Below are 72,089 nucleotides of genomic sequence, written 5' to 3'. Positions count from 1 at the left end.
GCTGCCTGGGCTCTGTGCAGCGCCGACGTTTAAAAACGGTGGGTGGTCCCGCAGCGCTCAGGACCCTGAGGGTCCTGCAAGCGCTGCGGATGCAGTGCAGAGCGATAGCTCTGATAGGGAACATCATCGGGACCTGATTGGATCAGGTCCCAGTGATGTTAACCCTTTGCTGTGTTCTATATGCCGCGATCTATAGTGATTGCGGCATATAGAAGACAGCAGGAGGAGAGGGGGTCGTCTTACTTACCTCTCCGACAACCCCTGATAGCTTCCAGGACCTGGCGTTGCTATGGCAGCTGGAAGTCACATGACCGCCTCCAGATCTGCCATATATGGTGTCCTGCCAGGGTCAGCCTGCAGCTGAAGCCTGGCAGGACACACTGACTGTGAAACAGTCAGCAAAGATCTCATACAGGGACTAAGTAAAAATGTAAAAAAAAAATGTTTTGAAACTGTTAAAAAAAAAATCACAAAATAAATAAAAATAAATAAATAAAATATTAAACCGATAAATCCGTATATTTATGCAAAAACAAAAAAAAGTACACATATTTTGTATCGCCGCATCCAAAACAACCCGAGCTATAAAACTGTCACACTAATTAACTCCTTCTGTGCACACCGTAATAAAAATAAATAAAAAAAGGAGCAAAAAAATATTCTTTTTCCTCATATCGCCAAACAAAAAGTGGAAAAAAATGCGATCAAAAAGAAAAATGGAAATAAAAATGGTACCGCTGAAAACGTCATCTCGTTCCACAAAAAAAATCCGCCATACAGCTCCATCAGCCGAAAAATAAAAAAGTTATAGAGCTCAGAATAAAGTGATGCAAAAAAAATATTTTTTCTATAAAATTGTTTTATTGTGTAAAAGCGCCAAAACATAAAAAAATATACAGTAAGTGTAGTATCGCTGTAAACGTACTGATCCGAAGAATAATGCTGCTTTATCACTTTTACCACACGCAGAACGGCATAAAAAATCCCTCAAAAAACAATTCCTGAATTGTTGGTTTTTGTTAATTTTACCTCCCAAAAAACGGAATAGAAAGCGATCAAAAAATGTCACGTACCCAAAAATAGTACCAATAAAAATGTCAACTCGTCCCGCAAAAAACAAGCCGTCACATGACTCTGTCGGCCGAAATATGGAAAAATTATAGCTCTCAAAATATGGTGATGCAAAAACTAGATTTTGCAAAAAAAGGGTATTTTAGTGTGTGACAGCTGTCAATCATAAATACCCGATATGAATCTGGTATCTCTGTAATCGCACCGACCCGAAGAATAAAGTAATCTAATCAGTTATATCACACGAGGAACGGCGTAAAAAATAAATAAAACCAATTCTTCACATGCTACTGATTTGTTTATTATGTCTCCCAATGTGCTCACCACACATCTAGATAAGTTCCCTAAGGGGTCTAGTTTACAAAATGGTGGCACTTGTGGGGGGTTTCCACTGTTTAGGCACATTAGGGGCTCCCCAAATGCGACATGGCGTCCGCTAATTATTCAAACAAATTTTACATTCAAAAAATCAAATGGCGCTCCTTCCCTTCCGAACCCTGCCGTGCGCCCAAACAGTGGTTTTCCCCCACATATGAGGTATCGGCGTGTTCAGGAGAAATTGCACAACAAACTTAATGGTGCAATTTCACTGTTACCCTTATGATAATGCAAAATTGGAGGCTGAAAAACATTTTATGTGGGAAAAATATGAAAATTTTATTTTTACGGCTCAATATTATAAACTTCTGTGAAGCACCTGGGGGTACAAGGTGCTCACCACACATCTAGATATGTTCCCTGAGGGGTCTAGTTTACAAAATGGTGTCACTTGTGGGGGGTTTCCACTGTTTAGGCACATCAGGGGCTCTCCAAATGCAACATGACGTCCACTAATTATTCAAACAAATTTTACATTCAAAAAGTCAAATGGCGCTCCTTCCCTTCCGAACCCTGCAGTGCGCCCAAACAGTGGTTTTCCCTCACATATGGGGTATCAGCGCGCTCAAGAGAAATTGCACAAAAAATGTTGGGGTTCATTTTTTCCTGTTACCCCTGTGAAAATAAAAAAAAATTGGGTCTAAAGTAACATTTTTGTGAAAAAAGTTAAATGTTAATTTTTTTCTTCCACATTCCAAAAATTCCTGTGAAGCACCTGAAGGGTTAATAAAGTTCTTCAATGTGGTTTTGAGCACCTTGAGGGGTGCAGTTTTTAGAATGGTGTCACTTTTGGGTATTTTCTGTCATAAAGACCCCTCAAAGTGACTTCAAATATGTGGTCCTTAAAAAAATGTTTTTGTAAATTTTGTTGGAAAAATGAGAAATCACTGGTCAACTTTTAACCCTTATAGCTCCCTAACAAAAAAAATTTTGGTTCCAAAATTGTACTGATGTAAAGTAGACATGTGGGAAATGTTATTTATTAACTCTTTTGTGTGACATATCTCTCTGATTTAAGGGCATGAAAATTCAAAGTTTTCAAAATTTTCGCCAAATTTCCGATTTTTTCACAAATAAACGCAAGTGATATTGAAGAAATTTTACCACAATCATGAAGTACAATATGTCACGAAAAAAACAGTCTCAGAATCAGTGAGATCCGTTGAAACGTTCCAGAGTAATTACCTCATAAAGTGACAGTGGTCAGAATTGAAAAAATTGGCCCGGTCACGAAGGCAAAAACAGGCTCTGGTGCGAAGTGGTTAAACAGATATATTGGTGTCTGAACAGTCAGCGAGACACTGAAAATGGTTTTTTTTATGGAAAAAAGACAAAAAAGTGGATAATACAGAGATTTTTTACCGTGGAACTGCAAAACCACAGTTATAATTTCCTGGTGTATACCAGACTTGTTAAAATAGATATATTTGTGTCTGAACAGTCAGCGACACACTCAAACTGTTTTTTATGGAAAAAAGGCAAGCAGGTTGATAACACCCAGATTTGAATCGTGGAAGGGGGGGGGGGAATACCAAAAGGTTAATAAGACGCGTATTTGTACAGTCTGACTGAGGAAAGAAAAAATACAGTATTTAGATGAGAGAAAAAGGATTTTTCCTGGCCCCTGAGACCGGCATTTGACCAGCAGGAGCTGGTCTATTTGACCAGCAGGAGCACACAGGACTGTAATGCAGCGTTTGTTGGTATAACCACTGCGTCTCCTATACAGCCTGCCTGCCTGCCTGATATCTGGGATGGATATTAGTCCTCAGAAGGACTGTTTGTTTGATTTTGCAGACTTTAGAGACCCTACACTACCTATTTCACAGTATAAATCTCTCCCTAGCTCAGCAGCACTCTCCCTACACTGTCTGATCCCGGGCGACTGTGTCCAAGATGGCGGCGCCCGGTTTTAAATACTCGAGGTGACGCTGTGCGGCCAGCCAATCACTGTAATGCCCACAAACAACATGGCTGCGGCATTACAGTGACTAGCTGGCAATCCCTGCATGTTCATTGGCTCTGTAAAGAGCGCCAAACGTGCAGGGCGGAGACCCGAGCTCCCGCCCGAGTAACCCGGAAATGCTCGGTGCTCGCCGAACATCCCGAGTAGTGAGATGCTCTGGCGAGTACCGAGCAGTGTCGAGCATGCTCGCTCAACACTAGTTAAGACAAGATGGCTTCAGCAATAGGTTCAGGTTCAGACTGGACAGATTCAACAACAGGTTCAGGTTCAGACTAGGACAGGTTCATGAACAGGTTCAGGTTCAGACTAGGACTGGTTCAAGAATGGGTTCAGGGACCTGACAACAAACTAGAGGATACAAACTCAAACTAAACACTAAAGAGGGTGTTGTACCTGCACATCCCTTCAGGGGAGCATGCCTTAAGTACTGAATACTTCCCAGCTATTGACTGGGGGCATATTCAGAGTGCGCACGCTGCCCCTTTAAGAAGCGGGGAGCGTTCACGCACATTAGGCGCGCTGCCGGGAAACCTGAACGTCGTGCGCAGGCCCTGGGAGCAGGAAGCCACGGCAGGACAGGGAGACGCCTCGCTGTGGCGGTATCTTGGCGTTACAATGGACATCAAGGATTTGGACTTTGAGTGACATCCTGCAGCCCATACCAGCTGTGTATAGTTTTTATCCTTGTGATTGCCTAGGAAGCCATGAACCACTGCAACAAATCTGTTCCAAGCCACTTTCTGCTTCCTATTTAGCTTTTTTGGAAATTCGCTGTACTCTATGCTCTTCTTGGGTTGTGGTCCGACAAAGACACCAGCTTTGACCTTTGCCTCAGACAGTTTGGGGAAAATATCTTGGAGGTACTTGAAAGCTGTCGACTGCTTATCGGGAGCCATGACAAATTGTTTTATGAGCCCTAACTTGATGTGTAGTAGTGGCATCAGCACATTGCAGGAGTCCACCAGTGGCTCCCACTTTACGTTGTTCTTCCCCACAGAGAACTCTGTCCGTTGAGGCCAGTCCTGCCTGTGAAAGTGTGCCTGAGTGTCCCGGCTGTCCCAAAGGCAAAGAAAGCCAGGATACTTTGTAAAACCACCTGGGAGGTCCATCACGAATTTCTCCATTTAGAAATCTCTGATAACCTTCCAGTCATACTCATCATACTTCAAGGCACCAAGCACCATCTCGACAGGCTGTATTCCTTTTTCAGGTGCACCGGGTGAGCTACAGAAAGAGACTGATATTTGTTCTCATTGTAAAACAGCATGGTTTTGAGGCTTCTGCATGAACTATCTATGAAAAGGTGCCACTCCTTGGGGTTACAGGTAATTCCTATAGCCTCAAATAGACTGGCCACATTATTGCAGATGCACAGTTCCTCTTAACGAATGAAAAAACTGGAAAAAGCTTGGTGACGCTTTCTCTGATACGTGACTTGGACGCTTTCATATAATAAGTTCCATTGCGTGAGTCTTGATGTCAGAAGCTCAGCGTTGGACTTGGTAAGACCAAGGTCTCTGATCAGATCATTTACGTCTCTTTGGTTAGGGAAGTATGGCTTCCGTTCCTCAGCTTCATCTGAAAAATTTAAATTGGGATCTTCAACGTATTCCTTGATGTCTGAGTTGCTGCTTTCTCCTAAAGGTGGTTGATCTCTGTGGGGCGATGGATGAACGCCTCACTGGGGCGATGGATGAAGGAATGTCAGGATACGTGACAGGAGGTGCGTTTTTTTCCAGTTCAATGTTTAGAAGAGTCCACCATACAGAAGTAGCAATTGGTTGAGTGGTCAGTCGGTTCATGGCAAAATTTTTGGGATAGCAAAATACATGGGTCTCTTTTCTCCCCTGTACCAACCTGTAAGCAAATAAAATAAAATTTGGATTCAGAATTTGATTTATTTCACACATTACTAGTGATATGCAAGATATTAACACAGTATATACAGTACAGACCAAAAGTTTGGATACACCCTCTCATTTAAAGATTTTTCTGTATTTTCATGACTTTGAAAATTGTACATTCACACTGAAGGCATCAAAACTATGAATTAACACATGTGGAATTATATACTTAACAAAAAAGTGTGAAACAACTGAAAATATGGCTTATATTCTAGGCTCTTCAACGGAGCCACCTTTTGCTTTGATGACTGCTTTGCACACTCTTGGCATTCTCTTGATGAGCTTCAAGAGGTAGTCACCAGAAATGGTCTTCCAACAATCTTGAAGGAGTTCCCAGAGATGCTTAGCACTTGTTGGCCCTTTTGCCTTCACTCTGCGGTCCAGCTCACCCCAAACCATCTCGATTGGGTTCAGGTCTGGTGACTGTGGAGGCCAGGTCATCTGGCGTAGCCCCCCATCACTCTCCTTCTTGGTCAAATAGCCCTTACACAGCCTGGAGGTGTGTTTGGGGTCATTGTCCTGTTGAAAAATAAATGATGGTCCAACTAAACGCAAACCGGATGGAATAGCATGCCGCTGCAAGATGCTGTGGTAGCCATGCTGGTTCTGTATGCCTTCAATTTTGAATAAATCCCCAACAGTGGCACCAGCAAAGCACCCCCACACCATCCCTTTGGAAGTGCATTGAGGTGAAGGGTGCATTGCTGGAAAAGGGAAAAAAAAAAAAAAAACCTCTTTAAATCTCTTAATCTGCGAGTGTGAGCGAGCTGAGTGTGAACAGAGCGTAAGTGCGAACGAAAGTAAGTGTGTGACTTGTTTTTCAGTGAAGAGGTATTTGGGAATCCTGCAGAAAATACCTGTGTGAATTGCGGTGAGTGCTGCATTGTGACCTGCTGAGTGCTTTTCTACCTGTTTAGATTTATTGGGCTTTTTAAAACCTATTTTCTCACTACAGTTTTAGTTTCTTAGTTTACTACCTGTGTATTTAAGGGTTAACTACATTGCACTAAAATCCTGAGGTGTAGCTTTACTCAGAAGGGGTTAATTAAGGGGAAGGGGTCATAATTAAGGGTTTATAAGGGGCAGCTGGTTTGGCATTTAGTCCTTTGGAAGTTCATTGAGGTGAAGGGTGCATTGCTGGAAGAGGGAAAAAAAAAACGAAAAAAAATCTCTTTAAATCTCTTAGTTTGCGAGTGTGAACGAGCTGCGTGTGTCCGGAGCGTAAGTGCGAACGAAAGTAAGTGTGTGACTTGTTTTTCAGTGACTTGGATTCAGGGAGTTTGGAAGGGAGGACTTTGGACTGAATTGCTGACTGTATTTCATTAATTCTTTGCTTTTCTTTTTACTTAACATTCTGTCTATTGCAATCCCCATTAGGAAATGAGCCCCATTATTGGCAATGCTATCCAGTGTACATCTTGCCACATGTATGCAATCCTTGAACAGCCGGTCGTGGGTGCATACTGCTGTGCGAGATGTGTGCACGTTGTGCGTTTGGAAGCCCCGATACTGGATCTAAATGAGCAGCTGGCAACACTGAGATCCATTGACAACATGGAAAGGAGTCTGCTGCTCACTGAGCAGCAGCTCACTGGGGTAGATGTGGGGGAGGGTGGTATTCGGGAGCTGCAGGACAGTGAGGTCGCTAGTTGGGTGACAGTTAGAAGGGGTGGTAGAGGGAAGAGTGCCAGGGAGGCTAGTCCTGATCTGGCACACCCCAATAAGTTTGCAAAGTTGGCAGATGAGGGGAGTGACGGTACAGGGGTAGCACTACTGCAGCAAGGCATGTCCCCTGAAAGCCGAAGGAGTGTCAGCTCCAGTAAAGAGGGAAATAGGAGAGTAGGGCAGGCTAGGCAGGTACTGGTAGTGGGGGACTCAATTATTAGGGGAACAGATAGGGCAATCTGTCACAAAGACAGGGATCGTCGAACAGTGTGCTGCCTACCTGGCGCTCGAGTCCGGCACATCGCTGATCGGGTTGACAGATTACTGGGAGGGGCTGGTGAGGACCCAGCGGTCATGGTGCATATTGGCACAAATGACAAAGTTAAAGGTAGGTGGAAGGTCCTTACAGATGATTTCAGGGAATTAGGCTGCAAGCTGAAAGCAAGGACCTCCAAGGTGGTATTCTCTGAAATACTACCGGTACTACGTGCCACACCAGAGAGGCAACGGGAGATTAGGGAGATAAATAAGTGGCTCAAGAACTGGTGTAGGAAGGAGGGATTTGGGTTCCTGGAGAACGGGGCTGACTTCTCAGTTGGCTACAGACTCTACGCTAGGGACCGGCTGCACCTTAATAGGGAGGGTGCAGCTGTGCTGGGGGAGAAAATGGCTAGAAGGTTGGAGGAGTGTTTAAACTAGGGATTGGGGGGGAGGGTATTAATTTTATAGGAGGGGAAGATAATGCAGATAGTGACCTGGGCACAAATAAAGAAATTGGGGGTGGGGTTAGAACAGTCAATAAAGTAAGAAGGAATAGAGGTACAGAGAGATACATAAAATGCATGTACACTAATGCCAGAAGCCTCACCAACAAAATGGAGGAATTAGAATTTTGTTGGAAAATAATTATGACATGGTAGGTGACGCGCCCCCTGGGCCATATTCTTTAGGGGGAATATCCGGAGCCGGATCAGATGGGAGTTGTAGTCTTCCGAGTGGCTGTGACCCGGTCCGTGCCCAGGGTGTCAAACTCAGTTGTATGTGGCAGTCCTACAGATGTTACTAAGTTCTTAATGTCGACTACGCCACCCGTTGTGTTGCGGTCACTGTGGCCGCCGCTGCAGCAGGGTCCGCTGAGGCTGGTGGTGTAGGTGCAGCTTTGGTGATATAACCCCCAACGGGTGGGGTATAGCCTCAGGGGGATCAGGTGCAGAGGATGGGAGTTGTGGTGATGCAGTGTAGACGGCAATCAGAGACAGAGTCGGGTTATGCAGTTTAGGATGTTTACTCACTGCTGATGTTCCGGTCACTCCAGCTTCGAGTGACCTCCCGAGCCGTGCTGCGTCCACCAGGTTCTGGATCCAGCCAACCCCCAAATAAGTCCGGAGCGTGACCCTGAGCTCTCCTTCTGTCCTTTCTCTGGCCGTCCCCACTATTGATCCACCCAGGTCCAGCTCCCTCGGGCCTTCTGTTGGGAGACCCTTGGCCTTGGGTTCCCTGACCCTCCACGTGGTATGCCTTCGTGGTGGATGTGGTGGGTGGCCGTGGCAAACGCTGCCCACGGCCTCCGGTCTCTGGCTGGGGTGTGTTTTTGCCCCCACCAGCTTGGGTTCCGGTACCCTGATGCCGACTCTTCACCCGGGGATTTAATTTGGGTTCTTAGAGTCCTCTTCTTCTGTTTCCCCCTCTGGGTCTCTCTTTCTCCTCTCTCACTCTGGGTCTCTCTTCTCCTCAGCTCGCTGACTTTCTCTCTGCAACTGACCCTGTTCTTAGTTGGTGCCCACCTTATATACACCCTCTATGTGTGAGCTCAGGTGACCAGCACCCAATGAGCTCCTAACTTTACCCAGGCTGCTCCCCCTATCTGCCCCTACACTACTTGGGATGTACCACCCCCCTCCCACTCCAGCCAGGAACAGACTCGGTCGTACCTGCACATTTCTAAGTGGGAGTACCGTCGGTCTGCTCCTCGGAAATGGGATGTGTGTAGTGCATGCAGCCTACCGAGCTCAGTTCCACACTCCTTCCTTACCCGGGAGTGGAATATCACACCTCTGGGTTGAGGTGCAATACCCCTGTAGCAGCCGAATCCTCAGGGTGCTACATTCCCCCCTGGTAAATCACAGCACGCCCTCGGGCTGTAAGACAAAAACATCACAAAACATACAAAATTTTTCATAAACATATAAAACATATAAAACATATAAAACATTATATAAATTAGCAGCATTAAACATTCTCGTCGTCTCTTGTTCCTCCTCCGGTCACTGGGCAACTGTTGACCGGGCAAAGTGCGACAGTTCCTTTCTTTAAGATGATTTAACAGTAAAACCAGTAGGGGGCGCTTTAGGACGCGCAACTATATACAAGGATATGGCCGCTCTCAGTCCTCGGCCAGTTAAGGAGGGAAAGGGAATGGCTGCTCACAGTCCTCAGCCTGTGGGATTAAGGGTAAACGGGTGAACAGTTCACATCAGCTGGTCCCAACGGGGACTATATTTGCAGTAACAGTTTCTTTATACCCCGATCGGGTAACTATTTACAGCACCTGCTCCGCTGTACTCAACAACGTCTTCCTCCTGCTCCTTCTTTGGGGATCTCAGCTTCAGACCCGTCCGGATCCTCTTGCTCTTCCTCCTCACATCGCAGCTCCTCCTCTGTCAGGCGATGCACATGGAGGGCGTAAGGTCCTTTGGCACACTTGTGCCGGGTGAAGGTGACCTCGTCCCCGATGTAAAGGTCACGACCTCTGTGCCCCTCCGGCAGATGGGACTCCACGTCTCTGCGCGTGACAAAGACGTCGCCGGGGGTGTTGTGGTCTCGGATGAAGCCCCACCCATGCTGCATGTTGAACTTAATTACAGTCCCGGTGGTGCGGGGACTGTGCGCTGCACGGGGGTCCCTCCTGGTTCGGCTCTTCTGCTCGGCGCTCCTTATTTGGGCCTGTTGTTCCCGGACCCGCCTCTCTCTCCGCTCCCTCGCAAACTCCTCGAGCTGCTGTCGGCAGCACTCAGCACGCTCCGCTGCAGCTGCCCTGGTTTCTTGAGTGAACCCCATTAGGTCTTCTCCGGTGGGGTCCCACTCAAATTGGGTCTCTTCAAGCGGGGGCGAGATCCTTATCACGGGCTTCGGAGCCGGAATCAGGGGTGCACACATGGCCCCAACTCTCCTCTGGTGCTCCAGTTCATAATATTTCTGGGGCCAGATGAAAGGCTGCCCGTCCGGCCACGTGTGCTGGGCAAACAAGTCCTCTCCCAGACGCGGCACCCTTGGTTTTACGGGTGCGGGCGCGGTGGTGGTGGCGCCCGGGTTGCCCAGGCCTTGCGGCCAGGCCTGGGGCACCTGGAAGGTGAAGGGCACCGTTAGGACGGCGGCGCCCTGGGCTACTTGGCCCTGCGGCCAGGCCGGAGGCTCCGCGGAGGTAGGGGGCGCTGTTGGTGATGCGACGCCCGGGAATTCTAGGCCCTGCGACCAGGCTGGTGTTACTTCCTGTTTTGCCACGCTCGGGGTCGGTGCGCATGGCGTCACAGGGGTCGCGGCGGCGGCTTCCGGTTGGGGCCTAGTCTGCGTCGGTGACATGGCGTTTTCGGGCACAGCAGGGGGACTTTCGGGCTCTGCGACGGGGAGCTGGGGCAGGTAAGCGGTGTCCCGGTTTGGGGTATAGACGTCCCCTTTACCTGCCTCCATGCGTTCGGCTCCCTTCTCGGCGCCGTCTCCGGCCTTGGGTCCTCCCGCGCCATCCTCAGAGGCGGTCTGTCTCCTCATCTTGGCTGGCGTGCTCCGGGTCTTGGTTTGCTGGGCCATCTCTCGGCTCCACTCCGCCAATGTCTCTCGCTGTACCCGGGCCATCCTCCGTGCGAGGCCCTCCAGAGCGGTCTGTGCACACTCCCGGTCTCGGGGGAGCTGTGCGAGGACCTCCACTAGGCCTAGTGGGGTCGTGGTTTCCAGCAGGCTCCTGACCAACGGGTCGGTGCTGCTCTGCTCTTCTTCCAGCAGGCTCCTGGCCAGCGGGCCGGTGCTGCTCTGCTCTCTCGCCATCTCCGGGTGAGCTCCTCTGCTACTCTTCTCCAGGCTTCTTGCCTCCGGGTGCGCTCGCTCCAGACTGCTCCAGGCGGCACCCATCTTCGTTCTTTTCTTTCGTCTCCTCCCACTTCGAGGGCGGTCCCGGGGCCACTTGGTGACTGTCAGCTCCAGGGGCGGTTCTTTCACGCTGACAGACACCTCTAGCATCACAGTCTCTGTTGGTGGGGGCGGTTTCCACTTTTGGCGCCATTTTCGGTCCTGGCCCACGATGGGAGGCGGCCTCTCACCACCCTCTGGCACGCCCATAATGGCGTCCGCTCTTCCAAGGCGGGAAACCTTTGGAAATGGCGGGAATCGCTTCACAGTGGCGGGAAACTCTGCAGATGGCGGGAAAACGCTGTTAATGGCGGACAACCGGCTGGAATCGACTGGTGATGGGGTCCGATGGCGGGGACCCTCCGGAACCGGCAGGAGACTTCTTTTTGAGGTAAACTCATTCTTTTCTTCAGGCACGCAGTACCCGGTTGTTGCGGGCACGTAATCCTGCCGACTACGCCAAAGTTGACGCGCCCCCTGGGCCATATTCTTTAGGGGGAATATCCGGAGCCGGATCAGATGGGAGTTGTAGTCTTCCGAGTGGCTGTGACCCGGTCCGTGCCCAGGGTGTCAAACTCAGTTGTATGTGGCAGTCCTACAGATGTTACTAAGTTCTTAATGTCGACTACGCCACCCGTTGTGTTGCGGTCACTGTGGCCGCCGCTGCAGCAGGGTCCGCTGAGGCTGGTGGTGTAGGTGCAGCTTTGGTGATATAACCCCCAACGGGTGGGGTATAGCCTCAGGGGGATCAGGTGCAGAGGATGGGAGTTGTGGTGATGCAGTGTAGACGGCAATCAGAGACAGAGTCGGGTTATGCAGTTTAGGATGTTTACTCACTGCTGATGTTCCGGTCACTCCAGCTTCGAGTGACCTCCCGAGCCGTGCTGCGTCCACCAGGTTCTGGATCCAGCCAACCCCCAAATAAGTCCGGAGCGTGACCCTGAGCTCTCCTTCTGTCCTTTCTCTGGCCGTCCCCACTATTGATCCACCCAGGTCCAGCTCCCTCGGGCCTTCTGTTGGGAGACCCTTGGCCTTGGGTTCCCTGACCCTCCACGTGGTATGCCTTCGTGGTGGATGTGGTGGGTGGCCGTGGCAAACGCTGCCCACGGCCTCCGGTCTCTGGCTGGGGTGTGTTTTTGCCCCCACCAGCTTGGGTTCCGGTACCCTGATGCCGACTCTTCACCCGGGGATTTAATTTGGGTTCTTAGAGTCCTCTTCTTCTGTTTCCCCCTCTGGGTCTCTCTTTCTCCTCTCTCACTCTGGGTCTCTCTTCTCCTCAGCTCGCTGACTTTCTCTCTGCAACTGACCCTGTTCTTAGTTGGTGCCCACCTTATATACACCCTCTATGTGTGAGCTCAGGTGACCAGCACCCAATGAGCTCCTAACTTTACCCAGGCTGCTCCCCCTATCTGCCCCTACACTACTTGGGATGTACCACCCCCCTCCCACTCCAGCCAGGAACAGACTCGGTCGTACCTGCACATTTCTAAGTGGGAGTACCGTCGGTCTGCTCCTCGGAAATGGGATGTGTGTAGTGCATGCAGCCTACCGAGCTCAGTTCCACACTCCTTCCTTACCCGGGAGTGGAATATCACACCTCTGGGTTGAGGTGCAATACCCCTGTAGCAGCCGAATCCTCAGGGTGCTACATAGGGATATCTGAGACGTGGCTGGACGAGACCCATGACTGCGCACTTAATTTACAGGGTTATAGTCTGTTCAGAAATGACCGTACAAACAAGCGAGGGGGGGGGCGTTTAAATGTAAAATCATCCTTAAAACCTGTCTTGCGGGAGGATATATGTGAATCTAATGAAAATGTAGAGTCCCTGTGGGTGGAGATAAGGGGAGGGGGAAAAAATAATAAATTACTGATAGGGGTTTGTTATAAGTCTCCAAAAATAATGGAAGTAGCGGAGAATATCCTCGTAAAGCAAATAGATGAAGCAGCGACTCAAGGAGAAGTCATTATTATGGGAGACTTCAACTACCCTGAAATACATTGGGGGACAGAAACATGTAGTTCAAGCAAAGGTAATAGGTTTTTGACAACTATGAGAGACAATTACCTTTCACAACTGGTTCAGGACCCAACAAGAAGGGGGGCACTGCTAGACCCAATATTAACCAATAGGCCAGACCGCATATCAAATATACGAGTTGGGGGTCACTTGGGTAATAGTGATCACAAAATAATAATTTTTCATGTATCCTTTAGTAAGATGTGTAGTAGAGCGGTTACAAGGACACTAAACTTCAGGAAGGCTAATTTCCAACGGTTGAGAGATGAACTTAGTGCAATAAACTGGGACGATATCCTGAGACATAAAGCTGCACAAAGCAAATGGGAGACATTTATTAACATCCTGAATAGGACCTGTGCACAATATATACCCTTTGGGAATAAACATGCTAGAAATAGGAGGAAACCACTATGGCTAAATAGAGCTGTAAGGGGCGCAATAAGTGACAAAAAGAAAGCATTTAGAGAACTAAAGCAAGTAGGTAGTGATGAGGCATTAAATAAATATAGAAAATTAAATAAATTATGTAAAAAACAAATCAAGGCAGCAAAGATTGAGGCAGAGAGAATCATTACCAGAGAAAGTAAAAATAACCCCAAAATATTCTTTAACTACATAAATAGTAAAAAACTAAAAAAATGATAGTGTTGGCCCCCTTAAAAATAGTCTGGATGAAATGGTGGATGAGGATGAGGAAAAAGCCAATATGCTAAATGATTTTTTTTCAACCGTATTTACACAAGAAAATCACATGACAGAAAACATGATCAGTGATAACAAAAATTCTCCAGTAAATGTCACTTTCTTAACCCAGCAGGAAGTACGGCGGCGTCTAAAAATCACTAAAGTTGACAAATCCCCGGGCCCGGATGGGATACACACGCGAGTACTGCAGGAATTAAGTAAAGTCATAGATAGACCATTATTTTTAATCTTTAAAGATTCCATAATAACAGGGTCTGTACCACAGGACTGGCGTATAGCAAATGTGGTGCCCATATTCAAAAAGGGGACAAAAACTGAACTTGGAAATTATAGGCCGGTAAGCTTAACCTCTACTGTGGGTAAAATCCTGGAGGGTTTCCTAAGAGATGCTATAATAGAGTATCTGAAGAAGAATAACCTCATGACCCAATATCAACATGGGTTTATGAGGGACCGTTCCTGTCAAACTAATATGATCAGTTTTTATGAGGAGGCAAGTTCTGGACTGGACCAAGGAAATGCAGTGGATGTTGTGTATATGGACTTTTCAAAAGCTTTTGATACGGTTCCACACAAAAGGTTGATACATAAAATGAGAACAATGGGGATAGGGGAATATATATGTATGTGGGTTAAGAATTGGCTCAGTGATAGGAAACAAAGGGTGGTTATTAATGGAAAACACTCAGACTGGGTCTCAGTTAACAGTGGGGTACCACAGGGGTCAGTATTGGGCCCCCTTCTTTTTAACATATTTATTAATGACCTTGTAGGGGGCATACAGAGTAGTATTTCAATATTTGCAGATGACACTAAACTCTGCAGGGTAATCAATACAGAGGAGGACAATTTTATATTACAGCAGGATCTATGTAAACTAGAAGCTTGGGCTGATAAATGGCAAATGAGCTTTAATGGGGATAAATGTAAGGTAATGCACTTGGGCAGAGGAAATAAAATGTATAATTATATGCTTAATTGTAAAACACTGGGCAAAACTGTAACTGAAAAAGACCTGGGTGTATTGGTGGACGACAAGCTCACGTTTGGTGGCCAGTGTCAGGCTGCTGCTGCAAAGGCACATAAAATAATGGGATGCATTAAAAGAGGCATAGATGCTCATGAGGAGAACATCATTTTACCTCTATACAAGTCACTAGTGCGACCACACTTAGAATACTGTGTACAGTTCTGGTCTCCGGTGTATAAGAAAGACATAGCTGAACTAGAGCGGGTGCAGAGAAGAGCGACCAAGGTTATTAGAGGACTGGGGGGTCTGCAAAACCAAGACAGGTTATTAGAGGACTGGGGGGTCTGCAATACCAAGACAGGTTATTACACTTGGGGTTATTTACTGTGGAAAAAAGAAGGCTTAGGGGTGATCTTATTACTATGTACAAGTATATGAGGGGACAGTTCAAAGACCTTTCTACTGATCTTTTTACTCTGAAGCCAGAGACGGGGACAAGGGGGCATCTTCTACGTCTGGAGGAAAGAAGGTTTAATCATAATCACAGACGGGGATTCTTTACTGTAAGAGCAGTGAGACTATGGCGCTCTCTGCCGCATGATGTTGTAATGAGTGATTCACTGTTAAAATTTAAGAAGGGCCTGGATGCCTTTCTTGAAAAGTATAATATTACAGGTTATAAATACTAGATTCCTTGATAGGGCGTTGATTCAGGGAACTAGTCTGATTGTCGTATGGAGTCGGGAAGGATTTTTTTTCCCCAATGTGGAGCTTAGTGTTTGCCACATGTTTTTTTTTTGCCATCCTCTGGATCAACATGTTAGGCTATGGGTTGAACTAGATGGACTTAGTCTTCCTTCAACCTTAAAAACTATGTTACTAAACTATGTTACTATCACACCTCCTCCTTCATGCTTCATGGTGGGAACCAGGCATGTACAGTCCATCCGTTCACCTTTTCTGGGTCGCACAAAGACACGGTGGTTGGAACCAAAGATCTCAAATTTGGACTCATAAGACCAAAGCACAGATTTCCACTGGTCTAATGTCCATTCCTTGTGTTCTTTAGCCCAAACAAGTCTCTTCTGCTTGTTGCCTGTCCTTAGCAGTGGTTTCCTAGCAGCTATTTTACCATGAAGGCCTGCTGCACAAAGTCTCCTCTTAACAGTTGTTGTAGAGATGTGTCTGCTGCTAGAACTCTGTGTGGCATTGACCTGGTCTCTAATCTGCGCTGCTGTTAACCTGCGATTTCTGAGGCTGGTGACTCTGATAAACTTATTCTCAGAAGCAGAGGTGACTCTTGGTCTTCCTTTCCTGGGGCGGTCCTCATGTGAGCCAGTTTCTTTGTAGCGCTTGATGGTTTTTGCAACTGCACTTGGGGACACTTTCAAAGTTTGCCCAATTTTTCGGACTGACTGACCTTCATTTCTTAAAGTAATGATGGCCACTCGTTTTTCTTTACTTAGCTGCTTTTTTCTTGCCATAATACAAATTCTAACAGTCTATTCAGTAGGACTATCAGCTGTGTATCCACCAGACTTCTGCATAACACAACTGATGGTCCCAACCTCATTTATAAGGCGAGAAATCCCACTTACTAAACCTGACAGGGCACACCTGTGAAGTGAAAACCATTTCCGGTGACTACCTCTTGAAGCTCATCAAGAGAATGCCAAGAGTGTGCAAAGCAGTCATCAAAGCAAAAGGTGGCTACTTTGAAGAACCTAGAATATAAGACATATTTTCAGTTGTTTCACACTTTTTTGTTAAGTATATAATTCCACATGTGTTAATTCATAGTTTTGATGCCTTCAGTGTGAATGTACAATTTTCATAGTCATGAAAATACAGAAAAATCTTTAAATGAGAAGGTGTGTCCAAACTTTTGGTCTGTACTGTATATTGTGTTGTATATTTTCCTAGAATACTGAAATTTGTGAAAAAGATCTTAATTACAGCTCTTTTAAAGTTTTAATAGATCTCAAAATTTTGCAGAAAGTCGTCTACTTACCTCTATGAGTGTTCTTGCAGTGCTCACACGTGAAATGTGGTGCCCACGGTTTGTCTTGATACCCAACAGGCACGCCAAGGTATGCTTTGTAGGCCTCATAAATCTTAGAAGATGCTTTCACAGAGTACTTTTTCGCTCTTGTCTTAGCCACAGATGTAGCAAAGCGCGTCTTCTGGATGTATGCAACCTTTTGATGCCATCTAAATTAACCGTAGCTGTGTACGCAAGTTCACTTACTCTGCTGAACAGCAAATGAAATGGTTAGCTTAAGATAACTGTATTTATACTGCTATGTACACTTCTGGACAGTTCAAGAAAGTTCTAGACAAATTTGGACAGTTCTAGAAACATCTTGATAGTTCTAACAGTTCCAGAAGCTTCTCGAAGTCTATACTTGGCACTGAATATTTTGTGAATATTCTTTTATATGCAAATTGCCTCTTCATGGAGGAAGAGGACTAGAACTCTAGCGCCACCTATTGGAAGTAGCAATCCTACAAGTCATTATCGACCCTTTAAGGAGCCTTGCAATATGACTTAGGATAAAAGATAAATCAGAATCTCAATTTGTAGACAAGGTGTTTTGGGGTGCTGACCCTCATCAGTGTAAAGTATGAGATCTGATTTGGCCAGATGAGAAGCTAAGATTGGGATCTAAGGGGCAAGGTTTCTCCTTGTGGAGAGTGACATGCCAGGTCTGGCATGCCAGTATGAGGATACTTAAACACCTGTCTTGATTTGGCTTTTATCCTAAGTCATATTTCAAGGCTCGTTAAAGAGTCGATAATGACTTGTAGGATTGCGGCTTCCAATAGGTGGTGCTAGAATTTAAGTCCTCTTCCTCTCTAAAGAGACAATTTACATATTTAATTTTCCAGAGGAGCACTGCAAGGCGTTTAAGTCTCCTCATACTGGCATGCCAGACCTGGCATGTCACTCTCCACAAGAAGAAACCTTACTCCATAGATCTCAGTGAATAGTCTTAAAAATAGACACATTTCAAAATATCATTGTGCTGATCACCAAAGTAAAGTTTATGAGGAATAATAACTTTTTTTTCTATTCATTTTAGGCACAAAAAATTAGGAAAACACACTTAACACCTGGGAACAAAAAATATATGTAAAATTGTTATCTAGTGAATTATCTTGTTATTATCATCTTTTAAGGGGCCGATATCATCCGTTTTTTTCTTTTTGGCATTGATGTATTTATAAAAATGTTGGGATTTATTTTAATGTAGCTGGCGATTTGTTTTGCTATAGATAACTTTGCAGCTTGATTTCTTTTCTACATTTCTTATTGACATCTTTATACTCCTGAAATGCTATTCCTGTATTCTCGGCCTTCAAGATTTTGCATTCCCTTTGTTTTTGTCTTGTATACTTTGTATTGTCTTATTTGTCCATAATGGTTTCTTTTTATTCCTGGACATTCCTGGACATTCTCTAGACCCCCCTAAATTGTACGCCTATGGAAATGGAAAAATACAAGATATGGTTCCTGGAAGAAAGAAAGCAAAAAAAAAAGAAAAACTCAAAAGTTAAAGTTTGCCCCGTTATGGAACCTTCCAGTGTTTTAATAAATAATCCATTGGGAATTCTGCATATTATCTGTCCCACAAAGGCAGAATCCTCAAATCACCCGGTACCCACACTCCCAAATACAATACACTCCACTTTAATACGGATGTGCGAGATTGCTCCTAAGGGAGAGCACAGTTCCTGGTCCCTAGCTGGAGGGTGGAACTAGGTAGAGGAGGTGGGTGGAGGAAGAAGATCAGGGGAGCACAGAGGGTAGGAGAATAAAAGAGAGGGTGGAAGGTTTTAGAGAGAGTTTAGAGTTGGAGAGAGTCAGAGAGAGAGCTGGGAGCAGGAGCTCAGAAGGAGCTCTGCTCAGGAGGAGTGGAGAAAGGAGCAGGGCCAGGTGAGAGAGGCCCAGGAGAAAGAGAGAAGAGAGGAGCAGATAGAAGGGCTCCAGGAAGACAGAGGGGATCCCAGGGGCACGGTGAGTGCGGATGCCACCCGTGCACCCGAATCTATGCTGACGTGGAGGGATCAGGCCGCAGAGACGGCCCCTAAACTAGTGGAGAACAACCAGGCTCAGCTAGACAAACCGTTTAAGTGCTCCTGAGATATCTGAGAGATTGCTGGATCCCTACCCCGGAGGACACAGGACGACGTGGGCGGTTATAATCCAGAAAGTGTAACCTGAGGAACTTAACAACTGTGAGTAAAACCTGAAGACTGCACCCCACTGTGTCCGTGAATAATTGCTGCGCCATCACCAGCCCTGAACTACACAGCACCAACAACATCTACCTCCATAAAATCTCTATATCCTGCCCTGGAGCTTAGCTCTACCTGTGGAGAGCTGAACCAACTCTGCTGCGTCACCATCAGCTCCAGAGGATCTGCACCGCAGCAGTGGCCCCATATAGCCGCATACCACAGGTAGCATCACGAACATTATCTCTATAAACTTTATTGCCCTTTTACTTTTCCTTTAATTGACGCCCGGGTCACGGACCGGGTCACTGCCACCGTGACATCCCCAGCACCGACCGGCCCGGCTACCGAGTGCCCCACGGCCCAGTGGACCCGTCATACCACCACACTTCATCTGTCCCCACCCACACCTTCAGTGGCTGCCTCTACACTTCATCTGCCCCCATTGCCCATATCTTCAGTGGCTGCCTCCACACTTTATCTGTCCCTCCCCACACCATCAGTGGCTGCCTCCACACTTCTTCTTTCCCCATTGCTCACATCTTCAGTGGCTGCCTCCACACTTCATCTGTCCCTTCCCACACCATCAGTGGCTACCTCCACACTTCTTCTTTCCCCATTGCTCACGTCTCCAGTGGCTGCTTCCACACTTCATCTGTCACCATCTGCACCTTCCGTGGCTGCCTCTAAACTTCCTCTTTCCCCACGGCCCACATCTTTAGTGTCTGCCTCCACACTTCATCTGGTGTCACTTACCCTACTTCTATCACCGCTCCCTGTTGACGTATCATTTCACGGAAAGAGACAGTGATGATAGAAGCAGAGACTATGGCGGCAGCTGATGTAATCAAATGTGATTATAAAGTAAAATGCAGGAACCCACCTGAGGACTGGTGGGGAACGGCGGAGGCATGGACTGCTGAAGGGATCCTTCCCAGCCCTCTGTCTATTATTCTTTGTGGTTGGGAGACTTTAGAACATAATAAACGGCTTCTTTTTTTTTTACAGCAATCTGAACTCAATCAATTTGCATTGGGAAAAAAAATTGATGCAAACTGAATTTCCCAGCTGATTTTGAGAGAATCTGTCAAAGTTCGAATTTTGGCGCTGATCTCTAGTTGGAAAAATTGATAAGTAAATTTGGTTAAGGTGCAGAAATGGTAAAATAATCCTACCATACAACGCTTAGAAAATGCGTCCATAATGTATCTAAAGAGTAGTACCAAATAATGCTAATTACAGGAAAAATTAGAATTCGCCTGTTCGCATGGTTTTTCCCCAAAAACTCGAATTGAATGTCCCCTATCATTTTTGGAGATGTCTATAGACTATAGAGCGTAATGAATGTAAGATATAAAAAAAAAAAAACGGTCAAAAGGTCACGGCACATGCCGTGACGTCATTTCACTATGACCTTTTTTTTTGCACTTGCGCAGAATCCTCCCGGGACTCTGAGTGTGAGAGGGTATTTCAGCATGAGCAGCGGCGACCTGAGGAAGCTGTGAGGACCGGACGGGTGATGCGAAAGAGAAGGAGAACTGAGTGGTAAATTGAGTCTAAAGTCTAAGGATTTTTTTTTTACATTTTGATGACATTTAGGGTTCAGAAAAATGGAGGTCAGTGTCCTCCATTTTGTTGAGTCCACGCGAAAACGAATGCAGATTTTTTGTAAAAATCAAGTAGAATTTAATTGCACTCTAATGTATTATTCACTTGTCTCTACCACTAATTTATCACTATCATACATTTTCAGTCCTTCGGGGCTGTATAGGAAATAATTCTGGGTAATTGGCCAGTTTATTACCAATTACTTTTGACCTCAGTTAACTCTCTGTATTATGGGAATAGAACACTATATCGTAACGGACATTGTTTTTCCCACTTAGTGCAGTAATTTCACACCTTAGACTTAGACTCGTAACTTGTCTAAGTCACGTATATTCTTAATTGACAAAAAAAGTACATCTAAATAGATTTTTCTTCTTTCCTCTGATAGTATCTAATTCTATTTTTCACATACAAAGGCACATGGACCACAAATGCAGCCATATTTTTTAAAAAAAAAAATTGCCACAGAATGCCTGTCATGAGCGAGAAGAAATGTATGGGCATTTATGAGAGACTGATGAAGGATTACACTACTTGGTACAAAGACAGATGGACCACTAGCATAGCCATAATTTACTCAAAGACATCTACAATTCACTTAGGCCAACCATAATACCTCCATGAGAGCCACATTTCTCCCATGATAGCTACAGTGCCAACAAACCAACCACATTGTCCTGAATGTCCTGACACCAACGACATTGTGCTTTGTCTCCATACCAGCCATGATCCTTCTAATACTGCTACAATGCACCACAATGAAACCACAATGCCATGAAACCAACCACAATATCTCCGTAACAGCCACGATGCTACCATGCCAACTCCAATGCCCAAAATGTACCCTACTTCAGAAACTTAGCCCTATAACAACAATGCCCCGATGACAGTCTCATTGACCGATACTAGCCTCAATATCTCTATGACATCCACAATACTCCATTGAAAACTAAAATGCCCATTATGCCAGTAACTTTGCATTTATAAAGCGACAATTCTTCCAATAACAGCCACAATACACCCCACAGGAAAGCCACAATGCCAAATAAAAAGTCCCCATGCCACCCATAATGCCGTCCAACCACAAGAACCACACACCCCTTTCTAAACCAGGCCCATTCTTGCTTCCCGTGGGGGCCTTCAAGAGGAAAAGGACTCTTGTGTGGAACATGATAAGGTAAGCCCTACTTGCCATTGACCAATCAGTATCATGAGAGTGATCTTGGCAATACACCATCCAATTATCTTCTTTATCTGGATGCCAGCACCGTATTTAGCACCACGAGAACACACAGCGAGTGCTCTCAACACTCCATAGTTAAACCCTTTTTGGTCATCCCTTAGTTAGTAGCTTTAAGACACAATCCACTTTACCTTATAACAGGTAGTAATTTTTCCTAATCACCTACTGGTAATTTAAAAGCCTTTCACTTATCGTCCTTTTTTGCTAGACATTGATCATGACTTTTTTTTTGTTCAATAACTGAGAGAGGAAGAACTGTGAAAAATAGCTAAAGAAAATGGTCGAATGAGCAGAAAGAGTAAAAAGACATGAAAAACATTTTAATAAATAGGAAAATTATTTTGTAGCCCTTAAAGACCTATCCAGGTCTACTAATTGTAAAATTCATCTTATTACAACTTTGTATCTCGAAGCTTTTCCCAACTGAAAAAAAGTGACAAAATTAACATTGCTGGATTAAGGTTGTACAAAGCCCCAAAGCCAAAAATGTAGTGGGGGTTCACATTTTTCATCTATTTTGCATCAATCTTCTGTTGGGTTTTAACTGCCTTGGTCAAAGATAGTGAGTGGTGATGTAGACCCCACAGATCCCTAAGTTGGTGACACAGTCACCTCTAACTTGTCCCACTGTGCCCAGACATTACAGTTGACTACGTTAAATTCATCTTGTTCTTCTTCTCCATCATTCATTGTCAGGTGGCCTTCGAGTCATTTATATTGGTTGATGATGGAACTACTGCAGTGGTGCAAGGTCTTCGGGTAGCTCCATGGATGAGAGGAAAAGGGGTGGCTGGATTGATTCAAAAGGTTAGTTTGGCTAATCTACATTCTGACCACCCAGAGGTTTAAAAAATTTGACTAACCAGAGGAGAGAATCCACTAGCTGCCATGTTGATGAAATACAAAGTGATCAACTCTAAGGTGGATTCCGTTTGTCTACTTTAACTTTGAATTCTACTGTATATTTTTCTTCCCTTCTTTTACTGTTGCCTCCTTATTTTCCACACATTCTCCCCATTACTCATTTCTAACCTGTTATACCTATTTACTGCACTTCACATATTCAAATTTTGTCTACTGTCCAATGTCCCTTGTGTTCCCCATTGTGTTATCATTACTCCTTCCTGCTGACCAGTTGAAAGCAGCATTGACGTTACTGGAGTCTCGAGTGAATAATTTTGACAGATCAAAAGATCTATATGTTCTGGGACAAGAGGAAATTCTCAAATTCTTTGAGGAGTCTGAGACAAGGGAAGAATTTCTTCCTGGTGGATTCCTAGTTCAAGGCTGGCTCCCTCTTACCACTCATAAGTCCAACCTACATCTTCTACTGAATCGACAGATTGCCTGGTTGTATTCACATCCTGGGGAATCAAGTGACTTAGTATCTTCTTCTGAGGTTTCAACCAGCTGTGGTGGCACCCACACATATCTGGAAGGTTTTCTTAGTCTTGGTACCCCTCAATTTCCAGTGGCCTTTGCAGAGGGAATTCACCGCCTAGACATTGACATGTTTGGAAATGACCCATCTTGTGCCAAGGTCCATGTCTTACAGCAGGTGCAGATAGCAGTACAAAAACTGCCTGCAGGGAGTGGTATGATCTGTGTCCTATATGCAGATGAGAGTCTCCGGGATAACTGTGTGAAGGGTTGACTCCATTCAATAACGTGAAGGAACAGATGATATTGGAAATGGAGATCTAAGGCTGCTTGGGTTCTAATTCCTTGTCTTAGTAAATAAATGTCACTGCATGGATACAGTTCACACCTCCACCAGACCTACTCCAGATCACTAAGCTATCACTACCACCACCTCTCCATTTGTAACAAAAACCTTAATTTGATTTCCTTGGCTTGTCTTTAGGAAGCATCACCCCATCCACCCTATGCACAAATGTCCTATTGTAATATCTCTTAAATGTTGTGCTCTTGACTCAGTTATTCATTTTTAACCCTGCCTGAAGAAGGAGCCTCTGTGCTCTGAAAGGTTGCAAACATAATTATCACAGTTCCAGAAGCTTCTCGAAGTCTATTCTCAGCACTGAATATGTGACGCCCTGCGGCTGCAGGCTGTCACAGAGCTCCTGGGTGTTGCACAGACGGATTCTCCCCAGTGGCCTCAATACATGCAGACACCTCCACCCAAGTCCTCTAGATGGAGCCCTGTCAGGTATATATATACTGGGGGGTGGAGTTCAGGAAGTCAGTGGGAAGCAGTGAGTGTAACACAATGCTGCAGCACCAGACAAGCTGAAGTCTGTGTGGCTGAAAGCCAGGCTAGGGCCCAAGCTGTGGGCTAGTCTGGCCAGTGCGAGCCTAGAGTGGTCTAAAAGGCAAGGAGAAGAGAAGAGCCATGAGGGACACAGGAACCACAGAGGGTTCGTCCCCTGATGCAAGCCGGGCACCGGGCCCGAGCCTATTGGGATCTCTATGCCCAGTAGGGAATCCAGCATACTGAGGAGGATTTCACATCCCTCGGTCCACCCGTGAATACCGCACATTCAGAGGACTAGGTACCACGAAGGCCCCAGCGTCCAGGGATTGTGGTAACCAGTGGGAAATCCCTTGCAGCCAAGCAAGACGGGTGAGAGAAACATCAAGGGAGCTAGACCCTGTTCCAGGCAGGTCAGAAGCTCCAGGGAGAGAGACAGGAAGATACAGGCAAGGAGGCCTTACACCCACTCACTGGGGAGCAAGACCAGAAGTGCACACCACCTACAAGTGCCCCGGACCGTACCTGACTACCATCTGCAGTAAAGGTACTGAAACTAGCCCGGGTGTGTGTGTCTGTTCTTCCTTTGACCCGGCTGGGTCCCATCTCGCCTGCAAACCCTTCACACCATCCCCACGCTGCCCTGGAGCTAGCTCTACCTGTGGAGAGCCACACCATCCCTGCTGCCGTAACACCAGCTCCAGAGGACTGCTCCGCAGCGGCGGCACCCTCTAGCCGCATCCCACAGGTGGCGTCACAAACTTTCCAAATCCCCTATAAACTATTCCCCCCCTTTTACTGACCGCCCTGGGTCACGGACCGGTCCAGCCACCGTGATATCCCCCAGCGACCAGAGGCCCGGCTGCCGAGTACCCCACGGCCCAGGGGGCACGTCAAATATTTTGCAATTATTCTTAAAAATAGACACATTTCAAAATATCATTCTGATGACCACAAAAGCAAAGTTTATGGGGAATAATAACCTTTTTCTATTCATTTTAGACACAAAGAATTAGGAAAACACACTTAACACCTGGGGAAAAAATAAATGTAAAATTGTTACATAGTGAATTATCTTGTTGTTATCGTCTTTTAAGGGGCAGATAACATCCGTTTTTTTCTTTGTGGCATTGATGTATTTATAAAAAAATTTGGGATTTATTTTAATGTTGCTGGTGATTTGTTTCTCTGTGGATAACTAGGAAGGTCTTTATACTCCTGGAAGGCTATTTCTGTATTCTCGGTCTTCAAGATTTTGAATGCCCTTTCTTTTTGTCTTTTTAAACTTTGTATTGTCTTATTTATCCATAATGGTTTCTTTTGATTCCTGGACATTATATTACCAGAGGGTATACATTTTCTACAGGATTCTAGTAGTATTTCCTTAAACATGCCCCATTTATATTCGGTATCCCCAGTTACCATGACATGGTCCCAGTCTACATGATTAAGCTCTTCCCTTAATTTGTTGAAATCAGCTTTCCTAGAGTTCCAGGTTTTTGTATTTCCACTTTGAAATGTTTTATTGAATATTACATTGAAACTTACCATATTATGGTCCCTGCTCCCCAAATGCTCCCGGACCTGTAGTTCTGAAATAGTATCTGGTCTACTTGACAGCACCAGATCCAGCAGATTACCTCCCCTTGTTGGACCATCTACCAACTGAGAGAGGTACCATATTGTGTGGACGATAAGATGCACCGGACCATAAGACGCACCCCAAATTTTGGGGTGAAAAATAGGAAAACATTTTTTTTAATAAAATGGTGGGGGTTTTTATAGTCCGCTTTTACGGTAGCTTACCCAGGGGGAACGGCTGCGATGGAGCGGGGTCCCAGGAGGCAGGGTCGCTGCTGCTGGAAGCTGGAGGCAGCAGCAGGAGGAGTGGGTGCAAGGCTGCAGCGGGCTCCGGGCTTTCAAAAAATGTTGGGAGCCCCTGCACTTCCCATCCTTTTCACCGCGGTGTACTTCGGGAAAATGGCCGCCGGAGGCGGCACATGCACAGATAAGAGAACTCGGGAGACAAAATCTTGGGAGCTGAGATCTCAATCTGTGCTTGCGCCGCCACGGGAGGCCATTTTCCCAAAGTCCACCACAGTGAAAAGGACATTTTCTGAAAGTCCAGGGCATGCCACAGCCTAGTACCACCTAACACCCCCTCCTCCAAGGCCGGGGCCTGCAGCATTGCCCCTCTTCTACCACCACCGCCAGCTTCCTGCACAGCAATCCTGCCTCCTGGGATCCCGCTCCCCGCCGCCCAACTGGTAAGCTACATTTGGATAGATGTGCCTCCATTTTCCCCCCACATTTTGGGAAAAAAATTGCGTCTTATAATCCGAAAGATACAGTTATTGTCTTGACCTGCAAATAAGAACTTGCAGATTTTAGTACAGCCAGAAGAGCTATGTCCCATTGAATGTAGTTAAAATCCCCCATAATAAGGACACTATTATTATTTGCTTCCTTTTAAATTTGTTGCAGCATTTCATCCTCTCCCTGTTCAGTTATATTAGGAGGCTCGTAGCAAACTCCAATTAGCAGCTTTCCATTATTGTCTTCCCCATGTACATTAACCCACACTGACTCTACATTGTTGCAGCTTCCCCCAATGTCGTTATTGAGCACAGGTCTTAAGTTGGACTTAACGAAAATACACATTCCTCCACCTTTTTGTCTTTTCTGTCCTTTCTAAATGTAGTGTAACCTTCTACGTTTGTCACCCAGCCATAGCTTTCATCCAGCCAGGTTTCTGTAATGCCAACCACATAGTATTCTGTGACCGACATAAGAGTCTCCAATTGACTCATTTAGTTTGCAAGACTTCTTGCATTTGCCAACAGACATTTAATATTAGCACATTTATTACTCCTACTCAGTGTGACATGCAGAAGTAGTGCTGTTGCTTCAAAAGCATCAAGCAACAATTAGAAATTACACTAGCACAGGAGACAGGAAGTGTTGTGCTTCAGAAGCATCCAGCAACTAGAGGGGTTAACACAGTCACAGGAGACAGGGAGTGTTTTAGCAGAGCTCAAGGGGGATTGTGGGGAACTTGTTATTGTAGTCTGGCTGAAGCCGAAGAGAAAGGTGGTGTGTTATCTGTATCTGACAGAAGACAACTGAACAGGATTCAGATCAGGAGAGAAACTAAACACAGGTCAGATAAACTCCTTGAACTAACAGTGCAGAGTATTATCGGGCAAGAATATAAGGACTGGAAGGAATTGTGTCACAGGGATCATCTCCCTCATCAAACCCTCCCCCCTCCATCTCCATGCAGGATAAAGAATGCTGTGTACTATTGTGTCCTTGTGAAGGAAAAGCCTGTGGTTGTGTATGCATAGAAGTGTGCTGCTCAGAGATCTAATCTATGCTGAATTATGCTACTGAAGAGACTGTAATACTGTGCCTCGTAAAGAAACTACTGTATTGTTACTGGAGTCGGTTGCTCAAGAAACTCAGACTGTACTGTAACGAAGATTGTTGCTGCAATATCCCTGAATTGCACTGGTCGTGCTTCAGATTAAATTCCACTTATAAACTGTTGAAAAAGACTCTTGTCAGATGTGTCTGGTCAGCAATTGAATCTATCGTGTGCCTGAGAGAAGCTGCAGCCTATGGTCGCTCTGAGTAACGGTTCCCTCAGGATTCCAAAGAATTCATGAAACCTGTCTCTCCCTATCTGAACCTAGCGGTGTGAATGTAACATTGGTGGCCCGTACGGAGAGTCCTGAGCGGGAATTAGCGTGTAGAGGGAGAAGAGGAAAAGTGTCTGGAAAAACACAGCAGCACAACACCTCAATTCAACTCTGCTACACCAGTTAAAGAGAATCAGCCCTAAAGAAAACTCACTAGCAGCAATGGATGTGGAAATACAAATGGACAGAATTAGTGAGCTGCTTCTTCAGTTAACCTGTGAAGAATTGAGAACAGTAGCAGAACATATAAAGATGTCAGAAGAACAGATTTCTAAAGCACACAACCGCCGACAACTTATAGCTGCCATTAATGCAAAAATAGATGAGCTGGGGAGAAAGAAGCTGAAGACGTCATGGGGACATTCCTCCAGGGGCTAACACAGTTTCTAACCGGGTTGAAGTTGGAGGATGGAGGGGCGGCATCAATTACCAAGAGCGGGAATCTCCGTCTGCAGACAGAACTACAGGAATTGAAAGAACAATTCAAAGCCTTAACAACAGCCCTGCATGAATCAACCAAAACCTCTGAACGGGTGACAGACTCTGACAGAACCTTTAACCTTCTCGGGTTAGATAATCAGGAAGACAGTCCTCTCTAGCACCAAAGATCACCATAAGGAAAGAATTCAAGATTCTGGGACAGATTGGAGAGTGTGAGCAGAAAGAGAAACTGTCTTATATGAACTTGCTGCACCAGATCAATGCAGGCTTACAGAAAGGCTACCAGCCAGATGAGATCATCGAGGGGGTGGTGAAAGTGATCCGCCCAGGACTGAGCCTCCGTAGTATGCTAGAAATGAAGAGTTAATTGACCTTGCAACAGCTGAAGATGATTTTAAAAGGGCACTATAAAGAAGAGAGTACTTCAGAATTGTTCCACTGACTCATTAACCTCTCACAGAAAAATAATGAATCATCGCCAAAGTTTCTTGTTCAGAGCAATTGAACTGAAGAATAGACTGTTGTTTGTATCCGGAGATGTAGAAGCGGAGGAAAAGTTTGATGCTGGACTAGTCCAGAAGAAGTTCTTGAGGTCATTGGGAATGGGGTTAATCAGCAAAGACATCAAGTTGCAGCTGAAACAGTACCTAGAAGATCCTGGTATTCTGGACAAAGTCCTAATTGAAAAAATTAATGAGGCAGCTAGTTTGGAGTCAGAGAGCGAACAGAAGTTAAAGAAAGGCTCTGCTCCTAAAATCACCAAAATGAGTCAGCTGAAGTTGGAGACCCGATGGCCAGTCCGAAGATCATCATGGAGACCCTCCAGTGCCATCTCCGAGAGGGAACCTTAAATCGCCAACAAAAGAGAAGACCTCCAGCGCTTACTGGAAGGAAGTAATAGTAGAACTGCGAGCCGAGTTGATTGAAGTGAAAAAGTTGATTCGTTCCAGGCCAGAACCTGTATCCCTCAGACGCAGGAGTGGGTTCCAAAACAGAAGCTATGCGGCACATCAAATCCGAGTACGGTGTGTGTCCACTGTCTAAGATGTGGTGAGAAAGGACATTCTGCCAAGGAATGCCAATGGTCACGGTCATTTGGGTTAAAAGACAGGAGGTTGCCAGTGCTGGGTGACTGGTAACTGTGACATGGAGGAAGCCCCAGAAGCAAATCCAAATCTCACCAAACCCCAGAACGGCGCATGAGGTAAAACAGCTACATTAGTACTATCCCCAAGTGTGTTCCACCTTACAACAGCTGCAAGAGAGACAGGGGCATCAGTTATAATGCTCAGTGCGGATGTCAAACAATGTACTCCTGGGATGAGGATTCCTCGATCAGTAAAGGTAGCCTCATCAGCCTAATCGGTGAAAGGTGCTTTATACAGTGCCAGCTAGATGAACTCCTGGTAAAATCACTGTGGGACACAGTAGCCCAAGCGAGCCTTTTAAATGCAGAATGGAGAAGGCACTACCTGCCACATACCTGCCTTCGGTCGCTAAAAGAACTCTTAGGACCAGTGGAACTCCACGGCAAAGCTGTCAACCAGACGAAATCCTTTTTATAGGCTGGGTGGAAGTGACTTTCCAATTGAGGGCCACGAAGAACAGTAACACCATTGAGCATTTGGTACCTTTTCTCGTGACCAGTGATCAGAACGTGGCAGAGGATTATAATGTAATCAGTGAGGTCATCACGAAACACAAGTCAGGGACGCTGGTGGTGGATGCAATTGCCACATCACTTGCCATACCCAACGCCGTGGCGGAAAATGTGATTCATAGAGTAAAGAATGCACAGAATACAATGAACCTAAAAGAAGTCAAGGTAGGCTGGCACCCAACCATCATCCCTGCAAACCAAATGGTGGGGGTGAGGTGTGGAGTCCGGGTAGAACCGGGAAGAAAAGTCCAGAAAAGACTGTTCGTGCCAAAAGACTCCTCGGAACTTCCGGAAAGCCTAGTTCAAGGTGAGACTATGCTTACGATTCCTACTGGTGGATTTGCTCGAGTGACAATACCGGTGATAAATACTGCGAAACACGAAATTAGACTGGATTCAAAGACTGTTAGGTCACATTGAAACCGTTAAAACGGTATATCTATCCAGTGTGAGACCCACCCATGGGTCTACCGTGAATTCAGTCTCCCCACCAAGGAACAGGAGTTGCCCAGGGGAGGAAATTGCACAACCCACCTCAGGGTCCTGGGATCCCCCAGTACCCCTGGAACACTTGTGGGGGGCTGAAGATATAGCGATAGCAAAACAGATGCTAAGAGAAGAGTGTCATGCATTCTCTAAAGATGACTCTGATATAGGCTGTATCCCATTGATGCAATTGAAAATCAATTTGAAAGACATGACCCCAGTAACCAGAAGTTACATGTCTTTGCCGAAACTATTACACCGTGAAGTGAAAGAGTATTTACAAGATCTAATCAAGAGGTTGGGTCCAAAAGTCGAAGTCGTCTTATGCCTCTCCTTTTGTCTGTGGTAGGAAGAAGGATGGTACGTTGAGACTCTGTTGTGATTACCAGTGTTAGAACCCTCCTGTTTGTTTTTGTTTCTATCTGGTGTTTTGCGGTCACGTGACCATCTTCCTATTTATTCCAGCTCCGCCCTTCTGGCCTTGCTGGACTTCAGTGTTGTTTAGACTGTCTTTCTAGCAAGGTGCTTTTGTGCCTATCTATCTCTAGTTTGCTTGGTCCTCTGGACCTCTAGTACTTTTGTAAGTTTATCTTTTGCTCTGCAACAACTTCTGTTAGGAGGTGTCCCATTTTTGTCCCAGTCCTTAGTTCTTTTAGGGACCCCTCCCTTTCTCTATAGGTCTCCGTTCAGACTAGCCGAGGACGAAGGCGGGTCTGTTCACAAGGAACAGGTTGCCCGCTACAACGTAGGGACTCAGCTTAGTCTTACTGTAGGGACAGCTCTCCCCTTCTTTCCCTAGCTTATGTTGCAGAACATAACAGTAAGTCCAACCCAAACAAAAAAAAAAAAAACTTTAAGGAAAGAAATCCGGGGATCAGTATGGTTTCTGTTCAAGATTTGGCTCAACGTCTGCAGGGATTGTCTCTGGTGGTGTCCAAGCTCCGGCAACACGTGAGTAGCTGTCCTGGAGCGCATTTTGTGGAACCGAAGGTAGGACTCCCTGATATTTTTCATGGTAAACAACAAGATTTTTTTTCCTTTAAAAATGCTTGTTTATTATATTTTCGTTTGAGACCAAGGTCCTCTGGGAATGAATCACAGCGCATTGGGTTTATCATGTCACTTTTGCGCAAGGAACCACAGGGGTGGGCCTTTTCTCTCCAACCTAATGATCCGTGTTTTAGGTCTGTGGAGGATTTTTTTTCTGCTATGGGGCTATTGTATGACGATCCTGATCGAGTCTCATCTGCTGAGACAGAACTGAGGCGTTTGAATCAGGGGTCAGGTGATGTTGAAAATTATTGTACACACTTCAGAAGGTGGTCCTCAGAAGTGAAATGGAATGATTCGGCGTTAAAATGTTTTTTTCTTGCTGGTCTAAGGGTGAAAGGGTTAAGGATCTGCTGATTGCATTTCCTGCACCTGAAACCTTGCAAGAAGCCATGCAATTAGCTATACATGTGGACAGGAGACTGCGTGCCAGGGTTAATGATGAAAAAATTCCTGCAATGGCAGCTCCTAGTCCCCAGAGGGTCTGCTCGGACGGCGGAGAACCGATGGAGGTTGGGGCGATGTCACTCCGCTCTCAGGAAAGAGACCGCAGGTTTTCCAAGGGATTGTGTTTTTATTGTGGTAAATCTGACCATTTGATTAAGAACTGTGAGCTTCGTTTAAGTAAAGAAAAAAAAAAGGTCAGTTACGCCCGTATTGCTTGCTTGAGCTCTAAGGGAGTATTTCTTTCAGGGAGTACCTCATTGCAGGAAGATTTGATTGAATTTCAGGTATTTGTGGATTGTGGTTCAGCACTTAATGTGATTGATAAAGGGTTTTTTGGAAAAACTTAAATTGGAATCCAAACCTTTGTCATCACCTATTTCTGTGATTGCAATTGATAACACTCCTTTGAAATGTATTACTCACAAGGTTGCTGCATTTCCCCTCACTATCAATGGCATTCACCAAGAAAATTTGGATTTGGTGGTATTAAATAATTTACCCTCTCCGGTCGTTTTAGGTTTGCCTTCTTTAAAACTGCACAATCCTTTACTGGACTGGTCTACTAATGAGATTAAGTCTTGGAGTCCTAAGTGCTATGATAAATGTTGTAATGGTCGCATTGCGGCTGTGGAAAAAGGGGAATTACTGGTACCTATTCAGGATTTTTGGAATGTTTTTTCAGAGGAGGAGTTGCAAGTTTTACCTCCTCATAGGGATTATGATTGCACCATTGAGTTTGTTCCTGGATCTACTCTTCCTAAGAGTCGCTTGTTTAATCTGACTATCCCTGAAAGAAAGGCCTTGGAGGTATACATACAGACTAGCCTGCCTGCTGGTCACATTAGACCTTCTAAGTCGCCTGTGGCCGTTGGATTTTTCTTTGTTAAAAAAAAAGACGGTGGTTTACGTCCATGTCTGGACTTTCGTGAAATTAATAAGATTACCGTACGCAGTTCCTACCCATTGCCGTTAATTCCGGACTTGTTTAACCAGTTAGTGGGGGCCAAGTGGTTCTCTAAAATTGATCTCCGGGGGGGCATACAATTTGTTACGAATGAAGGAGGGTGATGAATGGAAAACTGCTTTTAACACTCCGGTAGGTCATTTTGAGAATCTGGTTATGCCTTTTGGTCTTACCAATGCACCCGCGTTTTTTCAGAACCTTATTAATGACATCCTGAGACCTTTGATTGACAAGAATGTGGTTGTGTATTTGGATGACATTCTGATTTATTCACCACGTCTGGAGTCCCATTGGCAGAGCGTACATGAGGTATTGCAGTTATTGATTGATAATTCACTTTTTGCTAAGCTGGAGAAATGTGAGTTCGCTGTGCAGAGAATTAGTTTTTTGGACTACATTATCTCCAGCGAGGGCTTTGAGATGGACCCGGTGAAGGTTCAGGCTGTGCAGGAATGGCCTAGGCCTATTGGTTTGAAATCGATACAGAGATTTTTAGGTTTCGCCAATTATTACAGGAAATTCATTAAGAATTTTTCTGTAATTGTTAAGCCGCTGACGGATCTCACCAGGAAAGGTGCGAATACGGTCCAGTGGACTACTGAGGCCATTGAAGCGTTTGAGTATCTCAAAGAGAGGTTCAGTTCTGCCCCTATCCTTATGCAGCCTGATGAGACCAAGCCTTTTTTGGTCGAGGTTGATGCTTCTTCGGTGGGGGTCGGTGCAGTTTTGTCTCAGGAGAACAAGGATGGAGTACATCCCTGTGCTTTATTTTCGAAAAAATTTTCAGAAACCGAACTCAATTACGATGTTGGTAATCGGGAATTGCTGGCTATTAAACTTGCGTTTGAACATTGGCGTCATCTCTTGGAAGGTGCTAAATTTCCTCTTCAGGTTTTCACAGATCATAAGAATTTGATCTATCTGGATGCTGCCAAACGCTTGAATGCCCGTCAAGCTAGGTGGGCACTTTTTTTTTTCTCGGTTTAATTTTTCTGTTACCTATATCCCTGCTACTAAGAATGTTAAAGCCGATGCTTTATCTCGCAGCTTTTCTCGCATGGTTGGTACCGAGGAGGAGGAGAGCATTTTACAGGAAGGAGTTGTGGTAGCAGCATTGGACTCCGATTTGGAAGAAGGGATACTGAAAGCCCAAGAGGATACCCCATCTAACACTCCTCATGGGAGGTTGTTTGTGCCTAGAACCTCTAGGAGAGATTTGTTTGTGGAGTATCATGAGTCTCGGTTGGCAGGTCATCCAGGAATTTCTGAGACTAAGAGACTTATCAGTCGCAGTTTTTGGTGGCCTGGGTGGCAGAAGGAAGTCATCCAGTGGGTGCGTCAATGTATGGTGTGTGCTAGGTCAAAGGCTTCCCATACCCCTGCTGCGGGGTTGCTTTGCCCTCTGGAGGTTCCTAGTGCGCCTTGGACGCATCTCGCAATGGATTTTATTACTGATCTTCCTGTGTCCGAGGGTTTCACTGTCATCTGGGTGGTCGTGGACCGTTTTAGCAAGATGTGTCATTTGGTTCCATTCATTAAGCTACCCTGCGCTAAGACACTCGCTAAGGCATTTGTTAAGGAAATTGTCAGGCTCCATGGCGTTCCCACCGTCATTGTTTCCGATAGGGGACCTCAGTTTGTGGCTCGCTTTTGGCGTGCTTTATGTGACAGGTTGGGAGTCCATTTGTCATTTTCGTCTGGTTATCATCCTGAGTCTAATGGACAGACTGAAAGAAAGAACCAGGATGTTGAACAGTTTTTGTGTTGTTTTGTGGCAGACAATCAAGAGGTGTGGTCTGAGTTTCTGCCACTCGCAGAATTTGCTCTTAACAACCATACGTCCTCCTCTGCTGGGTGTTCTCCTTTTTTTTTGTTGTACTGGGAGACATCCATCTTTTGGTTCGTTCTCCAAATTGGGGTCGGCGGTGCCGGAGGAGGAGAATTTTTCCGGTGATTTGAAGAGAGTTTGGACTAATGTACGTTGTAACTTTCAAGAGGCTAACAAAAAGTCCAAGAAGTATTTTAACAGGAAACGTAAAGAGGTTTTGTTTACTGTGGGTGACATGGTTTGGTTGTCCTAAAAGAAGTTGCGGTTGAGGATTCCCTCTAAAAAATTGGGTCCAAAGTTTGTGGGACCATTTAAGGTGCTTCAGGTGGTTAATCAGTCTGCTGTTAGGTTGGAGGTTCCCTCCTCCTGGAAGATTAATCCTGTGTTTCATGTTTCTTTGTTAAAAAAGGCTGATGTATCGGATAGGGAGGCCACTGTCACAGTTCCTCCGGTGGTGGAAGACGGCGAATATGAAATTTCCCGTATCCTGAATTCCAGAGAGCATAGAGGGAGATTGCAGTATCTCGTCGCTTGGAAAGGTTTCGGTCCCGAGGATAACTCCTGGGTTAAGGCGGATGATGTCTCTGCCCCTAGACTTGTCAGAGCTTTCCACAGGAGATTTCCGGATAGGGCTGGGCCTGGAGGATCCGGAGGATCCTCATAAAAGAGGGGGTACTGTTAGAACCCTCCTGTTTGTTTTTGTTTCTATCTGGTGTTTTGCGGTCACGTGACCATCTTCCTATATATTCCAGCTCCGCCCTTCTGGCCTTGCTGGACTTCAGTGTTCTACTGTCTCTCTAGCCTGGTGCTTTTGTGCCTATCTATCTCTAGTTTGCTTGGTCCTCTGGGATCTCTAGTACTTTTGTCAGTTTATCTTTTGCTCTGCAACAACTTCTGTTAGGACGTGTCCCATTTTTGTCCCAGTCCTTAGTTCTTTTAGGGACCCCTCCCTTTCTCTATAGGTCTCCGTTCAGACTAGCAGAGGACGAAGGCGGGTCTGTTCACAAGGAACAGGTTGCCCGCTACAACGTAGGGACTCAGATTAGTCTTATTGTAGGGACAGCTCTCCCCTTCTTTCCCTAGCTTATGTTGCAGAACATAACAACCAGGAACTAAGCCGAAAGTCAGTACCTGATTGACACCCGATACCAAAGATGCAAAATATGCTGGATAGCCTATCAGGAAATACCTGGTTCTCTGTCCTCAATCAGGGTAAAGCATACCATCAAGAGTTTGTTGAAGAGTCCAGTAGACCCTTGACAGCATTCATCACACCGTGGGGATTATATGAGTGGATCCGTATACCATTTGGGCTCAGTTCAGCTCCAGCAGAACTCCAGAGGAGCATGGAGACATGTTTAGAAGGATTGAGGGATGATATCTGCCAGCCGTACTTGGATGACAATGTGGTACACACCAAAACCTCCCGGGAGCATGTTGAACACGTGAGGACCGTATTACAGCGGTATCAACAACACAGAGTTAAGTTGACCCCAAAGAAGTGTGAACTGTTCAAAAGGCAAGTCCGATTTCTAGGGAAAATTGTGTCCGGAGAAGAATATACCATGGACCCAGCAAAAATCGCTCCGGTACAGGCCTTAAAAAACAAGCGGCCCTCTACTGTCGGGGAGTTGAGGCAGATCTTAGGATTCCTCTCCTACTATCGTACTTACGTTCCGAACTCCTCCGGGATTGCTGCCCCGCTATACCTCCTCTTGGGGGGGACGACAGAGTCAACAACACCCAAGGAGAAAAAGAAGAACGCGAGTAGGACTGGGCTTAAAAGAAACAATGCCGTTTCATCCCAACAGCCCATTCTTTTGACAGCAGACCACCAGGAGGTATTAGAAGAACTAGTAGACTACCTGGTAAAACCACCCATCTTGGGATATCCTGATTTCAACTTACCATTTGTTTTTCATTGTGACGCTTCTTAAGTTGGACTGGGAGCTGCCTTGTATCAGCATCAAGAGGGAAAATTGAGAGTCATCGGTTACAGTTCTAGAACGCCGAGAAGAATTACCATCTACATTCCGGAAAATTGGAGTTCCTGGCATTGAAATGGGCTATCTGTGAACGATTTAGAGCTTATCTCTACTACAGCAAAGAGTTTGAGGTATACACTTACAACAACCCTTTGACCTATGTCCTCACTACAGCCAAACTGAATGCAACGGGTCAGAGATGGGTCACTGAACTAGCTGACTTCAATTTCAGCATCAAGAACAGGCCAGGAAAATGGAATGCGGATGCTGACGGATTCTCCGTTGGTGTCCGTTGACGGTGGAAACCACCATAAAAGCGAGAGAACAAGATCGCCCCCTGTCGATTCAACAACTACCAAAAGGAAAAATCCGTAGAGCACAACGGGAAGATCAGATAATTGGTAGAATACTACTTTATGTGGACAAAAATCAGTTTCCAAGTAAATGGTAGAGAGATAATGATGAGTCAATAGCAGTATTTGTTTTAGTTAAAGAATGGACGAACCTCTACCTCAGTGAAGACGGTATCCTGTATCGTAAAGGAGGACAAAACCGGCAGTTGGTACTACCCAGAGTACTCCGTAGGTTGACCTTCAAAGAACTCCATGAAAACATGGGACACCTGGGAGTGGAAAGGACAACCAACTTGATCTGTGAACATATTGACAATATAAATACATCATGTTAAGCAAAGAATATAGTTGCCAATTCAACATGCCTACTGTATAATAACAATGTATATAAATTGATAAGAATGTCGCTGGTGTCCGTCCCGACTCGTCATCCATATATCCTCCATGTAGATATCATCATGTGTAAGTCCATAATTCACCAGAACATGCAGCCAAAATAGCATATGAGAGTCGGTCAGAAAATGTGACATAAAGCAAAAAGAGAACTGCAGATAAATCAACAGAAAAAATCATGAATGAAAGCAAATCACAAAAAACATATAAGATGTTAAAATCAAGGTTAAAAACAAAAACAGAAATAAATGGCGCATAGCTACAAAGCCAAATGGTAGTGGTGGCAAGTGTGTCAATTTATAAAAAGGACGAAAAACTGAGTGACTCATTGAGACCAGATGGTGCCAACGTCCCCAGAGTGACAATCCATCTGTTCTCGCATTGTGCCAGGCGTTTGCCTATATCTCCTCCCCGTATGCCAGTGTGGATGAGATCAATTCCTCTCACCCGAAAGGATTTGGGGCTACGGTCATGGTGCATCTTAAAATGTTGGGGAATGGTTTTTAGTTCCGACATGTCAGACACTGACCTGGCCTCAGCAATGTCCCTCATGTGTTCCCTCACACGTATTTTTAGTTCCTGGGACGTGAGTCCGATATAGATTTTGGATCATCCACAAGTTGCGTAATAAATTACGTTCATACTAGTGCATGTAATGTGATGTTTCATTTCAAAATGGCGGAGTCCATCCGCTGAAGAAAATGAGGAACTACGGATGACATTGCTGCAGGCCAGGCAGCGACCACATGGAAAAAAAAACAAAGTGGGACCTCTGCTCCCGAACAAATTTCCCACAGGAGGTGTATAGTGGCTTTTGACAATCTTTTAAATTTTTGCATCGTCTTGATGTCATCAGGGGTGCCATGCATACCATGATGGGGTATCAAGGGGTGCCATGCATACTAGGATGGGGGAATCAAGGGGTGCCATGCATACCAGGATGGGGATGAGGGGTGCCATACATACCAGGATGTGTGATCAAGTGGTGCCATGTATACCAGGATGGGGGATCAAGGGGTGCCATACATACCAGGATGGGGGATCAAGGGGTGCCATACATACCAGGATGGGTGATCAAGGGGTGCCATGCATATCAGGATGGGGGATCAAGGGGTGCCATGCATACCAGGAAGGGTGATCAAGGGGTACCATGAAAACTAGGATGGGGATCAGGGGGTGCCATGCATACCAGGATGGGGATGAGGGCCACGTATACCAAGATGGGATGGGGGCCACGTATACCAGGAAGGAGGGGCTATACATACCACAATGGAGGATATTAACAGAATTGGGGGACATTACCCCAATACCAGTGTCAGCAACAGACCCCCTCCTCCATAACAGGGCATAATGACCAAATTCTTTGCTTAAATATTTTTTTTTCCTATTTTCCTCCTCTAAAACCTAGGTGCGTCTTATGGTCCGGTGGGTCTTATAGTCCGAAAAATACGGTAATCTTGAAAAAGCTACATAATCGTGTTTCCAGCTCCAGCAATCTTGTGACTGACGCCGAGAGGGTGGCTTTGCAGGCTCTGGAGGACTTATTGTAAGAGCAATTACCAGAGAACCAAGGTACGTTCCCCCAGACGATTTCGCCAAGATCCACGTTTTGAAATGAAACATCACATTACATGCACTAGTACGAACGTAATTTATTACGCAACTTGTGGATGATCCAAAATCTATATCGGACTCACGTCCCAGGAACTAAAAATACGTGTGAGGGAACACATGAGGGACATTGCTGAGGCCAGGTCAGTGTCTGACATGTCGGAACTAAAAACCATTCCCCAACATTTTAAGATGCACCATGACCGTAGCCCCAAATCCTTTCGGGTGAGAGGAATTGATCTCATCCACCCTGGTATACGGGGAGGAGATATAGGCAAACGCCTGGCACAATGCGAGACCAGATGGATTGTCACTCTGGGGACGTTGGCACCATCTGGTCTCAATGAGTCACTCAGTTTTTCGTCCTTTTTATAAATTGACACACTTACCACCACTACCATTTGGCTTTGTAGCTACGCGCCATTTATTTCTGTTTTTGTTTTTAACCTTGATTTTAACATCTTCTATGTTTTTTGTGATTTGCTTTCATTCATGATTTTTTCTGTTGATTTATCTGCAGTTCTCTTTTTGCTTTATGTCACATTTTCTGACCGACTCTCATATGCTATTTTGGCTGCATGTTCTGGTGAATTATGGACTTACACATGATGATATCTACATGGAGGATATATGGATGACGAGTCGGGACGGACACCAGCGACATTCTTATCAATTTATATACATTGTTATTATACAGTAGGCATGTTGAATTGGCAACTATATTCTTTGCTTAACGTGATGTATTTATATTGTCAATATGTCTCTCCGCAGTTTTTTGTAGTTTTTTGTCCTTCTTTCCTTGTCCTCTCTCTTCTCTTCCCTTATTTTCATGACAGCCCATGATTTCAAAGCTCAACAATATTCCAAAATTATTCTGTGAGTAATTCCTCTTTGAGGAAAATTCATACATTTGTTTCATATATACTCACCGTGGGAGCAGTATGCGCGTGCCCCTTTTCTCCTCCTCCGTGGGCGCGCCGCTCCCCGGCGTCTCTATGTTGGTCCCGGCAGGTGCGGGCATCCTCAGGACTCCGGGTCTCCCGTGATTGGCTTGACGGCCGGGGTGGGCATTGTCGCGGGTGCGGTCATTGGCGCGTGCGCCGTGCGGCTGCTCCTATTGGCGAGCTGGTGACCATGTGATATGATCACATGGTATTAAGGTCCTGCAGGTAATTCCTCCCCACACTTCCCCTTGAGAAAGCGTGCGGTCGGCATGCGAAACGTGCGTAGGGGCGCAATACTTCTAGCCTTCACACTCTGGGCCGGGCCAGACTTCCCCTCGTAAGGTCAATTACTATATTGTTATATTGCTCCCTATCTCAGACTTGTTGATCATCTGGTGACCAAACTTTTGGTCATTTGGGCCTGTACCCGGATCTTTTTTTGTATTGCTATTCTGTCCATCATATTTACTTCTGTGTGGTTTTTAAATCAATTTTTTCAATAAAAACTTATGTATGTTTTAAAGCTACTCCTTTGTTTCTCTTGTTTGATACATAATTCCTCGTTGGAGTATTTAGCTATATACCATATGCACCAATGATCTATAATGATCCTATTTTGTTTAATTATGCCCATGGGATTTTTTCTAATTATATTTTACCATATTTTGTCCTGGAAAACGAACGGGAAAAAAATTCCAAGTGCGGTGAAATTGCAAAAAAAATGCAATTCCACAGTTGTTTTCTGTTTTTGTTTTCTTTCCACATTCACTGGATGCTAACACTGACCTGCTATTCTTATTCTCCGGGTCATTACAAGTTCGTAGACACCAAACATGTATAGGTTCTTGTTTAAGTGGTGAAAAAAAAAATCCAAAATTTGCTAAAAAAAAGTAAAAAAATGGTGCCATTTTCCGAGACCCATAGCATCTCCATTTTTTGGGATTTGGGGCTGGGTAAGGGCTTATTTTTTGCGCGCCGGGCTGATGTTATTAATGGTACCATTTTGGGGTAGATCCGTTGTTTTAATCGCTCGTTATTGCCTTTTATTGCAATGTTGCGGCGACCAAAAAAACGTAATTCTGGCGCTTGGAATTTTTTTCTCGTTACGCCATTTACCGATCGGATTAATTCTTTTTTTATATTGATAGATGGGGGGATTCTGAATGCGGCGATACCAAATATGTGTATGTGAGGTTTATTTTTTATTATTTTATTTTGAATGGGGCAAAAGGGGGGTGATTTAAACTTTTATATTTTTTTATTTTTTTTTATATTTTTAAAAACTTTTTTTTTAACTTTTTGCATGCTTGTTTAGTCTCTATAGGAGACTAGAAGCAGCAACTGTCTGATCGCCTCTGCTACATAGAGGTGATGAGCAGATCACCTCTATGTAGCAGAAATGCTCCTGTGCTATGAGCGCCGACCACTAGGTGGCGCTCATAGTGATCTTTACATGACAACCACTGGAGTCTGCTGCAGACCCAGGGTTGTCATGCCCACCCATCGGTGACCCGCGATCACGTGACGGGGTCACCGATGGGCGGGTTAAGTGATGCGCTTCCGGGACGGCAATATTAAATGCCGCTGTCAATATTTTATATATTAAAGTGAATGGTGTCATTGAAAACTAAAACTCATCCCAGGAAAAAAAAAGCCCTTGTATGGCGATGGAAGTGGAAAAATATAAGATATGGCTCCTGGAAGAAAGCAAGCAAAAAAAAAATGAAACACACAAAACTTATAGTTTGCCCCGTTATGTAACCTCCAAGTGTTTTAATAAATAATCCATTAGGAATTTTGCATATTATCTGTCTCACGAAGGCAGAATCGTCGAATCACCTGGGATTGCAGGTGCAGGCGGAGTCCTCCTTCGTGAACTTTGCCTGGCTGTATAACATTCTTCTCATCTGTTCAGCTGAAGCTCTTATCGGGATCGTGTGGTGACACCATGTCGGGTGAGACTTCATTTTCACAAATTGATTTTGTACCTGCCACGGCTGAAGACTATGAAGAAGTGATGTCCATCTCCGGTGGGATATACAACGGAACGGACTATCTGCCTTTTAGGTACCACGCATGGCTGAAGGACCCACAGAGAAGAATGTTTCTGGCCAAATGCGAAGGAAAAGTGGTAAGCAAAGGGCAATATAAAAATGGCAAATTTAGGGATCAGGCATGACGAAACTCAACAAGCCGAATCCAATCCTTCTTCTCCTCAGTCATCAGGAACAAGTCAGAGACCCTCATACACATTAGTCAGCTGGTCTCATAATTTAGGAAAACCCTTCTACTATGAACATTTGGCACTGACTGGTTTTTATCACTTAAGTTTTTATGATAGATATACAACCCCTGGCAAAAATTATGGAATCGCCGGGCTCGGAGGATGTTCAATCAGTTGTTTAATGTTGTTGAAAAAAAGCAGATCACAGATATGGCACAAAACTAAAGTAATTTCAAATGGTAACTTTACGGCTTTAAGAAACACTAAAAGAAATTAAGATTAAAAATGTGGTACTCAGTAAGGGTAATTTTTTTCAGACCAAGCAGAGGGAAAAAATTATGGAATCACTCAATTCTGAGGAAAAAATTATGGAATCACCCTGTAAATTTTCATTTCCAAGACTAACACCTGCATCAAATTAGATCTGCTCTTTAGTCTGCATCTAAAAAGGAGTGATCACACCTTGGAGAGCTGTTGCACCAAGTGGACTGACATGAATCATGGCTCCAACACAAGAGATGTCAATTGAAACAAAGGAGAGGATTATCAAACTCTTAAAAGAAGTTAAATCATCACACAATGTTGCAAAAGATGTTGGTTGTTCACAGTCAGCTGTGTCTAAATGCGTCAAGACCGGAAACTTAAAGCAATATGTCTCCAAAACAGGAAATGCACAACAAAACAAATGAGGAACGAATGGGAGGAAACTGGAGTCAATGTCTGTGACCGAACTGTAAGAAACCACCTAAAGTAAATGGGATTTACATACAGAAAAGCTAAACATAAGCCATCATTAACATCTAAACAGAAAAAAACAAGGTTACAATGGGCTAAGGAAAAGCAATCGTGGACTGTGGATGACTGGATGAAAGTCATATTCAGAGATGAATCGCGAATCTGCATTGGGCAAGGTGATGATGCTGGAACTTTTGTTTGGTGCCGTTCCAATGAGATTTATAAAGATGACTGCATGAAGAGAACATGCAAATTTCCACAATCATTGATGATATGGGGCTGCATGTCAGGTAAAGGCACTGGGGAGATGGCTGTCATTACATCTTCAATAAGTGCCCAAGTTTACATTGATATATTGGACAGTTTTCTTATCCCATCAATTGAAAGGATGTTTGGGGATGATGACATCATTTTTCAAGATGATAATGCATCCTGCCATAGAGCAAAAACTGTGAAAACATTCCTTGAAAGAAGACACAAAAGGTCAATGTCATGGCCTGCAAATAGTCTGGATCGCAATCCAATTGAAAATCTTTGGTGGAAGTTGAAGAAAATGGTCCATGACAAGGCTCCAACCTGCAAAGCTGATCTGGCAACAGCAATCAGAGAAAGTTGGAGCCAGATTGATGAAGAGTACTGTTTGTCACTCATTAAGTCCATGCCTCAGAGACTGCAAGCTGTTATTAAAGCCAGAGGTGGTGCAACAAAATACTAGTGATGTATTGGAGTGTTCGTTTGTGTGTTTGTTTTTCATGATTCCAGAATTTTTTCCTCAGAATTGAGTGATTCCATAATTTTTTCCCTCTGCTTGGTCTGAAAAAAATTACCCTTACTGCGTACCACACTTTTAATCTTGATTTCTTTTAGTGTTTCTTAAAGCCCTAAAGTTGCAATTTGAAATGACTTTAGTTTTGTGCCATGTCTGTGATCTGATTTTTTTCAACAACATTAAACAACTGAATTAACATCCTCCGAGCCCGGTGATTCCATAATTTTTGCCAGGGGTTGTACATTGAGATTTACACTAAAGAACCTGTCAAGAGACTTAAAAATATTCTGGGGATCACTATCACTATTTTTTAAAGTAAGACCATTTTGATTTTTGGATCCAAATTATTTGGTTCCGTTTTTTGTTTTTTTTCAATGACTTGTTTATTTGCCCAAAGCCCCTCACTGCCCAGAATTTTCACATCCTAATAAATGTGGCAGTTTCAAAAACTTAATTGTAGTCCAAGAACTGCCTTTGTCTAACAGGCCTTATAGCACAGACAGAGCAGCAGGGGGAAAGCGCTACCAGCGCTCTACATTGGCCAATTAACCCCTCACGTGCCATGGTCAATAGCAACCGTGGAATTTAAGGAGTTTGACAGAGGGAGATGTTCACTGAACCACATTCAATATATTCTAGTGGTCAAATTTCTGTTGCGGAGACTATTGACTCCACAAGAGAATTTGACATGCTGCGGTCCTGAAAGACACAGGTGATTCGCAGCCTCTGATGCACGCATAGTGGACATGGGATTTCTAGGGATTCCATCCACGATGCTGTAACATCTGGACGCTGCGGGTTTGACATTGTATAAACACACAGCTTCAAACCCGCAGAGGTTCCTGATCATGGCCACGTACCCAAACTCACCCACAGCTTGTCAATTTCTGTAGCGGACACGCTAGTCTCCGCTGAAAATTTTGACTGATTGAAGTGTCATTATATGCCGTGGATTCTCATGTACCGATAACAAAAGTGTGGCATTAGAACACCGCGTTTTGGACGCAGCAAAAATACGCTGCGTCCAAAGCGCTGCTAAGTGCTGATCAAGGGACGTAGTGGTTAACGAAAAGCTGTGAGCTGTTATTGATGGGGACCATGTTTGCAAATGGCACCTTCCCAGGCTAAAAATAGCATCTCACAGCTGCCGCATAAATTACATGAATAGAAATGCTATTGAAGATTGGGCGAATGGGACTAGCTGACACCTAGCTCTTTTATTTGGTTATGAAAAGGTGTCAATCAGACCTTTTCATGACCAAACCTAATTAAAGTAAAGTAAAGAGTTAAATAAACACACAGACACAGAGTAAACACTTTATTTGAAATACAACAGACACATTCTTTAATCATTCAAATTAACCAATATACTCACCCCAGTTCTGTTGGTAATCCAAGGTTTAAGCAATGTCCCACCAAATAATTTTATTTAGCTCCAAAAAGCATTCATTGATGTACAAAAATGCTTCAAAAAATGCATGCAAAAACCGCATCAAAAACGCAAGGAAAATCCGCATGCGTTTTTCCTGCCAAGGAAATGCGGAAACGCACAGGAAATTTCTGCTTCAAATCCTGACTGTGAGCACATAGCCTTACTCTCTTGGTTTTGGCATACAATGATGCAAAATATTGACCAAATACTGACGTGTGAATTGGGCCTAACACCGATAAGCTGAGACAATGCCCTGCACAACATACAGTGAAGGAAATTATTATTTGATCCCTTGCTGTTTTTGTAAGTTTGCCCACTGAGAAAGACATGAACAGTCTATAATTTTAAGGGTAGGTTCATTTTAACTTTGAGAGATAAAATATCCAAAAAAAATCAAGAAAATCACATTGTATAAATTAGATACATTTATTAGCAATTTGCAGTGAGAAATAAGTATTTGATCCCCCTACAAACCATTATGAGTTCTGGCTCCTACAGACCAGTTGGACGCTCCTAATCAACTCATTACCTGCATTAATGACAGATGTCTTACATAGTCACCTATATGAAAGACTCCTATCCACAGACTCAATTAATTAGTCAGACTCTAACCTTTACAACATGGGCAAGACCAAAGAGCTCTCTAAGGATGTCAGGGACAAGATCATAGACCTGCACAAAGCTGGAATGGGCTACAAAACCATAAGTAAGACGCTGCGTGAGAAGGAGACAACTGTTGGTGCAATAGTAAGAAAATGGAAGAAATACAAAATGACTGTCAATCGACATCGATCTGGGGCACCATGAAAAATCCCACCTCGTGGAGTATCCTTGATCATGAGGAAGGTGAGAGATCAGCCTAAAACTACACGGGGGGAACTTGTTAATGATCTCAAGGCAGCTGGGACCAGAGTCACCAAGAAAACCATTGGTAACCTTAAAGGTTTAAAATCCCGCAGTGCGCGCAAGGTCCTCCTGATCAAGAAGGCACATGTGCAGGCCCATCTGAAGTTTGCCAAGGAACACCTGGATGATTCTGTGAGTTATTGGGAGAAGGTGCTGTGGTCAGATGAGACAAAAATTGAGCTCTTTGGTATTAACTCAACTCGCCGTGTTTGGAGGAAGAGAAATGCTGCCTATGACCCAAAGAACACCATCCCCATTGTCAAGCATGGAGGTGGAAACATTATGTTTTGGGGGTGTTTCTCTGCTAAGGGCACAGGACTACTTCACCGCATCAATGGGAGAATGGATGGAGCCATGTACCGTAAAATCCTGAGTGACAACCTCCTTCCTGCCGCCAGGACATTAAAAATGGGTCGTGGCTGGGTCTTCCAGCAAGACAATGACCCAAAACATACAGCCAAGACAACAAAAAGGAGTGGCTCAAAAAGAAGCACAGTAAGGTCATGGAGTCTCCAGACCTTAATCCCATAGAAAACTTATGGAAGGAGTTGAAGCTCTGAGTTGCCAAGAGACAGCCTCAAAATCTGAATGATTTAGAGATGATCTGCAAAGAGGAGTGGACCAAAACTCCTCCTGACATGTGCGCAACCTTCATCATCAACTACAAAAAACGTCTGACTGCTGTGCTTACCAACAAGGGTTTTGCCACCAAGTATTAAGTGTTGTTTGCCAGAGGGATCAAATACTTATTTCTCACTGCAAAATGCAAATAAATCTAATTTATACAATGTGATTTTCTTGATATTTTTTTTGGATATTCTATCTCTCAATGTTAAAATTAACCTACCCTTAACATTATAGACTGTTCATGTCTTTGTCAGTGGGCAAACTTACAAAAACAGCAAGGGATCAAATAATTATTTCCTTCACTGTAAGTAATGCAGGGTATTATCTATGCTGAAGTCACCTGGTGAGACAAATACTGTAAAAGAAAAGTTTTAGGAGTTTACAACAATTAAAATGTATACGAAAAAAATTGTTTTTCTGAAAAAAAAAATGTTTTGAATCTAATAAAAAACAAATTACAAAAAAACCACCACACATCTAGTATCACAATAAAACAAAATCATTTTTATCTCACACAGTGAATGCCGTAAAAAAAAAGGAAAACTATGTCAGAATTGACATTTTTGTTCATCCTGCCTCACAGAAAAAGTGAAATAAAAAAAAATAAAAAAGTTTAAAAAAAACCTACAGCTCATTCATTATGCAAGAAAACAAACCCTCACGAAGCTCTGTAAATAAAAAAAGTATAGATTTTTTATATGATAACTTTTTTCATTTTTTTTCAAGTGTTGTTTTGTGTGTGCAAAATAAAAAAAAAACAGAAAGAAAGCTGTAAATTGCATATCAGTGTAATTGTATTCACCCATATTATATTATTATTTATTCCCCATAGTGAATGAAAAAAAAAAAGCCAGAATTGATCAAAAAATCCAAAAGTTGTATGTACCCAAAAATAATATGTCCTTCCAAAAATTATATAACTAACGCAATGAAAAAAAATCTTGTCCAAAAACTTCTTTTTTTCTATTTAAAGTGGTGGTCCTATAAACTACAGGGTGGGCCATTTATATGGATACACCTAAATTAAATGGGAATGGTTGGTAATATCAATTTCCTGTTTTTGGCACATTAGTATATGGGAGGGGGAAATCTTTTCCAGATGGGTGATGACCATGGCGGCCATTTTGAAGTCGGCCATTTTGGATCCAACTTTATTTTTTTTCAATGGGAAGAGGGTCATGTGACACATCAAACTTATTGAGAATTTCATAAGAAAAACAATGGTGTGCTTGGTTTTAACGTAACTTTATTCTTTCATGAGTTTTTTTAAAAGTTTATGACCATTTATAAAATGTGTACAAAGTGCTGCCCATTGTGTTGGATTGTCAATGCAACCCTCTTCTCCCACTCTTGACACACTGATAGCAACACCGCAGAAGAAACGCCAGCACAGGCTTCCAGTATCCGTTGTTTCAGATGCTGCACATCTCGTATCTTGATGGTATGGTGTGGTATATGGGGTACAAAGATAGTGGGGCCATTCTTCATCAATAGAGACCTCTGAAATTGCTACATGATGATGTGTTGCCCTGAAGATGGCACGTTCCCTGAGTTTTTCCAACAAGATGGCGCACCACCATATTATGGGTGTCAGGTCCGAGCATTCCTATTTGACGATTTGTTTGAGGGCAGTGATGGAAACTGTGGAGCAGTGCTGGTATCACTCACCCTACTTCTATCACCGCTCCCTGTTGACTTATCTATTCAGGGAAAGAGACAGTGATGATAAAAGCAGGGACTGTGGCGGCAGCTGTTGAAGATGATGGCATCAGGGAAAGATGTAGTGTGGCAGCTACTGAAGCTGTAGTCAATTCTCCATCACCGCTCCTAACGCAGGACATCATCAGATGACAGCGAAGACAGAAGCTGTGGGGAGGGACCGCAGTGCTGCCCTTAGATTAATTTTGTTTCGGGAGGTGATAGAATCTGTGAGGAAGTGACAGCAGGGTCTTCCATTTATGATGTCTCATTTGAGACTCTCATCAACCAAAACGTCACAGGAAGTAAAGAAAAAAAATGACAGATGTAGAGAATAGCTGTATAGGGGAACGATGGGGAATTTTATAATAAAGCTAATTACAAAAGGGGTTAGGTCTTAAAGAGAAATTGTCACCAGGTTTTCCCAATATAAAGGATAGCCACCACCTTTAACCCCTCTACGACCTTGGACGTATAGGTACGTCATAGGTAGCCTCCCTCTCTTTGATGCGGGCTCCGACGCTGAGCCCGCATCTTTTCAGACACATGCCCCTAACAGCCGCAGGTGGAATCATAAACAATCCGTGGCTGTTAACATGTTAAATACTGCTGTCAATCTCTGACAGCGGCGTTTAACCTGATCGTGGAGACTATTGAAGCAAGTAAAAAGTAGAAAGAAAAATAGTTTTTAAAAAAAAAATGTAAAAAATTTAAAAGTTCAAATCACCCCCATTTAAAATAAAACAATTGAAAAAAAAAATACACGTTTGGTATCGCTGCTTTCAGAAATGTCCGATCTATCAAAATCTAAAAAGAATTTATCCGATCGGTAAACGGTGTAACAGGAAAAAATCAAAACGCCAGAATTACGTTTTTTGGTCGCCGCAACATTGCGATAAAATGCAATAACAGGCAATCAAAACATCGGATCTACCCCAAAATACTAAAAAACATCAGCTCAGGGTGCAAAAAATAAGCCCCCACACGACCCCAGATCCCGAAAAATGGTATCACTACAGGTCTCGGAAAATGGTGTCATTTTTTTTTTTTTTTTTACAGACCTTGGATTTTTTTTTTCACCACATAAATAAAAAAGAACCTATACATGTTTGGTATCTACGAACTCGTAATGACCTGGAGAATCATAATGGCAGGTCAGTTTAAGCATTTACTGGACATAGTAAAAAAAAAACAATTGTGGAATTGAACTTTTTTTGCAATTTTGCCGCACTTGGAATTTTTTTCACTTTCATCTACACGATATGAAAAAAATCATTGATGTTATTCAAATGTACAACTTGTCCCGCAAAAAAAACAAGCCCTCACATGGCCATATTGATGGAAAAATAAAAAAAAAGTTATGGCTCTGGGAAGAAGGGGAGCAAAAAAAAACGTAAGCGCAAAAAACGGAAATTCCCAGGGTGGTGAAGGGGTTAATCCCACTTTTACAGCAGTCTAACAAGATGTATATGACGCGCCCCCTGGGCCTGTGCTGTGCAGGGGATACCGGGAACCGGATCGCTGGGGGTTGTAGTCTCAGTGTGAAGGGTGGTCAAACCAGTGGCAGTCTTAGGTAATAACAATGTCCGACTACGCCACCTGTGGATTGCGGTCAGTGGGGACCGCCGCTGCGCTGCAGACCGCTGAGGCTGATGTAGTTTGCGCAGCCGAGTATGGAATAACTCCCCACGGGAGAAGTATTGCCTCAGGGCAGATAGTGTGGAAGATGGGAGTGATGGTGTGAGCGTCCCAGTAGTAATGGTGCTGGTGCGGCGAAGAAGCACAGAGACATGTGGTTGCAGTTTCCAATGCTTTACTCACAGTTCTTTACTGGTCCTAGTCACCTCGGTACCGGCGGTGACTGCCCAAGCCGTGCTGCGTCCACCAGGCAAGGGGCTCGACCAACTCCCAGGCAATTCCAGAGTGTGGCACAGGGCTCCCTTCTCTTCCTTTCTCTGGCCGTGCCCCACCAGTGACTCTACGTTTGTCCGGCTGCCTTGGGCCTTCTCTGGGCACGCTGATCTCTGCGTCCCTGACCCTATGTGGTGTGCCTTCCTGGTAGGTGTAGTGAGGGGTCGCACCGAGATATAGTCACGACCTCCACCAATTTGGGATCCGGTACCCTGTTCTGCCAACCCGTCACCCGCAATCTCCTGGGCCTATGGGGTTCCTTCTTCCTTCGTGTCTCTGGGCCTCTCTTAATGTGCTGTTCCTTATCTCCTTTCTGTTCCAGTTCCAGTTCCAGTTCTTACTTCTTCTTCTCCTCTCAGGCTCCGGCCTCTTCTCTAGGCCTGCCTCTGGAGGAGCACCCAGCCTGAGCTGCTGCTCCCTGTCTGCTCTCCTCACAGACTGCACTGAACTGGACCCAGAACTAAGATGGTGCCCACCTTTTATACCTCCTTCTGACACCCGAGCCCAGGTGACTAGCAACCAATGGGCTCCTACCTATGCCCAGAGACCCACCCCTATCTGCTCCTACACCACTGGGTTTTCTTCCCCCTCCCCACTCCAGCCAGGAACAGATGCTGTCGTGCCTGCACTTCTGTCTAGTGGGAGCACCGTTGAGCTGTCCCTCGGAAATGGGGTGTGTGTGGTGCATGCAGCTAAACGAGTCCTGGTCCACACTCCATCCTTACCCGGGAGTGGAATATCACACCTCTGGTTTGAGGTGCAATACACCTGTAGCAGCCAAGCCCTCGGGGTGCTACATATATAAGTCCCTAAACCCCCCTCCTGAAAAGCTCAACAAATATTCCCCTATACGGTGAGGTCCGATGGGCGTCGGCGGTCTCAGTTCGGTGCCTCCTCTCTCATTGTAGTTGTCATCCTCCTTCCCTGTTTCATGTGGATGACCTGTCCTACATCATCCACACAATGTCCCCAATCATGCTCCTGTACTGGTGTCCTTCGCTCTGCCCTGCTTAGGGTAGAGGAAAGTATGAGAGAGGTCAAAGAGCACCAGTGACCAGGAAATAAACCTGGTACATGCGCACTAGAGTACTGTGCTCTGCCACCAGAGGGCAGAGAGGAGTAAGGATGCGCAGGATTGCTTTTGGGGAACACAGCGTGGAAGGCGTTCATCCACATGAAGCAAGAAGGAGGACGGTGATGAAGAGGAGGCGCCGAAGCAAGACCAGAGACAGCCATCGGACCAGACTGTGCCGTGGCGGGGATTATAAAAGGTATTTTTTGGGATCTGCAGAGGGGGTTGGGGACTTATATATCTCTAGTTGAAAAAATCCATAAGTATATTTGGTAAAGGTACAGAAACGGCAAAATAATCCTACCATACAACGCTTGGAAAGTGCATACCATATACTCCTAATTACAGAGGAGCAGATCAGGAAAAATCTGTGTGTTCGAATTGTTTTTTCCCAAGAAAACCCATACTGTTCCAACTAGATGTTCAGGACAAGCTATCCCACATCTATCCTTCCACAAGCCTCAAGTCACCCAAGGCCATAGACTGACTGAGTTTACAAAGTTGTATCCATCCCTTTCTTTAGGAACAGAAGTTTGCGGCATTCGGCATATCCTTATGGCGGAATTCACGTGTGTTGTCTAAGTTCCCATCGCATATCCTTTATTGACAAAAAAAGTACATCCAAATAGATTTTTCTTCTTTCCTCTGATCGTATCTAATTCTATTTTTCATATACAGAGTCACATGGACCATAAATGCAGCCATATTAAAAAAAAAAAGTGCCACAGAATGCCTGTCATGAGCGAGAGGAACTGTATGGTCCTTTATGAGAGACTGATGAAGGATTACACTACTTGGTACAATGACAGATGGACCACTAGCACAGCCACAATTTACATCTACAATTCACTTAGGTCAACCATAATACCTCCATGAGAGCCACATTGTTCCCATGATAGCTACAGTGCCAACATACCAACCACATAGCCCTAAATGTCCTGACACCAACGACATTGTGCTTTGTCTCCATACCAGCCATGATCCTTCTAATACTGCTACAATGCACCACATGGAAACCACAATGCCATGAAACCAACCACAATATCTCCGTAACAGCCACAATGCTACCATGCAAACCCCAATGCCCAAAATGTACCCTACTTCAGAAACTTAGCCCTATAACAACAATGCCCCGATGACAGTCTCATTGCCTGATACTAGCCTCAATATCTCTATGACATCCACAATACTCCATTAAAAACCAAAATGCCCATTATGCCAGTCACTTTTCCTTTATGAAGCCACAATTCTTCCAATTACAGCAACAATACACCCCACAGGACAGCCACAATGCCAAACAAAAAGTCACCATGCCACCCATAATTCCGGACAGCCACAAGAACCACACACCCCTTCTATAAACCAGGCCCATTCTTGCTTCCCATGGAGGTCTTCAAGATGAAAAGGACTATTGGGTGGAACATGATAAGGTAAGCCCTACTTGCCATTGATCAATCAGTATCATGAGAGTGATCTTGGCAATACACCATCCAATTATCTTCTTTATCCAGATGCCAACACCGTATTTAGCACCACGAGAACACACAGCGAGTGCGCTCAACACTCCATAGTTGAACCCTATTTGGTCATCCCTTAGTTAGTAGCTTTAAGACACAATCCATTTTCCCTTATCACAGGTAGTAATCCTTTCTACTCGCCTACTGGTAATTTAAAAGCCTTTCACTTATCGTCCATTTTTGCTAGACATTGATCATGGACTTTTTTTGTTCAATGACTGAGAGAGGAAGAACTGTGAAAAATAACGCAGAAAATAATCTACTTTCTTTGTCCATATCCATCAACCTTTAAAATAGGACGTAAGCGTCTCCATGCGTCTCCATAGAGATAAATGATTTCCGCATCAGCTTCCATTTCTCCTTCATTCATCTGTCAAACTCGGAATGGAGGTGACACATAATAGACTCTATTGCGCTCTATCAAATATTAAGCATGGGGAGGGGGTTAGATCCTAAACTATAGCAAACATGAACAGAAAGATTAAAAAAGCAGGAAAAACACTTTAAAAAATAGTCAAATTAATTTGTAGCCCCTAAAGACCTGTCGAGGTCTATTCATTGTAAAATGCATCTTATTACAACTTTGTATCTCGAGGCTTTTCTCAATTGAAAAAAAAATGACGAAATTAACATTGCTGGATTAAGGTTGTACAAGCCAAAAATGTAGTGGGGGTTCACATTTTTAATTTTGCATCTGTTGGACAACCTTCATTTTTTTCTAATCCTGTTGAGTTTTTACTGCCTTGGTCAAAGATGGTGAGTGGTGGCGTAGACCCCACAGATCCCTAAGTTGGTGACCCAGTCACTAGAGATGAGTGAACCCGAAGGTCTGTTTTAGTGTTTGGAATTACGGGAGAAGAGAGTTCTGGTCACCATTGGATTCTGTGGGGTTTTGGTGTGGGTTCAAGTTCGGGTAAAGTTCTGATACTTGAACCGAACTTTGGTCTAACCCGACAAACCCGAATATCCACGGGTCAGCTCATCCTTACCAGTCACCTCTATATTGTCCCACTGTGCCCAGACCTTATAGTTGACTAGAAACTCTTAGAAGCTACTTTAAGTTCATTTTGTTCTTCTTCCCCATCATGGATTGTCAGGTGGGCTTCGAGTCATTCATATTGGTTGATGATGGAACTACTGCAGTGGTGGAAGGTCTTCGGGTAGCTCCGTGGATGAGAGGACAAGGGGTGGCTGGATTGATTCAGAAGTTTTGCTTCGCTGCTCTACATTCTGACCACCCAGAGGTTAAAAGAGTTCGACTAACCCGGGCAGAGAATCCACCAGCTGCCATGCTGACGAAATATAAAGTGATCAACTCTAAGGTGGATTCCACTTTTCTACTTTATCTGTGACGTTTCCTGTATATTCTTCTTCTCTTCTTTAACTGTTGCCTCCCCATTACACATTTCTAACCTCCAAAACCTACTTACTGTGCTTCACATATTCAAATTTTGTCTACTCTCCTATGTCCCTTGTGTTCCCAATTAGGCGGTGTTATCATTACTCCTTCCTGCTGACCAGTTAAAAACAGCATTGACGTTACTGGAATCTCGAGTGAACAATTTTGATAGATCCAAAGATCTATATGTTCTGGGAGAAGAGGAAATTCTCAAATTCTTTGAGGAGTCTGAGACAAGGGAAGAATTGCTACCTGGTGGATTCCTAGTTCAAGGCTGGCTCCCTCTTACCACTCATAAGTCCAACCTACATCTTCTACTGAATCGACAGATTGCCTGGTTGTATTCACATCCTGGGGAATCAAGTGACTTAGTATCTTCTTCTGAGGTTTCAACCAGCTCTGGTGGCACCCAAACATATCTGGAAAGGTTTCTTAGCCTTGGTACCCCTCCATTTCCAGTGCCCTTTGCAGAGGGAATTCACCGCCTAGACATTGACATGTTTGGAAATGACCCATCTTGTGCCAAGGTCCATATCTTACAGCAGATGAAGGTAGCAGTACAAGCACTGCCTGCAGGGAGTGGTATGATCTGTGTCCTATATGCAGACCAGAGTCTCAGATCTGAGATTGAACAACTGTGTGAAGGGTTGACTCCATTCCATATAGTGAGGGAACAGATGATATTAGAAATGGAGATCTAAGGTTGCTTGGGTTCTACTCACTTGTCTTAGCAAGGTCTTACTTCAATGTTTGGCTGCATTGTGCAATAAAAAATTATTATATTATACACCGTGGTTAATGGTGCTATATATTACACAATGAGGGCAATGGGACTGTATGTTATACACTGGGGGGGGCAATGTTGCAGGATGTTATAAACTGGGAGCAATGGGGCCAGATGTTATACACCGGAAGAGCAATGGGGTTGAACCTTACACACGAGGGGGGCAATGGTGCCAGATGTTATACACTGGGGGGAATAGGGCCAGATGTTATAAATCAGGGGCAATGGGGCTGGATGTTCTACACCAAGGGCTATGGCGCCAGATGTTATACATCGGGGACAATGGGGCTCGGATGTTATACACCGGTAGACAATGGTGCCGGATGTTATACACCAGGGGCAATGGGGTCAGATATTATACACCTGGGGTAATGGTGCTAGATGTTATACATGGGGGTCGATGGGGCCCGATGTTATACCCTAGGGGCAATTGGCCAGATGCTATACACCAGGGAAAATGGGGCCGAATTTTATACACCAGGGGTAATGAGGTGGGTTGTTATATACCATGGGCAATGGGGCCAGATGTTATCTACTGGAGGTAATGGGGCCCGATGTTATACACCAGAGGTAATGGGGTCAGATGTTATACACTGGGGGGCAATAAAGCCAGATGTTATACACTGGGGGGTAATGGGGATGGAAATTATACACTGGGGGAAATGGGGCCGGATGTTATACACCAAGGGCAATGGGGCTGAATGAGAAACAGGAATTTGGAGATTAAGATGCGTGTCTGGCACTTTTGTCCATTTAGAATCATTTTTTCTTGATTAAAAGTCAGCCATTTTTTGTATGAAGCTCCTGTGTGGACCTATATGTCTCCAGTATTACTACATTTCTTATCCTCATCGCTCCGTGATGCTCTTCTCGGTGTGTTTCTGTGCCATTTTTATGACCATTGCAACCGTATCATTCACAGATTGATCTGCTTCCAGTTCTCCAAAATAAATAAAACTCTGAAACAGTACGGCCAGAGTAAGCCCTGTGGCAATCTAAGAACCTCGACCCCTGGGGAACTTGTGGGACAGTAGGGTTCCATAGATGAACTGTGCTGGTTTGTTCTTTATCTGTGTAGGGATGTGGACTGTCTTACCCTGCTCCTGCCTGTCCCTGAAGACAACAAACGCGTCATGTGAATACTGTCGTGCGGTTTTATATGCAAAAGTGATGTTTGTCTTATGTAAGGCATAATGTGAGTATAGTATAGCATAAAGCATATAATAAGGATAATAGGTTTAGTCCAAAGAATAGCAAAGTATAGGAAATAGTTAATGATAGAACTAACCCAACAGGTGGGCACTAGTACTGATAAAGGGGGGCACTTCCTTGTTAGAGGAAGTTCTGTGAGAGTCAGCGGAGTGCCTAGTGAAGACCAAATTCAGGTGCGGTGGGTAGACAGGGGCATCATGTGGCGCTGGTTCCAGGCAGTGGGAGGCATTACTGAGATCACACGCGGTCGCTCCTGTCACATCCGCAGCCCAATATCTGGCATGGAGACTGCCGGACATATCGTGTCCTCTGGAGTGCAGTGGAAGATGGAAAGGGACCTGCAAAGACGGAAGATGATGGCCGCTTCCGGGTGCACTGTCGAGGTTGACGAGAAATCCTTGAGACTGACAGGTTCAGTGGACGTGGGGGTAGTCCAAGACGAGCTAGAAACAGGACTGAAGAGGAGTGGTGCTAAAAAGGAGGAAAATGTGTATTGCCATGCCCTATCCCACCTGTAGCCACCGGATGAACTTGGACTTTAGTAAAAGTTTGACTGTTGCAAAGAACTTGGTGTTCCATGCATTGTGTGAGGCGGCTCCTGAGGACGGAAGCCTGGAGGCAGCAGAGGCCTGCGGCCTACAAGTGAGTGTGATGCACCCCACACCCTACAGCACACTGGGACTGGGACACCCCTCGTATGTAAAGTGCCAGAGCGAAACCCGACAGCAGCTCGGTCATGACTACCGCTCTGCCGCACTTTACATCGGTATATAGTAGGAGTCACAAGGCTACAGATTCGTGCTCTTCTCTGCTAATTCAATTTCCCAGCTCACATTTGAAATTCCATATTACTATAATTAATTTCTACATGGTCCAGAGACCCAAAAACTCTCAAAAGGCAAATCAATGATGACGTTTGCAGAACAGCTCCTACAAATTAAAATTTCACACAAATTAGATCACATCCCAATCCACACAACGTTGTCCCAGAAATGTCTACTTACATTTTACCCATGAAGCGGCAGTAAAATTCAGGGCAGTGACAAGAAGCAGATGAGGGAATTCGCTCTAATTGATCTCCTCTTTATCCTTCTTCTATTCTCCCCCCCAGGCTCTTACTCATCGTATTGTTAATGCCAACATTATTTTCTGAATCTGATCTCCAATGTCTGCTCTGTCACTCATTTTGGCACCATGTCTACATTCTTCCCCACCACTTGGAGTCTTCTTCTTCTGAAGATTTTTTTCATTGACTACTCATGAACATTGTCAGTGATATGAGAACAAGTGCTCACCAAGGATGGGAGACAGAAGGTTTCTGGGCTACTAAAAACAAGCGTTTCAAAACCTTAAAGTGGTCACAGGTTGGGTTCAATACTTCACAGTATGGTGCCCTTATATATTTTAATGGCGCCATGCCGCAATACCAGATTCAACCTATCAACAAGTGAGGTTCTATTTCTGGAATAAATCAGCCTTTTTTTTCTTTCTAATACTGTACAACCCTTTAATGCAAAGTGATATTGCATACCGGAAAGTGGAGTTAAGATAACCACACACATCAGGTCGGCTCCTTGGAATAAAGATATCGAGTGTTGAAATTCAACAAGCCTAGTTCTTCTTTCCTCAACATCATCTGCCGAAGGAGAGTCAGGAGATCATCACTCATTTGATGGTTGGCCGGTCCTGACAAAGTCAACAGGTTAAACTGATATTAATCCAATGTGCATGCCCGCAGACCAGTGATGAACCTAAATAAAAGGTCCAGGATTGCATTCCCAATTGGACCATGAAATGCAATGTAATTGGACTAATGCTGGAGATTTTGGTAGAATCATATAAAAGAATTAATTTTTTTCTTTCATAGCTCAATCATTCATGGTCAACGGATGATAGATTTTGGACGTCTGTATCAACCTTCAATTTCTATGAAATTAGAGGACATAACGGTTGTGACGAAGTGTCGTTATTATATGATTGGAATACAAGGTTGCGTGCAAAATTAGAGAATTCAAAATCAGTCTTGAGCTATACAGGGCGGCATGATAGACAAGAGGATCTTGGTGATCTACTCTGAGGACAGTGATGGCTGTGGGGGAGTTTGAATAGGGCAGTGCACCTGTCAACCCTTAATGTTTGTGTCAAAAAAGGGAGGACAGGAATGGTAAGACCTTCCCGTGGAGCAAAAAGCAAAAGCTATTTAACACAGCATGCAAAATGATGAGCCTTAGGCTGTAGAGGGCGTTATGGTAAAGAAGAGGAATCAAGGATTTACTTCGAGAACAGTGTCGGGTGGAGAGTTTAACTTTGACTGTACCTATGTCAAACCATACAACGGATGTCCTAATGTGAGCTGAGCAAGGACCGAAACATAATATGGAAAAGAGCAAGAACAAAAGCTATAGAAGACAGTGTAAGGAGACGATTCACTCATCACTCTTGAGCGACATATGGGTGGAGCTCGATGATCTACTACAAAGGACTGTGTCGAGAGGAGGTTGACATAATAATAATATAATAATAATTTTTATTTTTATAGTGTCAACATATTCTGCAGCACTTTACAAATTTTAGGGGGGACTTATACAACAATACAGAATAAACAAAACTCATATCGAAAGGAGTGAGGGCCCTGCTCGCAAGCTTACAGTCTATGAGGAAATGGGGGAGACACAAAAGGTAGAATGTACATATATTGTATAATGCAGCCTTGATATACTATATAGGATAAATAATACATGGACTGGTCTCCTGCCAGTATGTGTGCAGTCCTGACCGAGGCTATTAAGTGCATGGATGGTATGAACCTGAAATTGAAGAAGATTTTAATATGAGAGAAAACTGGGACGGACAACTGGGATGGACAGATAGTGTGTGGAGGCGATACGCCAGTCTAAACAAATGGGTTTTTAGGGTCCGCTTGAAACTGTGGGTATTGGGAATTAATTGAACTGTCCTGGGCAATGCATTCCAAAGAATTGGCACAGCACACGAGAAATCTTGGAGACGGGAGTGGGAAGTTCGGATTATGGAGTATTTAAGTTTTAAGTCACTGGCAGAATGGAGGGCACCTGTAGGGTGGTAGACTGAGACAAGGGAGGAGACTGAAGCATGGAGCGCTTTGTGGGTAAGCATAATAAGTTTAAATTGAACTCTATATTGGATGGGTAACCAATGCAATGACTGGCACAGGGAAGAGGCATCGGTGTAGCGGTTGGTGAGGAATATGATCCTGGCTGCTGCATTAACGACGGATTGGAGAGGGGAGAGTTTAGTAAGAGGGAGCCCGATAAGTAGAGAGTTGCAATAGTCCAGACGGGAATGAATAAGAGCTACAGTAAGAGCTTTTGCCGAGTCAAAGGTGAGAAAAGTCCTGATTCTTGAGATGTTTTTGAGGTGTAGATGACATGAACGAGCGAGTGATTTGATTTGAGGAGTGAAGGAAAGATCTGAGTCAAAAATGACCCCAAGACAGTGGGCTTGTTGCTGGGGAGTAATGGTTGAGCCACAAATGGAAATGGCAATATCGGGCACAGGTAGGTCAGTGCAGGGAGGAAAGGCGAGTAGTTCAGTTTTTGACAGATTCAGTTTTAGACAGAGGGAGGACATAATGTTAGACACAGCAGACAGACAATCACTGGTCTTTTGTAGTAATGCAGGGGTGATGTCCGGAGCAGAGGTGTATAATTGGGTGTCTTCAGCATAGAGATGGTACTGAAAACTGAAATCTGCTGATTGTTTGTCCAATGGGAGCGGTGTATAAGGAGAAAAGAAGGGGGCCTAGGACTGATCCTTGAGGAACCCCGACAGTAAGGGGAAGGAGAGAGGAGGAGGAGCCGGCGAAAGACACAGAGAAGGAGCAGTCAGAGAGATAGGAGGAGAACCAGGAGAGAACAGTGTCCTTGAGGCCAATAGTACGGAGCATAGTGAGGAGGAGCTGGTGATCCACAGTGTCGAATGCTGCAGAGAGATCCAGGAGAATCAGCAGGGAGCAGTGACCATTAGATTTAGCTGTTAGTAGATCATTAGAGACTTTAGTGAGGGCAGTTTCAGTGGAATGTAAAGAGCGGAAACCAGATTGTAAAGGGTCAAGAAGAGAGTTATCTGAGAGATAGCGGATTAGACGGCAATGGACTAGGCGTTCCTGGAGTTTAGAGATAAAGGGAAGATTGGAAACAGGTCTGTAGCTGGCCGTGCTGTTCTGGTCAAGGGATCTTTTTTTAAGTAATGGATGTATGCTGGCGTGTTTATAAGAAGAGGGAAAGATACCAGATGAGAGGGAGAGGTTGAAAATTTTAGTTAGGTGAGTGGTGACAGCTGGAGCAAGGGACTGAAGGAGATGTGAGGGAATAGGGTCACTGGTGCAGGTGGTAGGGCGAGAAGATGCAAGGAGTCTGATCACTTCATCTTCCGTGACTGGTTCGAAATCAGAAAGTGAGCAAGATACAATGTGGCGGGGGAGAGCATGCAAAACGTTTGGGGATTGGGAGAAAATTTCCTGACGGATATGGTCAATTTTTTCTTTGAAATAATTGGCCAGATCGTCTGCGCTGAGGTCGGTGATCGGGGCCTGTGCTGTTTGATTGAGGAGAGAATCAAACGTGTCAAAGAGTCGTTTAGGATTATTGGAAAGTGAGATTATGAGGTTGTTAAAGTAGGTTTGATTGGAGAGGTGTAGGGCGGAGTTATATGTTTTCAGCATAAATTTATAATGGAGGAAATCTTCGGGCAGATTTGATTTTCTCCACAGCCTTTCAGCACACCTGGAGCACCGCTGGAGAAGACGTGTTTGAGGCGTGTGCCAGGGTTGTCGCCGTTTATGCCGAATTGTTCTTTGTGTAGGAGGTGCGGCTTCATCCAGGGCGCAGAGCATTATTTCGTTATAATGCTTCAGTGCAGAGTCGGGACATGAGAGGGAGGAGATTGGGGCCAATGATGATTGCAACTTTTTCATAAATTTCTGGGTGTTAATGGCGCGTATATTTCTATAAGTGTGGAAAGTGGGGAGGTCTTGAGTAGAGTCACAGTTCTTGACAGAGAATGAAAGCAGATTATGGTCAGACAGTGGAAGGGGAGAGTTAGTAAAGTCATGTACTGAGCAAAGCCGGGAGAAGATCAGGTCCAATGTGTTCCCGTCTTCATGTGTAGGAGAATTAGCAAGCTGTGAAAGGCCAAAGGAGGAGGTTAGTGATAAAAGATGAGCGGCAGATGGGGAAAGAGAATCGCCAATTGGGATGTTAAAATCTCCCATGATTATCGTGGGGATGTCGCAGGATAGAAAATTTGGAAGCCAGGCAGCAAAGTGATCCAGGAACTGACGGGAGTGACCTGGAGGGCGATAGACAACCGCCACTCGCAGGGCAAAGGGCCGGTAGAGTCTGACTGTGTGGGCCTCAAAAGAAGGGAAGATAAGGGAGGGTACAGGGGGGATAACCTGAAAAGTACATTTTGTTGAAAGAAGCAGACCAACACCTCCACCTGATCTGTTGTCAGGTCTCGGAGTATGAGAGAAGTGTAGGCCACCATAGGAGAGAGCTGCAGCGGCGGTGGTGTCCGACTGCTGGATCCAGGTTTCAGTGAGAGCCAGAAGGTTGAGGGAATTAGAGAGGAAAAAGTCATGGATGTAAGAGAGTTTATTACAAGCTGAGCGTGCATTCCAAAGGGCACAGTTGAATGAGACAGAAGATATGCAGGGAATATTAATGAGATTAGCAGGGTTTCTGAATGTGACAGTGACGAGACATAAAGGGCTTTTCATAGAATGAGAAGACTCAATTACTCTTGTGCTATACAAGGCAGTATGCAAAATGAGGAGGTTTAATGATTAGTCTTGAGTTTTTCATCCCTCTTGGTTGACAAGTCAACCCCAGACACCACACGGCTTATGCTCTTGCCTCCTCTTCCACTACTAGCATTGAGTTGATACGCAATCACCATAAGGCACGAGGCAGATGAGTCATTTATGCTACCTCCATATCAGTGGCGGAGCAGAGTCCTCTTTTGCCTTTCAGATTAGAACATGAATCATTGATTCATGTGAATTTGAAGCGTCCACCTTTCATTTATCACTCATCTCACTGATCACTATGTTGAATGATTTATTTCTTCTGAGATGACGAGAAAAAATATTCGGTTCCTTCCCCGTTATCTGTGCTACGAAGCATCCTGCCCTTCCTAGAGAGTACGTATCACAGACTGGCGGCAATTATTATCCTCACGAGCATCAAAGAAAAGCAGATATACCCAAAAATAATGTATGCACTTCATCAGAAATCCTGCCGAGAGTCCTGTTTTTCCTTCCAGATAATGTCTGCCGAAGATTAGTGAACCTCTAACTGGTGAGTTATGATTCATGATTTATTAAAAGTTCCATAATCACAGGCTTTCATGTGAAAATGCTGTGTCTATATTATGTGCTCGGCTTAGTCATTTAGACTAATGTATTCTGTGTGTCATACACGACAATCCTTCCGGAGAGCGCTTCAGGTGGTAATGTCTATCACACCTCTTGACTATCTTATTTTCCTGATGACTGCATATGGTTGCAGCCGGTGAATCTTTGCCAGAGCCTACCCTCCTCTTCTGTATCAATTAGCTTTCAAAAAGCAAAAAAATCCCAACTTTTTTAATGGATTCAACAATATTCTACAACCCCTCACCCCCAAAGGATTCATCCAACAAGGTGGTTTCCCACCAACCTGCTGTCCACTATACCTGTAGAGCATTTAATCCTAAGGTGATATTCTAAGCCAAAGTTGAAAATCCAACTTGTGCCCAGAGAGGTGGAGACCATGCCCAAAAATATAACCATTAGGTCCCTGCCAATGTGGATGATAACGAGGCCCATTTTACAGGCTACTTATTCGGCCTATATAAATATACTTGCAGGGCACTATTTTCTGGGCCAGTTCCCAAGAGTGTCATGACATCTGATGCCTGGGACCTGAGAATACAACCATCGTGGATTTAGACCTTCTTGGAGCTTGGTGAAACTCATCCCTAAGGAAGCACACAATTCCTTGAACACGTTGCACACTTGGTGTACAGCAGGGTCTGCAATCTGGGTGGACTCTACCACGCTATTGTAAAATTACTGATTTAGCCACTGTATGGCAGCACTTTTTGGGGGACACAATATGGTGGTATTATTTAGGCAATGTATGGTTGGGCTTGTTATTTGGATGTACTGATTTTATTGCTAATCTGAATTTTCTCAGATTTTTTATATGAGGTCTATGGGAAAAGGATGTATAATATGGCATTCTTGTGGAATGATGCTGACCGCAATATGGTGCTCAATGTGGTTTGTGTTAGGCAACATATTGTGGACCAGGACACACACAAATGTGAAGAAGTTCAACTCTTCCTTGGCAATACATATAAAAGAACCATTCAGGATCCATAATAAAAGGTATTACTTTCATATAAAGGTTTTCACAAGGTCTACTGGGCAAAATATACAGCTCCAACATGGTTCCTAAACATGGCTGTAGGAGCTCACCCTTAGGATCTCAGCCTGAAAATACACCGTTCTGCCCACCAAGTAATGTACTGTTACTTGTGATGCCCAGAAAAAGGACCAACTGGACGGCTGTACTTCATCCATAGCTCTTCTCTTGCCCAAGACTTCTGAAGAGTAATAAGACAAATCAATGTATGATGATAAAGCAGAGCTGACTATGGCATCATTACCAGACAGACGCACTTGGCAGAGTAGAGATAATGAATGACGTGGGACCAGGAGATTACATGATCCTCTAATAAGGTAATGCAATGTATGTGTCGTGATCTGGTAGACACTGCCCACCATTGTGGTGTGATTCGAACCCTTGGTTACACCAATGGGTCTTATTAAAATCACTTATACATTGCTTTCTCGTTCCTTTCTTTTTCCATGCTGACTTCACATTTCCACAAGGTGGCAATCCACGACAAGGACAGAAGATGGGGAAAGTTTCTGCATTAAAAAAGTTGGTATCTAGATGTTAGCGTTTATGGAGTGAGACAAGGACTGTACCGATGAATGGAAACATTTCTATGGAGATGAGTAGTCAATCAACGTGCAGAATATAATTCTTATATTGTAATAAAATCCTAAAGACCAGGAATCTAAAAAGTCATCAAATAAGCTGGTAAACGGAAGAAATCTAGGACTCCCCATTTCCTAAAGTTTCTTATCATAGACAACACTTTAAAGATCGAAACTGCCCGATTGCTTCCCGACACCTACAGAAAACAAATAATTTTACTGGTGGAGACCCTGTCATTTTGCCTACCATCGCACTCATATAATGATCTCTCACAAGAACTCATGGCTGGCCACTAACAAATACAACATGGTTGGTGTTACCAAGAGTAATAGTAATTTCCAGCTCTCACAATGGCGCTATCAATATAGTCTCAGTATCTCAAAAGTATGACCTTCATTGAATACCATAGTGACTAATGACCATAGGCATTGCACCTTTCCCTCACGGTAGCCGTTTTCTAAGGCTGGGTCCATATATTTTAGTTACACATTGGTGACTCTGTTCCTTCGGGATGGAATTCGGACGTGCTTCAACCATAGACTCCAATTAACTGAGTCTATACTATGTCGATTTGGAATCGGAGCTTTATTTTTTGGGCCGTACTGAGCCTCTGTTTCCATGTTCAAAGATGGATATCGTAAATAAAAGCTGAAACACAGTCCAAAGTTGTATTGCTTTATATTCCATTAAGTAACTGAAATCTATGGCTCCGTTGGGGGCACATCCGAATCCTGTTTTTCGAGGGTTCAGAAAGAAGTCCCAATGGAATAATTAAAACTTGAGATTAACCAAGCTTAAGGCAGCAAGTTGTCTGGTCAACATTGGCTTGGGAAACTATAAGCCGCTGTTCTGCTACTTTTCCCGTGTTGTATATGTGAAGGACGCTGCTAACAGCCCTCCCTGGGAAATTGGGGGACACTTGGAGCCGGGTCGGTGTAAGGGTAGCGGGGGATGCAGTCGTGGCCTGGACCCGGTCCGTGCCCAGGGCGGTCACATAAAAGGGGTGTTTTAATGGGCTTTCAAGTAAGAGTGGTATTTTTCGACGACGCCACCTACGGTTTCCGGTGATGAGCACCAGTGCTGCTTCAGTCCACTGAGGCCGGTGTTCAAAGGCAGCTTTGATGGAAAGGCTCCCCGCAGGTGGAGCAGGCCTCAGGGCAGTGTGATGAGGAATGGTGGGTGCAGTGCCGCGCAGTAAATAACAGGCTGAAGCGGGTTGTGAAGTCATCCAGGGTTTTTACTCACATTTAGATGAACTTTAGCCGCAAAGCTTCCCTCTGCTCCTCGCGACGTACTGCGGCCACCAGGAAGGGGGTTCAGCACTTTCCAGATAGATCAGGAGCACCTGTCGAGACCCCTCTGGTGTGTGTTCCTCTCCTAAGTATGTTCTCCCACTGAGTCTTCACTCGACTGTTTGTGTGGTGAGAACTAGGTGTAATGCCGGGTCCCACTGGATAAACGCAGGTAGAGAGATACAGGTGGCGTAGGCCGCTCCGTCCGCATCCCCCTGGGATCCACTAAGCCTCCGGGCTTTTCTGACAGAGACTTGAAGTAACAAAGTCAGATATCGGGGGCCGGTCACCCCTCTTGCAGCAGGAGTCCCTCTGACTAGGCCAGAGTAAGAAATACAGGTGGCATATGCCGCTCCGTCCGTATCCCCCTGGGATACTTTTGCCTGTGGAGCCAATCTCCTCCGCTCCCCTCCAAGGCCTTCTTAGGTCAGGACCTTGACCGGGTAGAGGCAGTGGTTAACTCAGACCCACTCCTCGTCTCAAGGCCAGAGAACGAGGACCGTGTATCTTCAGTCGGATGAGGCCTGTAGATGAACTCTGGTGGGTGACCACAATCAGAGACGGAGACCACTATCACTGATGAAGATCACAATCAAAGACCTTGAACTTAAGATGGCCACTGGTTAAATATGATGCTATTAGTGCATCCTAAAAGTGTGTCCTCCACCCTCACCCACTACATGGTTCCCCCTATCTTTGGTTCCCCCCCATCTCCTCTATCTCGGGCCGGGGCAGCACCCTGGTGCATATAGGCCCCCTACAGGACAGGAGTGGTATAGTGTTGAGTGGTGAAGTAGGGTCCCGAGAAGTGCTCCATCCTTACCTGGAAGAGGAGATACCACACCTCTAGCTGAGGTGCAGTACCCCGGAGGCGACTGAACCCCCTGGGGCACCATATTCCCCCCTGGTGAAACACAGCACGTCCGCGGGCTGCAATAGAGTAAAAATGTGGTACAGACATTTCAAATTTTTTGTATAACAATAACAATCTTCCCTTTATGGGAGGTGAGGACACTTTAACGTTGCAAGATATATATATATATAGTATAAACGTGGAAAACATTGTAGAGACATTATGCATGTAGACAGATCAGTAGAAAATTGTAGAAAAGTGTCAGTTCAGCAGCATGAGGGACCTGTCCCAAACCCCCAATGTAGGCCCTGGGGTGGCTGCAGGGCATGGAGATCCGGAGTTGGACCTCCAGTAGAGCCACTCCAGACAGGTTTTGCTTCTGAGGTCTGAAGTAGAAGTAGAAATGGTTTTGCATAAAACCAATAGGGAGCACCTAAATAGGTGCAAAACTATATACAATACGGAGTCTGTCTACTGCCAGTGTCCGCAGGGACAAATGTCTCTGTAAACTCAAATCCGGGTTTAGGAAAGAAAACTAAAACAAAACAGTTCACTCTAACGTTCACTCAACAGGGAGATACATCTCCCGGGGCTGCTTAGAAGCGGTTTCCCCACCGGGTAAAAGGCTCGTTTTTGCCTACTGAGCCTGACCACTCCTCTGCGGGCAGGTGAGTGGGGGCATCCCCTTTCAACACCCTGTGGACGTCCAGGGCGTACCACCCACGCTCCCCGTGGTGGCGAGTGTAGGACACCAAGTCGCCCGGTAAAGTTTCCGGTCAGGGTGGCCTTGCTCCAGCCGCGGCTCGACGTCTCGCCGATTTACAAAGATGTCTCGATGGAACTGTGGGCTGCGAATGAAGCCCCATCCGGCCTCCTGGTGAAAGCGTACAATCAGGCCTTCCTCCCGGGGGCTTGGACGGGTGGCCTCTGCCTGGCGGGCCCGCGACTTTGCGGCCTTGGTTCGCACCTCCAGGAGCTCGCAGCAGACCTCCTTCTGGTGTCGCTCCTTGTCAAATTGGAGGAGTTGCTCTCGGCACGACTCCTCCTTCCTCCGCCTTTCAGCCCAGGTCTCCTGGGGGAAGCCCATCAGGTCGCCCCCCTGGTTGTCCCAGGCATACTCGTCTGCTGCCGGGCAGGTGACTGGAGGCGCAGGGAGAGGCCGAAGTGGAAGCTGCTGCAGATCCCCTATTAATGCGGACCAGTCCGGGTTGGGGCAGATGGATTCCCCATGAAACTCAGGACTTTCTGGGCCAGGAGTCGGAAGGCACAGCAGATCTCCGGTGACGGTGGTGTCTTGGGCCTCGGCCTCCGAAGCCGATAGCTGCTCCCATAGGATGGCGCCCGGGGACAGGGGTGCCAGCAGGACACTTAGGAGCGGTACAGTGCATCCCGCGACCGGGCTAAGGGTTTCCGCCTTACCCGCTCCTGGGTTGCGCACGGCCTCCTGGGCTTCCTCCACCTGGGCTGCGACCTCCATGGACCGACATGCTGAGCTCTGGCGGCGGGCCTGGATCCTTTGCAGCACCGCCTCTCCCCACTCCGCGGTGACCGATCGCTGGGCCTCCTCGACCCTCCGGGTCAAGTCCTGGGTCTCTCCTCGGAGGAACTCGGCCTCCTCCGGGGTCAGGTGCATTCCCTTCATGCCGAGGAAGGTGACAGCTTGTGGAACAGCGTCGGAGGCCTCAGAGGACTTCTCTTCTGCTGCGTCCATCTTGGCTGCAAGGTGTATTCTCTTTTCCCTCCTCCTTTTTGGGCGGCTCCTGGGTGACCGGCTGACGGGCACTCCTTGGGACGTCCCATCCGTCTTGACGGACACAACTATGCGGACAGTCTCTAACACAAGGGGCGGTCTTAGCTTTTGGCGCCATTGTGTAGCCAGGCCCACGATGGGAGGACTTTGGTTGCTGTTGTTTTTGCACATAATGGTGTCCGTTCTTCTTGGGTGGCGCCACTTTAAGTGTGAAACGACAGTCTTTTAGTGAAAAGGCGCACAGTACCCGAAGGCAATGGGATTTTCTTATTCCGTTGCTGCGGGCATGCTATCCTGCCGACTACGCCAAGTTGAGAAGGACGCTGCTAACAGCCCTCCCTGGGAAATTGGGGGAAATACAGGTAGCGTATGCCGCTCCGTCCGTATCCCCCTGGGATCCTTTTGCCTGTGGAGCCAATCTCCTCCGCTCTCCTCCAGGCCTTCTTAGGTCAGGACCTTGACCGGGTAGAGGCAGTGGTTAACTCAGACCCACTCCTCGTCTCAAGGCCAGAGAACGAGGACCGTGTATCTTCAGTCGGATGAGGCCTGTAGATGAACTCTGGTGGGTGACCACAATCAGAGACGGAGACCACTATCACTGATGAAGATCACAATCAAAGACCTTGAACTTAAGATGGCCGCTGATTAAATATGATGCTATTAGTGCATCCTAAAAGTGTGTCCTCCACCCTCACCCACTACATGGTTCCCCGTATCTTTGGTTCCCCCCCATCTCCTCTATCCCGGGCCAGGGCAGCACCCTGGTGCATTTAGGTCCCCTACAGGACAGGAGTGGTGTAGTGTTGAGTGGTGAAGTAGGGTCCCGAGAAGTGCTCCATCCTTACCAGGAAGAGGCGATACCACACCTCTAGCTGAGGTGCAGTACCCCTGTGGCGACTGAACCCTCAGGGGCGCCACATATACCTTATCTTTTCAACTCTATCCTGGGGATGGAGTGCCATCTGAATAGTTCTACTTTTCGCCTTTATTCCGCTAGGTCACAATGGTATCTTCTCTCTGTGCCACAAGAGGACATAGTGTTGGGTCAATTTATAGGATGCTCTTGTGTTACCACAGTTTTGCAGCCTCTGTCTGTACACAGTACACAATCCATACTTGATTTGCCCACTGGTATCTCTTCCAAAGCATGGATACAAAACATTGGTAGCATATAGGGAAGAGTGGACCCAGGGATGTTTGGGTTTTGGTTCCCGACCCAAACTTTAGTCCAAAGTTCAGTTCAGGTACCACAACTATACCCGAACTTTAACCAGGACCCGATCCCCATTTCAACCAATAGAGGCCCAGACTTTAGATCTGGAAAATATTCCCTCTCTCCTCTGCAATGGACTTCCCCCGGCACTCTGAACATTGCTATGGACTTCCGGGGAAAGTCTGTGTTGGGCGACAGTAACTGTCCGGTGCAAACGCCGAACTTGTTAGTACGGGTTTGCTCATCTCTTGTGACATACCATAACACAACATATAAAGTGTAGATGCGTATAGCAAAACAGAACGTGGGAAATATAACTAAAACTGTAACCCACAGCAGAAGTTCAAGGATACAAATGGTGGAGGTGAGCAGTGACATTTTCAACCCTCTTATAAATAGGACAGGGGTCTTAATTACTATCCAAAGGTTAGACAGGATAAAACTAGACCAGACAAGATGAAACTACATCACATTTGGAGCAATTTACTAGACACTTTTCTTGTCTTGACGCCACCTGTTGACTACCGTAATTTACACCAATTTTATCATCACAAAACTGTCAGGTTGCGAACACTTTTTCCACTTTTCATTGCCACAACCCTTCTAGACATTTTTCAAAACTGTCAAGAAAGGCATAAAATAAAAAATGAATCCAAACTCATAATAAATTCGGTGCATTCTGTTCCAGAATTAGGCATAAAACTGCAAAAAAAAATAAGTTTTCGTATCTCGAAAGCCAAAGTTGTTTGTGTCCTTAATGGGTTAAGAGAATGTCCTACAATCGGTGTCTTTTGTGTGATCACCTGTAAGCCGCAAAACATAAAACAGGCTCTCCAGGCCCTCCAGAAGAAAACTTGATTAGACGAGAGCCCAACTTATGACTCATTCTCCTACAATCATGTAGTCAGGTTTCTCATTCCGAAACCTAAAACACTCCGATCGGCCGAATAAAAGGAGCAATCAACTTGTTCCATAGTCAACGCTCCATGCGGAGTGAGATCTGAAAAGGCTTTCAAGTCAGGTAACAATGATATAATCAGCTGCTTATATGGGGTAAATGCCCTAATGGAAAAAAAGGGGCTAAAAAAAAAGTCTTACTAACATCAACATCGTTGGTATAAGAACTTCTAATTTACCCATGGAGACTGCAGCTATAGACTTGTTCCTGATTATAATTACCCATGAAATTTTTTGTAAAAAAATAAAATAAAATTTCCATTTTACCATTACCATGACTTTCCGTCAAAATTGTGCACTCACCTATATGGGAAGAACATATAGATCACACAGATCCTCCTGATTCTTTATGCTAGAGCTTCAAAACTAAAGTTTTTACCCAAAAATAGGAAGAACATTGATGATAATTTGGGAGCATTTATGACAACCCCCTCCTGCTGGCTACCATATTTTGGATAACCAGCATGTAAATACTGTATATAGGAAAAGAAAAAATAAAACCTGGAAAAATTGTGATTTATTTATTTTTCTTCATGCTTCTTTCTTGGCGTAAATGTTGGGCTGTGGGGATTAACACAGGGTAACTCTCAGTAAAGAGAGATGAGCTGAAAGCAAACACCACCAATCTCTTGTAGTTGCATCTTTCAGACATGAAATAAGAGGAGCCAAAGAAACAAGAAAGTTGAGGGGGGGGCATAATATAAGGGGTTAATATGGGGGTAAAGTGCCCCCTCACAGTATATGGGGGGAAAGTGTGAGGAGATATTATGAGAGAAAATTTCAAGGAAAGGGCTCAGTTCAGAGACTAAGCAGTATGGAGGGACAGTATGGGGGACAGTAAAGAGTAGGGCAGCATGGGGGGACAGTGTGAGGACGCATAATCTAGGAGTCAGTATGCGGAGGGGAGATAGTATGAGGAAGGGGCACAATAAATAGACTGAGCATTCATGTACTGATGGTGGTTCTGGTGATGTACTCCTGTACTGTTGGTGGTTTTCGTGCTGTATTCCTGAACTGATATTGGTTCTGATTAGAGATGAGCGTTGTTCTACTCGAACTGTTCGCCAATCTCAAATTCGAGCTGTTTTGGGCGGTGTTCGAGCCGGTCGGCGAACACGAACAATTTGAGAAAAATTCGGCTGTTCGAGGTTATGTTCGATAACTGTTCGTGCACCAAAATCATAACTGGATTTTTTCTCAGTAATGATGAAAATTAATGTTAATACGCAGTTTGAGTGTACAGCGGGGTGGGGGGAGGGGCAGGGGATGGATCTCTGCAGGAACAATGAAGATCTCCATTTTTTTTTCTCTTTCCCGCATTTGCAGTGGGGAGGTGCAATCTGTCAGCCTATCAGCAGCGCACACACGGAGCGAAGTGCTTTTTTTCACACAAGCAAGGGCATGTGTCATTGGCAGTGTATGTCACATGTCCTTGCCCTATAAGACCAAGCCATTTTCCCCGTCGCCACCATTTTCTCACTGCTGCAGCTGCGTGTTAGACGGCACCGCTGTTGCTGTGTGCGCTATACCTTGTTAATTTCAAGCCAATTTTCGCACAAATATACAGATAGCTTGGGAGTAGGGAATAGTTGTGATTGCAGTCCTTTTAAGGACTAGGTTACAGCATTTCCTACGACTTTTATCAGGCAGGTCTGTGCTCTTAAATAGATAGATTGTGGGAGTAAAGACTAATTGTAATTGCAGTCCTTTTCAGGACTAGGTTACATCAGTTCCTATCAGT

General features: G+C 44.9%; 1 protein-coding gene across 1 annotated transcript; it reads left to right on the top strand.

Moving 5' to 3' along the window:
- The first annotated feature begins 41,806 nt into the window (after positions 1-41,806).
- Positions 41,807-55,658, top strand: LOC141167076 (probable N-acetyltransferase 16). Its single transcript, XM_073654416.1, has 3 exons — positions 41,807-42,098; positions 53,956-54,180; positions 54,347-55,658. The coding sequence occupies exons 1-3, from the start codon at positions 41,916-41,918 to the stop codon at positions 54,956-54,958; spliced, it is 1,020 nt and encodes a 339-aa protein (XP_073510517.1). The 5' UTR covers positions 41,807-41,915; the 3' UTR covers positions 54,959-55,658.
- Positions 55,659-72,089: the final 16,431 nt, after the last annotated feature.

This window comes from Phyllobates terribilis, unplaced genomic scaffold (assembly GCF_046119375.1).
Source record: "Phyllobates terribilis strain yellow unplaced genomic scaffold, ASM4611937v1 Scaffold_11__3_contigs__length_659146591, whole genome shotgun sequence".
Taxonomy (NCBI): Eukaryota; Metazoa; Chordata; class Amphibia; order Anura; family Dendrobatidae; genus Phyllobates; species Phyllobates terribilis.
Note: the sequence above shows the minus strand (reverse complement) of the source record. Positions and strands in the feature narration are given on the sequence as shown.

Bases quoted from the DNA above. Each gene is read 5' to 3' on its own strand.
- LOC141167076 (XM_073654416.1), top strand. From the start codon at position 41,916: ATGTCGGGTGAGACTTCATTTTCACAAATTGATTTTGTACCTGCCACG. The intron at 42,099-53,955 runs GTAAGCAAAGGG...ATGGATTGTCAG, and splicing joins CCAAATGCGAAGGAAAAGTG to GTGGGCTTCGAGTCATTCAT. The intron at 54,181-54,346 runs GTGGATTCCACT...GTTCCCAATTAG, and splicing joins ATAAAGTGATCAACTCTAAG to GCGGTGTTATCATTACTCCT.